Source organism: Somniosus microcephalus, chromosome 2 (assembly GCF_052327205.1).
Source record: "Somniosus microcephalus isolate GS21.2 chromosome 2, FLI_Smic_1.0, whole genome shotgun sequence".
NCBI lineage: Eukaryota > Metazoa > Chordata > Chondrichthyes > Squaliformes > Somniosidae > Somniosus > Somniosus microcephalus.
The window spans coordinates 17,739,878-17,811,966 of NC_140988.1; the positions used below are offsets into that span (position 1 = coordinate 17,739,878).

The 72,089-nt window shown below is 46.6% G+C and overlaps 1 protein-coding gene across 1 annotated transcript; it reads right to left on the reverse strand.

Moving 5' to 3' along the window:
- Positions 1-10,278: 10,278 nt before the first annotated feature.
- On the reverse strand, positions 10,279-59,933 carry dkk2 (dickkopf WNT signaling pathway inhibitor 2). The gene is made up of 4 exons (XM_086003472.1): positions 59,431-59,933; positions 35,935-36,088; positions 23,355-23,504; positions 10,279-10,977 (listed from the first exon to the last, which is right to left on the reverse strand). Exons 1-4 carry the CDS (start codon positions 59,623-59,625, stop codon positions 10,739-10,741), a joined length of 738 nt encoding a protein of 245 aa, XP_085859598.1. The 5' UTR covers positions 59,626-59,933; the 3' UTR covers positions 10,279-10,738.
- Positions 59,934-72,089: the final 12,156 nt, after the last annotated feature.

The window sequence follows — 72,089 nt, forward strand, 5'->3', positions numbered from 1 at the left end:
TCAGAGAAGGTGGTGAGAGGGGTTTCCCAGGAGGTCACACTGGAGATGGGTGTCAGGCTCCAAACTTCCACAGCTGTGGTTATGCCTTCTAAAAGTTCCCCCAGACCTGAGACGACAAAGTCCTGCCACATGCAAATGATGGCTGATCAAATCTCCTATTTAATGGTGGAGCTGCAGCTAATAGTCAGCAATCCAATTGTGCTCCCGCCAGGTTTCACCATCAGGTTTCAGAGCAGGCATGCTTCACATCGGAAAAGGGTTGAAATCACCAAGGGCTTTCAAAATGGGATAATAGAGGCAATTTAGTGCTTGTTAAGGGCCTTAAGGGCCTATCCCGCCTCTTGAAGGCGGGACTGAGTCGGAAGCAGTAAACACGATTTCTTGAAAATTGCTTGGAGGCGGGGTTGGGCCCACGGGTTGGGCCCGGCCACCACCTTTTGCAATTTTAACCCCCCACACGCCTCCATTCCCGCCTCCACGGCCCTGTGAAATTCGAGCCCATTGTGATTGTGCAGACCAGTTTAAGAGGACATGAGGTCACTCTTACAAATTATGCAAGGGTAGACCTAAGTTAGAAGCTAGAAGGTTCTTCTTTCCCCAGGGAATAGTGGACCTGTGGAACAGGCTACCGACTTGTGCGGTGAACGCTGATTCGCTGAATTCCTTCAAGGTGAGAGCTGGACCTGTTTCTGGCTGGGGCGGAGATCACCTCATACAAGAGAGGGAGGTGCCGTATGACATTAATCAGGGCCAGGGTGGCCCCCTGGACTAGTTTCGATCACCTAAGGGCATCAGAGAGGAATGTTCCAGATTTTACTCCACTAATTGGCCTGAGATTTTTGATCTGTTTTTTTTGCCTTTCCCAGAAGATGACATGGCTCTGGGTGGGGTAGGGAGTGTCTTTTCCTGTCCATCATTTTTCAGATATTCGTATGGGCCATCACTTGCCTGCAGACTCATGCTTGCACTGAGGGCTTTATTTTCTTTAATTTGAGGCTGACGGTTTTTAATCTGCGGCCCTTTAACCCTGGAATAGGCTGATGGAATGATATACTTTTTATGGCTCTCCAAATGCTTTCTGCATTGACCCCCTGGTGACACCGCACCATTTTAACAATCCCCTTTAATCGTTCCCATCCCTTTAAATTTCACTCATGTGCAATTTTCCTCTGCCACTACTAGTATTCGGGTTGACACTTGGAAGTGTGAATAATTATGCAGGTGAGTTTAAACTGGAGAATTGAATGTGACTTAAACATAGAAGATAGGAGCAGGAGTAGGCCATTCGGCCCCTCGAGCCTGCTCCGCCATATAATGAGATCATGGCTGATTATCCAAATTCAGTACCCTGTCCCTGCTTTCTCCCCATATCCCTTGATCCCTTTAGCCTTAAGAAATATATCTAACTCCTTCTTGAATATATTTAATGAATTGGCCTCAACTGCCTTCTGTGGTAGAGAATTCCACAGGTTCACCACTCTCTGGGTGAAGAAATTCCTCCTCATCTCTGTCCTAAATGGCTTACCCCTTATCTTTAGACTGTGACCCCTGGTTCTGGACTCCCCGGCCATCGGGAACATCCTTCCTGCATCTAATCTGTCTAATCCTGTTAGAATTTTATAAGTTTCAATGAGATCCCCTCTCATTCTTCTAAACTCCAGCGAGTATAAGCCTAATCGACCCAATCTCTCCTCATACGTCATTCCTGCCATCCCAGGTATCAGTCTGGTGAATCTACGCTGCACTCCCTCCATGGCAAGAACATCCTTCCTGCAACTAGTCTGTCTAGTCCTGTTAGAATTTTATAAGTTTCAATGAGATTCCCTCTCATTCTTCTAAACTCACTTGTACAAGATTCAGGGGAGACTATCAGCAGTTCCAAATCTGAAGATGAAAATCGGCCCCAGATATGTTTTGTTTTTGTTGTGTAGCGTTAACTATTACATTTATCTGATACACGAGTAACTTATTTATTGTAGCCCGGATTTTTGCGGTCAGCGGCGAAGAAACAGCGCTTACCATTCATTACGCTTACAGCTGCCCACATTTTAAGTGGTAACTTATGGTCCCTAGAGATCATTTCCAGTGCGGCGCCCTCTACAGGGGAATCTGTGGTGTGTGTGAGCAGGGCAAGCAACGGCGTGTCTCCTTAACCAATCGCATTGAAGAATCCGCACTGAGACACGCAGGGGGATTCAATTGGGTAACCCCCCCAAAAAAACGGGCGCAGGGATCGCGATGCGAGGTTAAGAGAGCTGCATGCGCGGAGCTTGAAAACGGCACCGCTGGCGTTGAGTTAGCGTTGCATGCTGATTGACGCCATGACCTGCCGGCTCTGCAAGCTGCTGACGGTCATTACGTGCGCGCGTCCACGCAAACCCCTTTACTAATATGGCCTCCGGTGCACTTCCTGTCAGAAGTGTGTGCACGCATCACCATTTTCAAACTTTAGGAGGCCTCATGGCACCGAAACAACAGGCGCTACAGAGCCCACTTTCTCCCCCGCAGAGTCTAAACCAGGAAGTATAAATTTGAATCATTGTAAAATGATGTACAGAAAACAAAATATAGAGAGGGAAAGAATGATGGGATTAAGAGAGAGGGAGATAAAAGAGAGAGAAAGAAAATTTTAATTTAAAAAAAAAATCTCCAACAATAATTAAGTTCTGAAGGAATGAGACACCACACTTGTAACAGTTAATTTCCTGTGCCAGAGAGGTAGCAATTAAGACTTATCATGCTGTTAAAAATTCACGTATGCTTGACTGGACCAGCCCTAACTTTTTTCTGGCTTGTTTAGTGGGTATCTAGTGGGTAAGTACAGCAACTTCATGCCCTGGATGTGTTTTAATGCTGAATTTCTCGGCGAGGTACCGGTGTAGCGAAACTTGTGGAGGAGCTGGGCAACTCGAACAGCAACGTCCGGATTTCCATATTTAACTGCGCATGTGCGGATTCCGGAAGTTGCTGTCTGATTTACTCCATAATAAACGGTGAGCGCCGAGAGCCTCACTGTTATTCTTAACGCAAAATGATTGTTTGTTTCAGCGCATACGAGCTGAGAATGTACAAAAACTGGCTTACCCAGGAAGACAGAGATTTCCATGGATCCAGTGGCAGATATAGGAACATAGGAAACAGGAGTATGCCATTCAGCCCCTCGAACCTGGCTCACCATTCTATCAGATCATGGCTGATCTGTACCTCAACTCAACATTCACTTGTTTTTGCTCCATCTCCCTTGATGCCCTTACCTAACAAAATTGATTCGATCTCAGTACTGAAAGCTCCAGCTGATCCTGCATCCACAGCCTTGTTGGGGAGCGAGTCCCAGATTTCCACTACCCTTTGTGTGAAAAAGTGATTCCTGATTTTACTGAGGGCCTAGCTCTAATTTTAAGATTATGGCCCTTTTGTTCTAGATTTCCCCCCACCACAGGAAATAGCTTCTCCGTATCTACCCTATCAAATCCCTTTAGCATTTTAAACACCTCGATTCGATCACCCCTCAATCTTCTGAATTCAAGGGAACACAAGACAAGTTTGTGCAACCTCTCCTTATAATGTGACCCTTTTAGCCCCGGTATCATTCTGGTGAATCTGTGCTGCACCCCTTCCAAGGCCAATATAGCCTTCCTGAGGTGTGGTGCCCAGAACTGAACGCAATATTCTAGATGGGGTCTGACCAAGGCTCTGAAGCATAACTTCCTCATTTTTATATTTCAACCTCCTTGAGATAAAGGTCCAACATTCCATTAGCCATTTTGATTACTTTTTGTACCTTTCCACTAGCTGTTAGTGATTTGTGTACCTGGACACCCTAAATCCCTTTGCTCCTCCACAGCTCCTCATCTCTCACCATTAAGAAAATATTGCGATTTGTCTTTCTCAGATCCAAAGTGGATGACCTCGCACATTGAACTCCATCTGCCATAGATTTGCCTGTCTTAGTCTGTCTATGTCCCTTTGTAAATTCAATTTATACAACTTAATGTGCTTCTGAGCTTAGACTATGGGCAGGATTTTCATTCAGGAGTCGAGTTGGAGGCGGGACTACAACTTTCGGGGTTGTAGTCCCGCCTCCATCGAGATGCGGCCAACCCACGTGATTTTAACTTGATTGACCTTGTTGAGCCCGTCCAGTGGGCTCAGCAGGCCAATTAAGGGCCACCCGGCAACAGGTGACGTCACAGACTGAAATTTCATCTGTCAAGAGGTTTTGCCAGATGAAATATCAGCGTTTCACAGCTGTTTGAAGCTGTCAAACACTGACAGTCTTACTTCTAACATGAGTCCTTCTCCACAGATTGTTAGAAATCTCTCCTGCACAGAAAGCTGAAGGCTGTCACTTTTGACAGTTCGCAGCCATTCTGCTTTCTGTGCCGGTGAGATGAGGGACTCCCCGAACCTAAAGGAAGGAAGGCTGAAAAGGTAAGAAAATGTATGTAAAACTTATTTAATCACTTTAGACACACCAAACACACTTACCTTTGCACTCATGCACACATCACTCACCTGAACACCGACATCTCGACCCCTCCAAGTCCTTCAACCCGACTCCTCCAACTTGGTGTGGTTTGGAGCCGTCGGGAATCCCAGAGTTCAAGCTTAAAAATAGGGATTAGGCTAAAAACTGCCTGTTAACTACCCATTAACAGGCAGTTAATTGGCACTAATCACTTCCCGCCTCAAGTAGGCAGGTCCCAGTGCGGGGCAGGTACCTGTCTCCTTTGAAACTGGCATGGAGGCGGGTTGGGGGGCGGGATGTGGTCGGGACCCCCGATTTTGGGATTTTAACCCCCCACACGCCTCCAATCCCGACTCCACAGCCCAATGAAAATTGAGCCCTATGAGTTAAAGAATACACTTCATTGACATGGTGAATAAAGAAATACAGTACACCACAGCAAAGTCAGCAAACAAAAAGCATAGTTGATGAACAATCATGATTTGCTTTATTTAAAAAAATTATGAATTGTCATATGTAAAATAAATCATTCTGAATACCTGTAAAACAATACTATACAAAAGAAAAACTTTATTCGTCCTGGCAAACTTGGGAAATACAACAATTGAATATAATCGATTCCAGTTGAATGATATTAACAGCTTTTAAAAGCAACACTGACACGTCTGTAAGAATTCCAGAGCAAGATGGTTAGATTCAATCTTTTTGATATTTTATTATCCTTCATGCGAAGTCAGAATTTCGGTGACTGGAAAAAATATTGGGAATTCTCTCGATTCTCGGAAATCTGTGACGACTGCTTTAGAAAGTAAGTGCAAAACTCTATAAATATATTCTCTGAATGATTATAATGGCTACTTTTTAGTATTTATGGGAGGGGGGGAAAAGCCAAGAGTAGTTTTCATTTGACTTGCTTAACAAGCCAGCATTAAATGTGACTGCAAAAACAAACTGAATAAAGAGCTGAGTATTATTATAACATACACCTGGTACTTCATTCCCCAGCTCATACTATCTGAAAACATTGCTTCTGCAAACTACAGGTAGAGTGTGACAATTCTCTGACAACTGAAACGGGGGGAGGGTGCGATTCTAACCCTACTCGCTCAGCAGAAACCTGGCGGGCGGGCAGTTAAAATCGCCCCTGGCTCTTACCTGTCCGAAAGCCGCCATGATCGCAACATCTGCAATTTAAGCTGCTCTCCTGAGGCAGGCAGCAAAGGCCACCCGCCCGGAGCCAACAGGGTCCTTCTTTACACATGCATGTTGCGGCCTGATGACATCATTGAGACCCGACTGTAATTTTAACTCAGGCCTGAGCAGGGGGAATCCACCTGGAGTTGAAATCGGAGCCATGATATAATTTCCTAAATTCTCCTCACCTGTCATTTTTTTTTACAATGAAGGTAAGAGGGAGCAGTACTTTGTATACGTTATTCAAAATAATGTATAGTCAGTGGATGAAGCGCAGATGGATCAAGGGCCCCTTATAGGCTTGGATCTTGCTTGGGTCTCTTGTACACATCCAGGTCCCAAACCAGCTTGGAAGCACACACCTGTTCCAGCCCAACATGAACCATCTGCTATTCTCTGCATTATATCTACACAGCGTCATCTCCCAGGGACCTACCTGTAGACTGACTTGCTCTAAGCTTGCGGTGATAACATCGCAAATTTAGTCATTATGTCATCAATAGCACTGCTGTAACTATTAAGAAATAACTGGCGGAGTGATTACGATGAAAATAATCTCATTCCCTGGATTCACTTCAAGATAAACTGCAACAGCAAAATTCAAGGACTTAATAGATCATCTGAACTCCTTTAATGGGATGATTTTCTGGTAAGCACTCCCAGCTATCCACTGTTCTCTATATAATTCTCTCCAATATTATTTCACTATTTACTCTTTCCATACTCGCTAGCATTATACGCAATGGGGCGGGCGAGAAGGGGAAGCTAAAATAACCTCATCTATGTTACATCTGATGCTTTAAGCATTATTCACCAATAATACATACTTCATTGTGCCTTATATGTGCTTTAAACCCTCAAGGTGTCTGTTTATTAAAAATATATTTTGATATTTGTAGAGAACTCTTAAAAGAAAAAAACAAATAATCATGTTACATGCATTAGCAGTACCAGCAGACCTGACTCAAGCATCAACTGCAGAGAAAGGAACTGGCTTGAATTTTTTTCTTCCAAACAATCCCAAGTTTTGGTTTACGATACTGTACATCAAATCCTGTACAAATTTACACTTAGCCACCACTAGCAAGTTCTGTGGTATTATTTGTTGCTTTTCTCCTTTGATAGGACATCCTGTATTCATTTCTGTCTCCTCTGATGCAAAAATTAAATTAAAAAAAGATGGCACTTTTTTTTGACTATGGCATGTCACGGTCTGCAATGCAATCTACATTTGCCTTTTTTTTCTTCTTTGTAGACCTGGCTCCTAAGCTTTCACCCGATGCCTGTAACTGTACCTGTTGTGACAATTCCCATTGCTTCAATGAAGCTTTCTACCCACTGGCCATTCCTCAGCAGGGGTGAAGCTAGATTAAGCGTTAACATGTGTGTGCGTGTGCTGCACCCGTGAAGTCTAATTCGGTTATTTCATCACACCTTAACACTATTAGGGGAGGCTTCCTATTCCCAGCACATGCCGGCAGCACGTACTTTGAAAGTATGGACCCCTAGCCCGTGATTTTCCGTTCATTCATTTTAATGGACAGAATTTGGGGTTGTACAAATTCCTGAAATGTACCTCCATTCTGCATTGGAGCACTTAAATGGAAAGCCTCCTCTATTTCCTCGAGGGTGAAATTGGTCTTCGCCAATAACGAATCGGCAGCCCGTTTTTACACTGCGCCCGATTATGTAAAAGAAAATTGGGCACGGTGCATAAGGGACTTCTGATTTGCTAGGACCTCATCTACTGGAGAAGACGAATTTCACCTCCCCTTGTCGCTGGTTATGCTTTACATTATTTATACTGCCCCTACCCTTTTTGCCTGGTTGAATCCATCACATTGTTACGAGATCACCAAGGTATCAATATGAAGGTAAGAATCTGAAGGTACTTTACAAACTTCTGGACTCAACATCGAGTTCAACAATTTCAGACCATAACCTCGGCCCCTATTTTTTTACATGGCAGCTGTTGTTGATTCTGCCATTCCCATTTACACCTCCTCTAGACTCATCTTTTGTTCCTCTACTTGTCCTATCACCATCTCCTTTTGCTTTCTACTATCATGCCTTTTGTCATTTAATCTCTCCTGCCTTCCACCCTATCACAGACCGTCCCTTTTGTTCTTTCCTCCCCTCCCCTCATTCCCTGCCTCTGCACCTGCTTAAAGTCTGTTACATCTCGAACTTTCTCCAATTCTGACGAAAGGTCACTGACCTGAAACGTTAACTCTTGTTTCTCTCTCCACAGATGCTGCCTGACCTGCTGAGTGTTTCCAGCATTTCCTGTTTTTATTTAATATGATTAGCAATTACTGTGCAGTTCCTTTGGATTGAAAGCATTGAGAGCACACAGAATCTTTAGGAACATAAAAGGTGATGAGGCCCAACAAGTCTATCTCCTTTTGATAGATCAACTCCTCTTACCTCCTTTGTCACATCTCCTTCAATCCCTTCTCTCTCCAGGTAACCCAGCAGTTTCAAAGGGCTTTTCCTGTTAACTTATTTCAGAAATCTATCACCCTTAGATGAAAAAGCTTTGCCTGATTTCCCTTCATGACCCTAAGTTAAGAATTTTTAACTTGTAGACCCTTCCCTACAGTGAACAAGAGGTATGAATTGGAAAATTGATCGGTGTTGCTAGTAATGATGCTATTATAAAATCTTACTGCACAGAAAGAGCCCATTCGGCCTATCATGCCTGAGCCGGCACTTTGAAAGAGCTATCCTGTTAGTCCCACCCCCCTGCTCTTTCCCCATAGCCCTATAAATCTTTCCTTTTCAAGTATATATCCAATTCCCTTTTGAAAGTTACTATTGAATCTGCTTCCACCACTCTTCCAGGCAGTGCATTCCAGATTGTAACAACTCACTGTGTAAAACTATTTCTCCTCATCGCCTCCCTGGTTCTTTTGTCAATTATCTTAAATCTGTGTCCTCTGGTTATCGACCCTCCTGCCAGTGGAAACAGTTACTCCTTATCTACTCCATCAAAACCCTTCATAATATTGAACACTTCTATTAAATTTCCCCTTAACCTTCTCTGCGCTAAGGAGAACAATCCCAGTTTCTCTAGTCTCTCCACATAAGTGAAGTCCCTAATCCCTGGTACCATTTTATTAAATCTTCTCTGCACCCTCTCCAAGGTCTTGGCATCCTTCCTAAAGTGTGGTGCCCAGAATTGGATACAATACTCCAGCTGAGACCTAACCAGTGATTAATAAAGGTTTAGCATAACTTCCTTGCTTTTGCACTCTATATGCCTCTACTTACAAAGCCAAGGATCCCATGTTTTTTTAACAGCCTTATCAACTTGTTCTGCCACCTTCAAAGATTTGTATCTGTGAACCTCCAGGTCTCTGTTCCTGCAGCCCCTTTAAAATTGTACCTTTTAAAAAATATTGTCTCTCCTCATTCTTCCTTCCAAAATGCATCACTTCACACTTCTCTGCATTAAATTTAATTTGCCCGCGTGTCTGCCCATTTCTCCAATCTTCTCCTGGGGTCTGCTACTATCCTCCTCCCACTATTATTTTTTCTTAACCTGTTATACAAATATATATATATATATATAAAAACTAATGACAGATTTACCATTAACAAAAGATTGTCATTTTACACCCTTACAGTTTTTAATGACTCTTTGCTTTAGTGTTTCAAAATATATCCATTTTTTAAGCCTCATGGAATAGGAATAATGAATTGTATAATAAGTTGAAGAAAGCAATTTGATCGACAGGTTTGCCCCATTTCAGTTGAACTGCCTAGTTCATAGTTACAACAAGTGCCTCTGACACCATAATTAGTGATTTATTCGGAATGGCCTTTCCGCCCTTTGACTTTCAGTATGTCAGTGAGATATGAATATTTATTCCCAATTCAGTTAATTTTGATACGTTCTCTAAGTCTAATTGTATTTGATTAGTGGCGCCATTGCCAACTGTTGAGATATCTGCAAATGTATTTGGTGAGTAGCTGCAGGGATCCCAAGCCACTGCATGGAAATGGCGGGTAAATGGAGTTGGGGTACAGATCAGCCTTGATCTAATTGAATGGTGGAACAGGCTCAAGGGGCTGAATGGCCTACTCCTATTCCTATTTTCCTAATGATTGAGCTTATCTGCACTGTAACAGACAGGGTTTATTGTACTGAAATTTAAGTTAAAACTTCTTTGGACTGATAGACATTGCTGTAAGAAAATCACTGAATTTCAAGCGGGATGTTCTAACTGCGTAATATTGACAATTATTGTGTGGATCTGCTGAATAGGCTCCCCTTTCATACAGATAAACTGAACAAGCGTTGGGGGGGAAATAATTGATCAGCGACTGTGCTTCTGCAGCACGCTGGGAAAATTAAATTTGAGGCACAAGTGAAAGGGACTGCAGTGGTCCAAGGAGAAGACCCACCCGCACCGTCTCAGGGGCAACTCGCGACGGTCAATGGATAGGGCCTTGCATGCATCCCGAGAGCAAATTTATTTGTGAATACCAGCACAGGCTCGATAGAATCTTACCGCACAGAATTCGGCCTATGAATACCAGCACAGGCCCGATAGGCCGAATTCTGTGCGGTAAGATTCTATGATTTTTTTTTGCAGAGACGTATTTTTTTATATTATGGGTGTCAAAATCCTGGAACTCTCTACCGAACAACATTGTGGGAACACCTTCACCGCACGGACTGCGGCAGTTCAAAGAGAAGGCGGCCCACCACCACCTTCTCAAGGGGCGACTAGGGACTGGCAATAAATGCCGGCTTTGCCCACATCCCGAGAATACATTTTTTTTTAAAACATTTATAAACCGAAAGGGAAAATAGAGGCTCCAGCTCAACGCTCCCACTGAAGTTAGAAACTGCCTTTAATTGATTTGGAAGTGCTAACCTATCACATAATGGCCAGAGTGGATATGCCATGGCCCTCAGACCTGGTCCTCTGTGTACTTTTGCATTAAGCATGAATGAATTCTTGTGAAAGAAATGGCACTTTAACAAATCCTGTATTATTTACACAATATGGTCCTACAAAGCACCTTGTTTCACAGTCTCAGGGCTGTAGCGGAGTGCCAACGCATTCAGATTTTCTGGCAGATGTGGAGCCGTGATTTGGCCTCTTTCCAAATTTTACAGGCAAGTCCTTTCGCACAGTCACAGCGCTGGAAAAGCTCCAAGCCGTGAGAGCCCTTCCTCTTCTGCTTTGTACATACTTCCCCTTGGCGAAGAACTGGTTTGCAGATCTTGGTCCAAAAGTGGCGAGCGCAACAAAATCCTTCCGCGCAGTCTGAGGAGCGTAAACAGGAGTCCCCTTCGTGACCTGCGCAACAAGAAGGACAACAAACTTGCATTGATATAGTGCCTTTAACATTGAGAAAACACCCCCCAAGGCGCTTGGTGGTCGCGTGATCAGACAATAATCAACACCGAGCTGAAGAAGGAGATATCAGCAAGGATGGACAAAAGCTTGGTCAAAGGGGTGGGTTTGAAGGAGGATCTTAAAGGCGTAGAGGGTTAAGTAGGGAATTCCATAGCTTAGGGCCTATGCAGCTGAAAACACGGCCGCCAGAGGTGGCGTGAAGGGAGTGGGGCGAGGTGGGATGCATAAAAGGCCAGGGCTCACAAATTGAAGTTGTATAAGGCCGGATCTAGCTTAGATGTCAGGAGGTGGTTCATTTCCCAGAGAATAGTGGGCCTCTGGAACAGGCTGCCGTTCTCGTGCGGTGGATGCTGATTTGCTGAATTCCTTCAAGCGAGAGCTGGACCTGTTTCTGGCTGGGGCGGAGATCACCTCTAATAGAAGGTCGGTACTGCAGGGAATTCAGGACCTGAGTTATCGCCTGGATTAGTTTCGATCGCCTAGATGGGTCGGAGAGGAATTTCCCAGATTTCCCCCCCCCCCCCCCCAAATTGGCCTGGGTTTTTAATCTGTTTTTTTTTTGCCTCTCCCAGGAGATCCCATGGTTTCGGGTGGGGTGGGGAGTGTATATATTGTGATACACGAGGTATCCCAATTGTATGGGACAGGCTCAATGGACCAGAGGGTCTTTACCGGTCCGTCATTGTTCCTATGTTCGTAGATTTGGGGAACTGACTGACTGATCTCAGGAAGTCTACATAACCTAAAGTGTAGGTTCCCCCTGGGGGGTAGAGTGAGATGGGAGGGAAAGGGCAATCTAATTGAAAATTTCCCCTAACAGATACGAGATCTTTAATAAATGACACCACTGTTGATATTAAAGGGGAAATGCACTGAAAGTCCTTACCCTCCAGTCCCTTCCTCTTTACAAATGCCTGATTCATTGCTCGCTGCTAGCTCAAAGCATCTGCCAGCAACACCAACCGAATAACATTATTATGAGCATTTCCAGGAAAGAAATGGCCTGTTCTCAATGACCTGCACAAACGCATGAACAACTTTTACATGAGCCCTACTGAGCCCCACATTGAATCCCACAAGCTGAAGATTGTGAAAGCAGATTTGACGTGATTCCATTTTAAAACATAAATCTTTCCAACGGCTTTGAGAATTTACATGCTGACATTTTTAACGTAAAAATTTATCTTTTAAAAATAAACAAACTTCCTCAGAAATAATCTAAACTCACGAGTGCAGCAGTGCCAATGCCGGGTAGAAAATGGGTTCATATTCCTAATTCCTTATCAGTGATCTAAGCCATGTCATTGGGGATGTGGGCGTCGCTGGCAAGGCTGGCATTTATTGCCCATCCCTAGTTGCCGTCGAGAAGGTGGTGGCGAGCCTTGAATACAACGAGAGACTTGCTAGGCCATTTCAGAGGGGCGGTTAAGAGTCAACCACATTGCTGTGGGTCTGGAGTCACATATAGGCCCAGACCGGGTAAGGACGGCAGATTCCCTTCCCTAACGGGCATTAGTGAACCAGATGAGGGTGGGGGTAAATGGGACCTGATCCTCAAACAGTCACACTGTAGGGCTGTTGTGTCACTTATGAAGAGCAGGGTCGCCAACTCTGGTTGGACCTATTCTGGAGGTTTCATCACATGACCTCCTGCCTCCAATCCCCTCACCCAGTCAAACAGTCTTTTTCCCCCCCCAACTCCAATATTTTTATAATTAATAAACAAAAGTGTTCGAAAAAAAATGACAAGAAAAACACAGCTCTTTTGGAACGCCCCTATCATTTTTCTCCCGGGTATTGCTCACAGCGGTGTCCTGGTGATTAATCTTCAATTCCTGGAGACTCCAGGGCAATCCTGGCGGGTTGGCGACCCTAATGAAGAGGCATTATCAGCAGCCTGGGCGAAGGCTCTCTTGATTTGGGATAGTGTGGCACAGAAGGTACAGAGGCACGAGAAAAAAGGAGGGAATGGAAAACAGCTAACAAACAAACAAAGTGGGACATTGTTTAACCAGTTAACACCAAAACTTACATTTATAAAATCCGCGGGGGTGAAATTGGGTGCCTTTGCGCCTTCCGTTAGCGCCCCATGGGGCGCAAGTGGCTTTGCGACCGGGCGTGACGCTGACATCGACTCCCGCCATATTCGGCGGGAGTTTTGCAGCGGCGCTACGGCATTGCGCCCCGATCTCCTTCGCCCGGAGATCATGACGTCATCGCCGTGCGCTGCACCCCGGACCCGAAATTGACTTCTGCCCCCTCCCCCGTGGCAGTGCCGGTCGAAAACCCCGACAAGCTGCAGGAGGCGTGCATCGGGCGGCCGGCTGCTTCGGGGGGGGGGGAGCGATGATTAATGGCGACGTGGCCGAGGTAAGTGGAAAAATAAACTTACCTTTCCTGTTCTAGTTTTTTTCGCGGGTTCTTGCTCGGCTTGAGCGCCGGGCTGATTGCGCGGGATCACGGCTGCCTTGGTGGTCCAGGTAGGTACTTTTTCTATTGCAGAGCCTACAGTGCTTGATTTAGCGCTCCACTTCCTTCTTGGAGCACAAACGGCAAATTTTTCAAAAGTTTGAAATCGTTAGCGCCTGGCGCTATACTTTTCAAACTTTTAAAAATGAGCGCCCTAAAGTGAATTTCTCCCCCCATTAATCCTCAACAGAAACCTTAATATAGCTGCCTTTCTAATTATATAAAGTATTTAATGGGTGCAAGGGGGTGATTATAAGGTCTAATCAAAGGCTTCAGATAATCCGATAATCCATTTGGGTGGTTTTTGACAGAATCTCAACAACTTGCATTTATATAGTGTCTTTAACAGAGATAAAAATGTATTAAGGCACAAAACAAAATCAATGCAGAGCCAAAAGGGGAGTTATTAGGAGGGGTGACCAAAAGCTTGGTCAAAGAGGTGGGTTTTAAGCAGGACAGCGAGGTGGAGAGGCAGAGATGTGTAAAGAGGGAATTGTAGAGTATGGGGCCTAGGCAGCTGAAGGCACAGCCATCAATGGTGAGCTGATGGACTGCGGGGGGGGCGGGGAGGGGGTGGGGGGGGTATGCACAAGAGACCAGTGATGTAATAAAACTCACTACGCACTTGGTTTGAGTATAAAGCAAGGCTTTAATCAACTTGTTTCAGAACACGGAGGTCTAGTTGTATTTCACTAGTTCCTTGTCTTACAAAATGTCCCTGGAAAGCTGGGGCCCACGCCCGAGTAGTTATACTCCTTGGACGGTGCCACCAGCTGGCTGTCCAGCATTATTTCACGAGTAGTTTCTTGATGATGAGATTTATAACAACCAGTGTCAGGGGAATGGAGAGGTTGCAGGTGGTTGTAGGCCTGGAAGAGTTTACAGGGATAGGGAGCGACCAAACCATGGAGGGATTTAAAGACAAGGATGAAAATTTTAAATTGGAGGCATTGGGGAACCGGGAGGCAAAGTAGGTCAGCCAGGACAGGAGTAATGGATGAGCAGGACTTGGTGTGGGATAGAACACAGGAGCAGAGTTTTGGATGCACAGAGATTTACGAATAGTGGAGAATAGGAAGCCCGACCAGAAGAGCATTGGAATAGTCAAGTCTGGAGGTGAAAAAGGCATGGGTGCGGGTTTCAATAGCAGGAGCGGAAATGAGTGCTGTTACAGAGGTGGAAGTAGCCTGTCTTTACGATGGAGGGATATGGGGTCAGAAACTCAGCTCAGGGTCAAATAGGACGCTGAGGTTGCCAACAGTCTGGATCAGCCTGAGACAGTGGCCGGAGAGGGGGATGGAATCAATGGCAAGGGTACCGAGTTTGTGCCAGGGACAAAGATGATGGATTTGGTTTTTCCCAGTGTTTAGCTAAGAGAAGCTGTGGCTCATCCAAGCCCGGATGTCAAACAAACAGTCTGATGACACAGAGAAAGTGGAAGGGGTCAAGATAGGCGGTGGAGGTGTCGAGCCGGGTGTCGTCAGAGGTGGAAGCTGATTCCGTGTCTGGGGATGATGTCGCCAAGGAGCAGCATGTGGATGAGGAAAAGTATTGGGTCAAGGATCCATGGGGGACTCCAGAGGTAACAGTGTGTGGGTGGGAAGAATAGCCATTGTTGGAGGTGCTCTGGCTAAGCGAGGACTATCCCACTGAATCGGACAATGGAGGGAAGGTGTTGGAGAAGGATAGTGTGGTTGCAGAGGCTCAAAGGCTGCAGAGAGGTTGAGGAGGATGAAGAGGGATAATGCACCATGATCGTTGTCACAGAGTATGCAATTTGTGAATTTGTTGAGGGCCGTTTCAATACTGTGGCATGGCGGGGGGGAAACCCGATTGGCAAGATTTCAAATATGGACCGGGAGTTTCCTTGCAGCTGTTCCCCCCCTCCATCGCCAGAAATGTGGCAGAAACCCAAACACGGTCTCCACTGCCCTTCCAGAGAAGGTACAGCGGCAGAGCGGGACCAGCTCCGAGGAAATTCCCAAGTCGCGGAGTCGCGGAGAAAATAGGCCTGGATTTGGGAGGTTCAATGACTTTGGAGAGGAAAGGATGATTGGGCCGTAGTTTGCAAGGATGGGGGGGATGGGGGAGGGCGTTTTTTGAGGAAGGGATACTGACAGTAGTTGAGAAAGGGACGTGGGCCCCACCAGAGGAGTGGGAACCGTTAAGAACGCCAACCCGGAAGGGAAGTTGGGTAGTCCGCGGTTTAGTGGGAATGGGGTCAAGGGAGCATGAGGTGGGTCTCATGCATCTCAATATTCCATCACAGCTTTGTAACCCCTTCCTAGACTCTGTTACATTGCTCATATTTATACAAGGGGAAGATTTGTTCTGCGTACTTTGTGTAGCAAAATCAGAAATGCATTTATAAAGAAGAAGGCCTAGAAATTCATTGACGCCACTTTTGGGGCGCTAAAGTGGGGCGTCCGCTAAAGTTTGCGGCCGCCGCCAAATCTAGGCCACTTCTCCGATATTCATTAGCTTCGCCCTACTAGTTCGGGCGAGCGCTAAAACTGCTGTTGGACGCCTCTCTTTGGGCGCTAAGCCGCAGGTGGTGATCGATAGCGCCGAGGCCGGGCGCAGCGTAGGTGCGGCCATCTCGTGACTGACAGCAGACACCCTGGCGCCAGCCAGCTCTTAAGGGGGAAGGGTCGACTGTGTCTGCTGCCACGCCCTGGATAGTGGAGCCCTCCAGCTAGGCCTGAACACTGCTGCTGGACCCAAATAGCGCCTGAAGATATGGAGAAGGCCCGTGAACGTGCGCAGCGCTTCTCAGAGCGTGATCTGAGTGTGCTGCTTGCTGCTGTAGAGAAGAGGCGCCATGTTTTGTACCCGGACAATGGCAAGAAGGCGACGGTCCGCGTCTACAGGAGAGCCTGGAGGCATGTCGCCAGCAAGCTGTCAGCCAACAGCGACGTCCCCAGGATCGGTGCCCAATGCCGCAAAAAGTTAAATGACCTCACACGCATTGTCAGGGTGAGTACCCTTTCCAATGACCTCCTCATCCTTGCATGTGCACCTCACATTATGGGCAAAGGGACCTGAAAGCTCTAATGGCCAGCCTTCATCCAGCAGCTATGGCACAGGCATGAGCATCAATTGCACATTCTGCACTGAACACACTGGCCAAGCTATTCCACCATGGGAGGCAGTGCACAGCAGATCATGGCGACACACTGGCCAGGCTATTCCACCATGGGAGGCAGTGCACAGCAGATCATGGCGACACACTGGCCAGGCTATTCCACCATGGGAGGCAGTGCACAGCAGATCATGGTGACACACTGTACTTAGAGGCCGTCCTTTCTCTTGCAGGCCAAGCTGGCGAATAATCGCAAGAGCCGGACTGCGACCGGGGGAGGACAACCCCATATCCAGCCACTCACCGACCTGCAACATCGCGTGGAGCGCCTCATGGGTGGCCGGGTGATTGGGCCCGTTGCATGTGGAGATGCCGACCCTGTTCTGGGCAGCAATGGTAAGGACATCACCTTTTGCACCTCTCTCGTCCCACTTGCGCATCAGATCTACATCCTTTGCCACTGTCCGACCAATGCGCTGAATGCCACCACTCATGCATCCCGCACTGACGCCCTCTCCTCACTCTAAAGCTACTCTTGTGCCTTCCTGCTTTCAGATGGTCAAGAGGAGGTCCCTCAACTTGCCAGTGACAGACCCTCCGAGGAGGAGCAGGAGGAGGAGCAAGAGGAAGGCGGCCCATCAGGGGAACCCTCAGCCGCGGCCACCCAGGCCAATGTAGGGGACACGTCTTCCCTGGAGGGCAGCGTGGCGGAAGTGTCGAAGGGGAGGGGAGCTCCTGGGACCTGCGTGCTGCAGAAAGGCGGGAGGGGGGTGGAAGCTCGGCGGCCTTCTCCCCATAGGGGGGATGCGTCGGAGGGGAGTCCAATTGCTGGGCCCAGCGGCCTCCAGCAACGCAGGAAGGGTCGGCCAGCTCGGCGGCCTTCTCCCCAGAGGGAGAGTCCGGCCTCCAGTCAGGAGATGCTCTTCGCCGAGGAGATGGAACGCCTCGAAGACTTGTCCGCGGACTTGGAGCGCCGGCACACGGAGCTCATGGCGGCAGTGGCACGGTTGCCTGAGTCCATCGATTCCCTCTCTTGGAGTGTGGCCGAGTTCGGGCCCTTAGAGGCCACCAGTCGGGCGGAATACCGGGCAGATCTTTCAGCGACTGGCCAGGTGATTAGTGGTGCCGTCCAGTCACTGGCTGCTCTGCTGCGGTCAGTGAACAGGTCAACACGGGCACTCACTGCTGCCACACTCGCTGTGTCAGCCAGGCATCGCCAGGGCACCCGGCGCGCTGCAGCAGCACAGCGGTCTGTCCCTCGGCAGATTGGTGCGCATGCTGCAGTGCTGGCCCGGGCGAGTGCCAGTGTCTCAGGCGACCAGCGAGCGCCTGCCATCCGCCAGCTTGCTGCCATTCCTCCAGCCGCCACTGCCACTCCCCCAGTGGAGCTGCCAGGAGCTGCTGCAGTGACTGATGCTGGCCAGCCACAGCTGCAGCAATCAACAGCCGGCCGCTCGACGCCCAGACCTCGACTAGGCCGACCCCCAAGGGCATCTGCCGTCATGACATGTGCCCCTCAGGAGCCTGCCCCCAGCCTTGCAGCAGCCAATGGCCTTACTTTGAGGCGGAGCAGCAGGGCGGGCAGGGGCCACCCAAAGATGGCCAAGGCATCGCCCTAGCGGGCCAAATAGTCGAATGTGTGGCCATTTGTGTTTGTTTCTTGAGGCCGAGAATTGGATGTTTGTTTTTTGAAGGCCGATGATGTGATGTTTGTTTTGGACGAAGGCCGAGAATGACGGCCATTTTAGTTGCCCTTTTTTGTTAATCCTCCCCAGGTTGTGGGAGCGAGTAATGTGTTTGAGTGTTTTTTGGGGGTTTCCTCTGTTTTTGGTTTTCATATGGGAAGGGCCCAGAGTTTGTACAATAAAGCATTTTATTTATTCACATTGTCCATGTTTGATCTTTGAAGTGTTTGTTGCCTTAACCGGCTGAGGGCTTGCGGAGCGGCTGCAATCATGTTCTATCATTGGCACAAGCCATTCCCTGACAGGGGGCCTAGAAGTGACGTTCAATAAGCCGACGACGGGCGGCCCTTGGACCTTGTGCGTCCCTCCTGGGCTGGTACTCCTCGTCCTCGTCGTCCTCATGCTCCTCCTGCTCCTCCTCCTGAGGTGGTGGTCCAACGTGAGGTGGCAGTGCCTGAGTCCTGCGGATAGCCAGGTTGTGCAGCATGCAGCAAACGACGACGAATTGGGAGACTCGATCCTGCGAATACTGGAGGGCTCCCCCGGAGTGGTCGAGACAGCGGAACCGTTGCTTGAGCACGCCGATTGTTTGTTCTATGAGGCTCCTCATCGCTTGATGGCTCTCGTTGTATGCCTCTTCAGCAGGGGTCGTAGGCACGCGGAGCGGGGTCATGAGCCAGGTACACAAAGGATAGCCTTTGTCCCCGATAAGCCATCCTCTTGGGGGAGGCTGTGCCTGGAACATGTCAGCCACAGTTGTCTGTCGCAGGATAAAGGCATCGTGGCTGCTGCCTGGAAAGCGGGCATTGACAGCTAGGATGCGCTGCCTGTGGTCACACACCAGCTGTACATTGAGGGAATGGTAGCCCTTCCGGTTGCGGTAATCCTCGGCATGCTCAAGAGGTGCCCGCAAAGCCACATGCGTGCAGTCAATGGCGCCCTGCACAATGGGGAAGCCCGCTATTCTTGCAAACCCCACTGCACGCTGCTGCTGCTTGTCCAGGGTCATGGGGAAGGAGATGAATTGATGTCTCCTTCTGAAAAGGGCTTCGGTCACCTGGCGGATGCAGCAATGCACGGCGAACTGGGAGATGTTAGCGATGTCCCCAGTAGCGGATTGGAAGGAGCCGGAGGCATAGAAGTTGAGAGCCACCGTCACCTTCACTGCCACCGACAGAGACGTCCTGCGCATCAGCTGTGGCTGCAGATCTCTCTGAAGCAGCCGGCAGATGTCTGTAACCACCTCCCTTTGGAATCGCAGCCTCCTAACACACATCGCGGCAGACATGGTCAGATAGGAGGTCTGCTGGCGGTATACCCTGCGTGGGTAAGGCCTCAGTTGGCGACGCCTGTTGCCCCCTCTGCGTCTAGCCAGGGCTGCCACTCTCTCACGGCGTCTGTAAGCCCTTCTGGCATAAGGCTGAAATTCAGCGTTGCCACCCAATGCAGCCCCCATTATATGCTGGCAAACACTGAGCTCTGAATGAAGGCTAAGATAATTGGTAAGCTCTGGCCTGAGCCAAAAATACCTGTCCAAGTGTTGGTCCAAAGCAGTAAACTCTCCTCCTTGGTCTCTGTCCAAAAAACCGTTGCACAAGAGTGAATGCTGCAAAATGGCTGGCCTTTATACTGCTGGGTAAGTGCCCTTTAATTAGCGCTCCCCCCGGCCCGGCTGGCCTGTGTACCGTTCCACTTCACAGTCGCTCGGGACGCCCGGCGCACAATGGGCCGGCGCGAGTGAAGTTCCGGTTTGGGGCGCACAAAGGGCGTTGCACTATTAAATGACGTCATGATCTGCGCGCGCAGCAGGGCGCGCGCTAAGACTTTGCGCCGGCGCTAAATGTGTCCTGAAGTTGGGGAGAGGCGCAGATCGCGCTGCGCCCGGGCGATAAGCGCCTAGCATTCGAGATCTACTCCCCCTAAGGTGCTAACGGCTGGCGCGCCCAACTGAATTTCTAGGCCGAAGTCCTTTATAATCTCTTCCCCCTTTTTGCCTGTAGTTTCCTGAAAGGGAGGTACCTTGCTTTTGGTCAGTTTTTGTGCCAGGGACAGCTGTCAGTGTTAAATAACAACTGTCAGTCGGCTCCATTTGGTGTGTGAAGACCTTCATATACGTGGATTCACAGCTGTGGTGTTTTTACAGGACTATGGGGGGAAAAATTCAATTGGTTTGCGCCTCCCGTTAGCGCTCACGAAATTGATCAGACATTTTGCGGCGGCGCTAAACACTACCACCACGATCTCCTGCGCCGGCAGATCGTGACATCAGTCGAGTGTGCAACGCCCCGGTAGCGCCCCGGACCGGATATTGAGTGGCGCCCCCTGCCTTACCGCCTGCCGCTAGCAACAACAGGTTGAGGGGAGCGTTTTGCAGTCAGGAAGGGACTGGGGCAGCGCTAATTAAAAGCGACCGCTTCCTGCCTTTTTTTGTTGGTGACATTTTTGCGCCACGCATTCTGAGAGAGAGAGAGACTTCTGGAGAGATTCAACGCTGTGTGAAGGAGTTTTGGGTACTGAGCAGCACTTTGCAGGTTCATTTTGCTTTGCCCTTCCTTGGATCGATTTAGAAGAGACTGTGGGGGCTGCACTCTGAGCTCTTTCCCTGGGTCTCTCCATTGTTCTTTCCAGCAGATTTGATGTACAGGTCTCTCCAGGCCGAGATTCAAGGCTGCAATGAGCAGGATGTGGATGGAGAGCAAGATCAACCCTCCCCTTTAAGATAAAAACAGAAAATGCTGGAGAAACTCAGCAGGTCAAGCTGCATCTGTGAAGAGAGAAACAGAGTTAACGTTTTAGGTCGATGACCTTTCGTCAGAACTCCCCTTTAAGAACTGGCTGGCGCCAGTGTGTCTGTGTTCCATTGCTGACTGACATCACATGAGCTTTGCCAGCGCTCTGAGGTAGCGCCTTGCTCCTCGGCCTTTTCGCCTTAAGACAGTTCTGAAGCGCCTGATTTAGCGCTCCAATCACCCCCGGGGGCGATCAAAGCCGGAGGCGATAATTAGTGCCAGGCGCTAATCTTTGCGCCCGGCCGATAATTGCACCCCAAATAGGGCGATGCTGAATTTCTCCCCCTATAGCTTTACTGAGAATTAATTTGAAGGACTTAGAAACTGGAGTGAACCTTTGGCTTAGTGGTACTGCCTGCAACTGAATCAGAAGGTGAAGGGTTGGTGCCCCACTCCACAACAGTCCTGGTGAGTGGAGACTAGAATAGGGTGTCCAATTGTTGGGTTAACACTCATGCTCAGATGAAGTGACCACTGGCCCAGTGGTCGTATTCCCCCCTCTGAGTCGGAAGGGTTGGGTACGGGCACCACTCCAGACTGACCCAGTGAATGGAGACCAGAACACCATCTCTAAATACTGAGTTGGCATCCAGCGGGGTACAAACATCTGGACAGAGTGACCACTGGTTGGGTTCCTGCCCCACTCCAGATAGTTCCGGCGAGCGGAAAATGGGAGCGCCAGCTCTGAATACTGGGTTGGCATCCAGCGAGAGTCCTTGCGTCCGATGGGTGCAGGTAGCCCCCGCCCCCTCCCCTCATTGTAAAGGGTAGGTGGCATTCTTTAACCTTGGTTGCAGCCCACCTAGGAGAAGGTACTCCAAAGATAAAAACCATGAGAAAGGGAAACCACCTCTGCTACTCTTCCCTGGTGAGTGACTCAAGAATCTCGTACGTGAGACGTGAGTTGGGACCTGCCCTGGAGCACCACCAGACAGACTTGGAGACTAGTCCCACATGTAACTTTATATGAACGAATATTTCACTGCCAATGATGTCCTACCTAGTCAAACAAGAAACCCATAAGTTCATGTCAGCTTAATTAAAGGGATAATGTCACCAGACTGGGAAATTTCTGGGCAGGCCCCTTTAATTCAGTAACCCTGTTAAACTCCCCCTAACGACATTCTGCAACAAAAAGTTCTGAAATCAGGCAGCTGAAGTGTGGCTACCGTTACACTCTGTGCTATTCCGCTCTTCCATCAGTATACTGAGCGATAATACACCTTTAAACTCTTCAGGAAGTGTTCGGTAATGACTGAGAATGTCTTTTATTTGCTAGAATTTTTCACTATAAGGCTTGAGTAAGTGATAAAACTTGCGACCAGAAATCTAAATTTATTTCCCTTTTACACTGTCTCCTTGAAAAACAGAAGCTCGCCATCCGAATTCTAATGTATGAACACATCAGACCAGATTGGGAAGAACAAATAGATTCTTTTGAAGTTCCGGTGGAGTTTTAGCAAGCGCATTATGAAGCAAGCGGAAGCCAAGCGCAGGCAGCGCAAGGAGCGCACGTCAACCCAAGCACCCCACCCACCCGCCCCTTCAACCACCGTCTGCCCCACCTGTGACAGAGACTGTAGGTCCCGCATTGGACTCATCAGTCACCTGAGAACTCATTTTTAATGTGGAAGCAAGTCATCCTCGGTTCCAAGGGACTGCCTAAGAAGAAGAAGAAGAAGATGAAGTCAAACACTCTTGCTCCTGCCTATAACTACTTTAGTTATTGTCATTCACGGCAGCCGGTCATGGTCCAGTGCATGACTGCTGCAGTTTAAAAGGTAATGGGAGAATAGCCGCTATATTAGTGTGATATGGAGTAACCTGCCATTTATAGATTATGGGGCTGATGGAAAAAGGGTTTTGATTGACTGAAAACCATTGTAAAACCCACAATTAACTCCTGGTTTCATTCAGCCTCAGGCATCTGTATTGCCCTCCAGCAGCTGCTGTTGTGAACTGCAAGGACCGCACGGGCAGCAATAAATGTACCTGCGAAGAAAGTTGTTGCAAACTCCCCACCCCGCCCATTAGCTTCACGGTGCGTCAGCTGGTACACGCACCGCTGGAAGTGGCACGGCATCATACAGTCCAACCAAGGCCCCGGGTTTGATTCCCCGTGGTACGCAATACTGCAATCGGCCTTGGTTCCCAAGTCTGATGGGAGTGGTTCTCACTCCTCCTCATCCAGTGGTTGCTGGAACCTGCAGATGTGGCACTGAGCCACGCGTCGCTGATTTTTTTTTAAAAACACCCAGGCAGATTTCACTGGTCAACGGTAACGCCACTAACCTTTCTCGCGTGATGGTTTAGCCTGTGTGTTGCCCACAATCTGCCAATACGTGCCCTTGGATCCGTGGTGGCTGCCCTTCTTGGTGTGTTCTTGAATGTCCCCGGCGGGGGTTCTGCGAGCGGTGCCTTCAAGAAGCGGTACACAGATACCTGAGGGAAAGGACGACAATGGCAGCAACTAAACCGGGATTAGCACACACTTCGCGCTCGTGGCCAAAGATTAGCCGCAATTAATCCATTGGGTCCAGAGAAAGTTAAAGGGGCCTTGTCAGCCCAAGGTAAATCTTTCATTTGTCCCCAAACGCATGCCACAATGTTATCATTTGCACGGAAATATCTCACTGCATCTTACACCGTCATCATGAAAAGAATATTTAATTCTTCTCCATCTCCACCGACCCACCATTAACACCATGTGTGTGTCTATATAGGTATGTGTGCTGTGTACATATATGCATGTGTGTGTGGATGTGTATGTGGATGTACAAGTACATTTGTCTGTGTGCATGAGTGTGTGTGTGCTTGTGTGTAGGTGTGCATCTGTGTGTGAATAAGTACATGTGTGTGTGCATGCACATATATATCTGTGTGTATAAAATCTGTGTGTGTCTAAATACCAGTCGTGATTACAATAACGTGCCACCTGTGGCTCAGTTGGAGCACTTTCACCTTAGAGTCAGAATGTTGTAGGTTCAAGCCCCACTCCAGAGAGTTAAAGAACATAATCTAGGCTGACACTCCAGTGCAGTGCTGAGGGAGTGCTGCACTGTCGGAGGTGCCATCTTTCGGATGAGACATTAAACCGAGGCCCCGTCTGCTCTCTCAGGCGGATGTAGAAGATCCCATGGCACTATTTTGAATAAGAGCAGTGGAGTTCTGGCCAATATTTATCCCTCAATCAACATCACTAAAACAGATTATCTGTTCATTAACTCATTGCTGTTTGTGGGAGCTTGCTGTGCGCAAATTGGCTGCCGCGTTCCCTACATTACAACAGTGGCTACACTCCAGAAAGTACTTCATTGGCTGTAAAGCCCTGAGGTTATGAAAGGTACTAACCAAATGCAGGTTCTTTCTTTTTTTTCAATAACCTTTTTCTAGTTTCAATGACGCTTTTGTCACATTATTAGAACAGGGAGCTTATGTGGGAGTCAGGAGTCAGTATTATATCATATTGGAGAGGTCGTTCTTGAATCTTTTACATGGCACAATATATTTCATGACCTGAATATATCAAATACATGTTACTTTTTCCCTTTTTAAAAAATCTCAGCTGCTGTAACAATTCCATATGTATCGGGGCTGAAATCGGAGTGAGCTTCTCAATCTGATTCTATCACAATGGGATTTGCATCAGTCAAAAAAGTGTGAAGTGTGTCCTAATATACCTAATTTTCCTTTTTTCTCTCTCCCACATGGCAGCTGTCTTTCACTCTGCCAGCGCATTTCACACTTCATCTAGAACCATTGTCTGTTTCTTTACCTGTCCTATTACCATCTCGTCTCACCTTGAATATCTCTTAATGTCTCTTCTTTCATCCCCTCCCCCATTTCCCAGCCCCCAAACTGCCTTTTGTTTCATTTCCTGCCTTTTCTCTCAGTTCTGACGAAGGGTTTCGAGCCGAAACGTTGACTCTATTTCTCTCTCCACGGACGTTGCCTGGCCTGCTGAGTTTTTCCAGCGTTTTCTGTTGTTATTCCTAATTTACACTATTTGAGTAGGCCTGTCTTTTTAAAGGTTCACTGTTGCCATTGTAAAGTATTCTTGTTTCGTATTCTTGCTCCAGAAAGATCAGGTATATAAAAAAAACGTGCAGAACCATATCTACTTTAGAAACGTTGCTTTACGCGGGCTGATTCTATCAAGTTTATGCTCACATCGGTGTGATCATGGATTAAAAATAAAAGATGGCCCCGTTCATTTTTCTCCCCTTAATAAAGCATAAAAAAATAACTCCTGTTAAATTTACTTTTGCCAAAATTGTGCGGTGAAATTAAAAGAAACAGGAAGTTTCCACCAGTCTGCTAAAAGTGACATACAAAGCAGCTCGGGGGCGGCGGAATAGGGCTTCGAGTTGACAACGCCATAGGCCGAATGGCCTCATTCTGTGTCACAGGGCAGGATTTTCATTGAGCCGTGGAGGCGGGATTGGAGGCGTGTGGGGGATTAAAATCTTGAAATCGGGGTGGCACGAACCCATCCCGCCCCAACCCGCCTCCATGCCAGTTTCAAAGAAGGCGGGTACCCGACCCGCGCTGGGACCCGCCTCCCCGAGGCGGGAAGGGGATTAGTGCCAATTAACTGCCTGTTAACAGGCAGTTTTTAGCCTAATCCCTATTTTTATTCCTGAAGTGTGGGATTCCTGACGGCTCCAAACCACGCCAAGTTAGCGAGGCGGGCCGTCGGGATGAAGGGCTTGGGGGGTTCGAGATGTCTGGTGTTCAGGTGAGAGATGGGTGCATGATTGCAGAGGTAAGTGTGTTTGGTGTGTGCAAAGTGTTTAAAGAAGTTTTACTTACATGTACTTACCTTTACAGCCTTCCTTCCTTCAGGTCTCGGGAGTCCCTCATCTCACCAGCACAGAAAGCAGAATGGCCACGATCTGTCAAAATCTGCAGCATTCAGCCTTCTGTTCTGGGGAGATCTCTAAATCATCCTGAGAGGAAGGAATTAACTTAGAGTACAGATTGTCAGTGTTTGACAGCTTCAAAGAGCTGTCAAACGCTGATATTTCATCTGTCAAAAGCTCTTGACAGATGAAATGCCTGTCTGTGACGTCACCTGTTGCCGGGTGGCCTTAATTGGCCTGCTGAGCCCGCTGGGTGGGCTCAACAAGGTCAATCAAGTCAAAATCGTGTGGGTCGGCCACAACTCGATGGAGACGGGACTACAACCCTGAAAGTTGTAGTCCCGCCTCCTACACGCCTCCTCAATGAAAATCCAGCCCACAATGTCTGCAATTCTAATTGATTTTCCCCGAGCACAAAATTACATCGCACTTGTTTTCAGTCGCTGTTTTCAGTTGAAGTCCATGTCCTGTGGAGAACGGGCAGATCGCAACTTCTGATCCGATGTGCCTGTCCTGCACCCGAGCAAGGGGATAAAGAACGTTAGGGCCATTCTCTATTATGGGCTGTGTGCAATCTCTTCATTAAAGTGAGATGAAGCCACAGCGCAACATGGTTGCAACGAATTCAAAAAATAAAAACAAGGGGGCAGTTTTGCACTCAGCATGGGCAGAGGAGCCAGTGTGAAGGATTGGGAGGCCTTGGGTACTCGGTGTCGCTATCAAGAACTCCCGAATCTGCGTAGGGAGCAAAATGAAATGATAAACGCACAGCCGAAGAACGGCTTCTGAAATCGCTCTGCGACAAAAGCTCATGGAGGGTGGAATTGGTCTTCGACAGTAGCGCAAAAAACGGGCAGCAACAAATTGGCCGCCCGCTTGAAAAACCCACCCCATTTTCTTCCCCCCGCTGACTTCAATGGAAAACAAAGTCAGACAGGGCATAAAATAGACTGTCGATTTGCTATTGCTGATTTTGCTCTACCTCCCGTGACCAATTCCACCACCATTCTCTTTCACAAGTGTCGATTTGTCCACCTATCATGCTGCATGGACATGACGAGACTGTTAATAAATTTAATATGTTCCCAAACTTCTTCGAAGTATACTGAACATCTAGCTATCTGAATTTCAATCATCTAAAGTCCATTCCCTGCAGCTGTTGTTTGTCTTCCAAATAAACTTCTCTCTGTAGTTTCTAGTATCCGGGTAACCTGAGCTCTCAGCTACCTCAGAGTGGAGAACTCTGAACCAGGTGTAGGGATTTGCACTGAATCTCAAGCTATAATCCAACCTGGTGCGAATTAGGCTGATTTGGAAAAACCTAGAATCAGATGTGTTGCCCTTTCAGATACCCTGGGGTCGATTTTAACTCTGGGGGGATGGGTAGGGGGTGAGTGTGAAACGCAGTTGCCAGAGAGAATTTGAAACTCGGGCTATTTTAACTCCCGGGCCTCACTAACATGCCACCAGTCTGGAACAGGCGGGAATTGGGCAGGAAATGGCACCTGGGCCTCCGGAAAATCGTGCGGCCCTCGGCTGCCCACCGACATGAAGGTAGGCGTGGGAAAGACAGTTCCAGGAGGGTCTTGCTTGAGGGGCCCGGAGGAGCATGTTAGCCTTTACCTCAAAGGGGCTGGATTTAATGCTTATTTTTGTCTTTCTAATGCCTTTTCATTGTCTGACTGTGATGAACTATTAGATGCATGGCAGATGCAGTATAATGTGGATAAATGCGAGGTTATCCACTTTGGTGGCAAAAACAGGAAGGCAGATTATTATCTGAACGGCAATAGATTGGGAAAAGGGGAAGTGCAACGAGACCTGGGTGTCCTTGTGCATCAGTCGCTGAAGGTAAGCATGCAGGTGCAGCAGGCGGTTAAGAAGGGTCGATTAGTCTTATATTTGCTAGAGTTTAGAAGAATGAGAGGGGATCTCATTGAAACTTATAAAATTCTAACAGGACTAGACAGACTAGATGCAGGAAGGCTGTTCCCGATGATGGGGGAGTCCAGAACCAGGGGTCACAGTCTAAGGATAAGGGGCAAGCCATTTAGGACTGAGATGAGGAGGAATTTCTTCACCCAGAGAGTGGTGAACCTGTGGAATTCTCTACCACAGAAGACAGGTGAGGCCAATTCATTAAATATATTCAAGAAGGAGTTAGATATATTTCTTAAGGCTAAGGGGATCAAGGGATATGGGGAGAAAGCAGGGACAGGGTACTGAGTTTGGATGATCAGCCATGATCTCATTAAATGGCGGAACAGGCTCGAGGGGCTGAATGGCCTACTCCTGCTCCTATCTTCTATGTTTCTATTATCTAATCATTCGGTATTGACCATTTTGGGGCGCTAACATCACCTGGGCATTAACTTTCGCGCCCGGCGCTGATTAGCACCGGTGACCGCGAAATTGAGTTTTAGCGCCCCAAGATGGAAGTGGAGTGCTAAATCAAGCACTGCACTTCCTTCTTGGGGTACTAACGTCGGAGAGCAGGGCGGAGACCTCAGCAGTGCTGCATATCGGGCCGTGCAGCGCTGCCGCGTTCAAAAACTCCTTCCCTCCCTTAAAGGGAAGGGCCATCGCTGCTGGCTCTGCAATAGAAAAATTACCTACCTGGACCGCCAAGGCAACCGCGATCCCGCGCGATCAGCCCGGCGCTCAGGCAGAGTGCAGGGCTGATCGATCGCAAAGCAGGAACCCATGAAAAAAACTAGAACAAGGAAAGCTACGTTTTTTTTCCACTTACCTCTGCCACCTCGCCTTTAATCATCGCCCCTCCCCGAAGCAGCCGACTGCCCGATGCGCGCCTCCTGCAGCTGTCGGTGTTTTCGACCGGCGCTGCTGCAGGGGGCGGAAGTCAATTTCGGGTCCGAGGCGCTACCGGGGCGATGCGTATGCTGATGACGTCATGATCTCCGGGTGAAGGAGATAATGATGTCATCGGCGTGCGCATCACCCCAATGCCATAGCACCGCCGCAAAACTCTTGCCAAATATGGCGGGAGTCGATGTCAGCGCCGCACCCGGTCGCAAAGCCATTTGCGCCCCATTAGCGACCCCCATTACATTTACTTCTATAAAGGGGCAGACCTAGCTCCCACTCTCCAGCACTGAGGAAGTGTCTCCACCTTAAATGTCAACCCATGTTTTCTAATTACAGATGCCAAAGGACCTGCTTTGTAGTTCAGCATTTGTTGTTTTTTACAGTTAAGTGTTCCCCTTTGTCTGCTTTAACTCTTCCAGGTTTTAAAATAGCAATTTTTTTCACTGTAGTATGAAATTACTCACATATTGGTTTGGAGACTTCTTAATTCATGAACAATGTACATAGAGGGTAAAAGGGTAAGGGAAGAAATCCCCACCAGTCCCTTCTGCAAAGTGCAACTGTTTAACACGGAAAAACACTTACACAGCTTTTTTTTTTAACTCTGTAGCGGATTCAGTGCCAGTAACCCTCTTGTGATTTAGAGTTGCTCTCAGATGCTCCAAATTTAACTGCCAAGTTATCCATCATCTTGAAAGTTTTGGCCCAAGCCATGATTATTGGTATGATCTATGGCCATTCCACTGGTGATCTTGTTGGATGACTCACTAGCCTCTGGAGCCCTACTCTTCGGCACTTTGGTGATTCATATACCATTACTGTGGACATCATCAAAACCTCTGAGAAGGTCTGGCACTCTTGCACATGGGTTCCCATCAAAGCTATAATTATGGCTATTAGTTTCTGCTCAAACTACCCCATCTGTGCTCTCGTTTAGTAACTCTAACTCATTTTTTTTCAACTGAACTCAGGGATTTCCCTAGCTTCTGGCCTCTCTTGCACACTTCCTGCTCCATATGAATCACCCCATGCAGTCGTCATTTAATCGTTCTCTCAGCATTCATCAGCCACTTTCATACACCGTGCCTTCAGTACATGCAGCCTCGATTCCTCTTGCAGTGCAGCAGTTGAAAGATCAAAATCTCTTCCATGCCCAATGTTATAAATCTCACATCATCATAAAGAAACTACTCATGAAATAACACTGGACGGCCAGCTGGTGGCGCCGTCCAAGGAGTATAAATACTCGGGCGTGGGCCCAGCTTGCTCAGGGACATTTTGTAAGACAGGAACTAGTGAAGTACAACTAGACCTCCATGTTCTGAAACAAGTTGATTAAAGCCTTGCTTTATACTCAAACCAAGTGCGTAGTGAGTTTTATTACATCACCCTCCAATGCAGTTTCTTTAAGAACATAAGAATTAAGAGCAGGAGTAGGCCGTACGGCCCCTTGAGCCTGCTCCGCCATTCAATAAGATCATGGCTGATCTTCGACCTCAACTCCACTTTCCTGCCCGATCCCCATATCCCTTGATTCCCCTAGAGTCCAAAAATCTCTCTATCTCAGTTCTTCAGATACAATTTATTCCTCTTTCTCACGAGCCTCACAAGAGCTATCAGCTCTTATTTGTGATTGTTTCAATCTTAATCCTTCTTCATCTGTTTATATTCCCAGCCCCACCATCGCCTCTGATCGCAAGTGGAACCCCCACGTATGCTCCCTTGCGCAGGAGTCTGGAGTGGGGCTTGAACCTATGACTCCCTGACTCAGAGGCAAGGATGCTACCACTAAGAAAAGGCTAGCGTGCAAAGGTTAAAATAACTTGTGTCAAGTTATAATCAGAGTCCATCTATTATTTAGGAATGGGTTATAGTTTGCAATGTACAGCTGTACCAAAGCATTACTGAGGTGTTACCGATTATAATAATGGTATAACTGCTATTTAATTGATAATGCTATTCTTTGTTATCCTAGACACAGATCAGGAGCACGGTGGCATAGTGGTTAGCACTGTTGCCTCACAGCGCCAGGGACCCGGGTTCGAATCCGGCCTCGGGTGACTGTCTGTGTGGAGATTGCACATTCTCCCTGATTTCTCCGGGTGCTCTGGTTTCCTCCCACAGTCCAAAGATGTGCAGGTTAGGTTGATTGGCTATGATAAATTGACCCTTAGTGTTAGGGGGATTAAATACGTGGGGTTACGGGGATAGGGTGGGATATGTGTTGGTGCAGGGGTTACGGGGATCGGGTGGGATATGTGTCGGTGCAGGCTCGATGGGCCGAAATGGCCTCTATCTGCACTGTGGGGTTTCTGTGTTTTCTGTGAGGAGCACATACTAGGAAGAATGCCTTGTTGACTCTCAAGGTACGTTTCTAATTTTTTTTCCGTTGTATGTTAGGCAGATACCAACAAGGTTGAACTAGAGACAACAGCGGCAAGGCGAGATGCATTCTGAATCAAACCCTGGTGGTTTCTGTGAACACAGAAGACTTGGAGAAATTGCACTAGGTTAACAATTGGCAGATCACGGGTTTTCCACTGCCCAGTCAATGCTCCAACAACAATGTGGCAATCAGTGATGGATAACTCACAAAGCTCGAGGCAACAACACTGTCTGGGAGAAAATTCCACCGACTGGAGGACCAGAGTGGGAAGCTTCGCTGTTGATACCAGGGCTAGCAGATTTAAGGGGAAGGGGAAGTGCAACGAGACCTGGGTGTCCTTGTGCACCAGTCACTGAAGGTAAGCATGCAGGTGCAGCAGGCGGTTAAGAAGGCAAATGGTATGTTGGCCTTCGTAGCGAGAGGATTCGAGTACAGGAACAAGGATGTCTTGCTGCAGTTGTACCGGGCCTTGGTGAGACCACACCTTGAGTATTATGTGCCGTTTTGGTCGCCTTTTCTGAAGAAGGATGTTCTTGCCATGGAGGGAGTGCAGCGAAGATTCACCAGACTGATACTTGGGATGGCAGGAATGACGTATGAGGAGAGATTGGGTCGATTGGGCTTATACTCGCTGGAGTATAGAAGAATGAGAGGTGATCTCATTGAAACTTATAAAATTCTAACAGGACTAGATAGACTAGATGCAGGAAGGATGTTCCCAATGGCGTGGGAGTCCAGAACCAGGGGTCACACTCTAAAGATAAGGGGTAAGCCATTTAGGACTGAGATGAGGAGGAATTTCTTCACCCAGAGAGTGGTGAACCTGTGGAATTCTCTACCACAGAAGGCAGTTGAGGCCAATTCATTAAATATATTCAAGAAGGAGTTAGATATATTTCTTAAGGCTAAAGGGATCAAGGGATATGGGGAGAAAGCAGGGACAGGGTACTGAGTTTGGATGATCAGCCATGATCTCATTGAATGGCAGAGCAGGCTCGAGGGGCCGAATGGCCAACTCCTGCTCCTATCTTCTATGTTTCTGTGTAAATTACGTGGAAAGGTTGATAAAGGGATTTGATAGGGTAGATACAGAGAAACTATTTCCGCTGGTGAGGGGAATCCAGAACAAGAGAGCACAATCTGAAATATTAGAGCCAGGCCATTCAGGAGTGAAATCAGCGAGCAATTTTTCACACAAACAACTTATTGGTTTGATACAGGATGTTGAGGGGCGGCTGCAGTAGCTCCGATGTTCTTGGCAGTGGAAGTCTGTCTTAAGTACTAAAAACTCTTGTGGTGTCATCTCAACAGACAGCCCAACCACGCTTGTCTTCTGTTGTGGAGACTGTCCTTTGGCATTGGAGCAGACCTGCCTCATTAAGTCTACTGGTCTTTGAACTGCGGTGAGTCCAGGAACAAGAGACCACTTTCCTCTGTGACCGTCAGACAGTGTTATAATATTCCATTCCATTGTAGATCAAGGTATTGTGGAACACCAAAGTTGAAGATAATGACAAATACCATGGAGCTTTCATCAGGGTTGGTGCTCCTTTGACCAGCTTTTCCAGCTGTTTTCCCCAATTGTTTGCACAGATCAGATATGATTAAGGAGCCAAGAAGCTGAATGTTTGTAGTTGAATTTATAATGCTGCTGTCATGGAGTGGAAATGGATGGACAACATCATGATCCATCTCTCTTGGCAGAGGTATTGGCTGGGTCTTGTTAGCGCTGAGGGTAACATGCTGTTTTCCTTTGCAGTGAATGATCTATTATAGGGTCTTTTGCTCCCAATAGACAGGACTGCAACAGTTCAGCACTGATTCTATGACATGCTCCTTTTGAGCATGGCCCCCTGCTGGGCACACAGAATCAGTGAATTCATCCTTCTATATCAGCCTGCAGTGGTTTGGTCATTGCATGTCTTACAGATGGAGCGTTAACCACTCGCTAAAGGCTGGTGTCATCAACAACAAAAAAACATCAGCTTGGATGAGATCCAGCAGATTTTTGTTGAGAATGAGGGAAGGAAATTGGCCCAGTCAAAATTCCCTGCGCGATCCCTACCTAAGCACTGCAGTGCAAGCTGAATGTCCATTTATCATAAACTGATGCTTGTGGGAACCTTAGAGAGTCATGAATTGCAAAGGGGGGTGATACTTCTGCCGTGCCTGACACTTCAAAACAAATTCATGTGGTGTTTTTTGGGAAGTGTGGTTTCCAATGAAGCTTTTAAAACAAGTGCCAGGATGCAGATGTGATCACTCTGCACTCTCCTTTGTTGAATCACCAATGTTCTCAGCTGCCATGCTAGATCCCTGTTACTGTTCCGTTAAACAGTACGGTTAACCGCGATCACTTGCTCCCAGTGGGCAGTGCCGCAAACACGGTTCAACGCTGGGAACAGGGAATCATGGGACTACTCCTTATAAGTACTATTTGTAACAGAGAGCTGGAATGAATTTTTTTTTTTCATTCAAAAGATGTGGACATCACTGGCAAGGCCAGCATTTATTACCCATCCCTAATTGCCCTTGAGAAGGTGGTGGTGAGCCGCCTTCTTGAACCGCTGCAGTCCGTGTAGTGCAGGTACTCCCACAGTGCCGTTAGGGAGGGAGTTCCAGGATTTTGACCCAGCGACGATGAAGGAACGGCCGATATATTTCCAAGTCAGGATGGTGTGTGACTTGGAGGGGAACTTGCTGGTGATGGTGTTCCCATGCGCCTGCTGCCCTTGTCCTTCTAGGTGGTAGAGGTTGCGGGTTTGGGAGGTGCTGCCGAGGAAGCCTTGGCGAGTTGATGGAATCCATCTTGTAGATGGTACACACTGCAGCCACGGTATGCCAGTGGTGGAGGGAGTGAATGTTTAAGATGGTGGGTGGGATGCTAATCAAGCGGGCTGCTTTGTCCTGGATGGTGTCGAGCTTCTTGAGTGTTATTGGGGCGGCACTCATCCAGGCAAGTGGAGAGTGTTCCATCACTGAAATGCCGCATTTCTTCATTTGAAAGTCATTTCCATCATACAGCCATCAACATGTGCCGGCACAGTGCTTCCTCAGAATGAGCCAGAGTGCTCAGGCAAACCAAAATTTATTAAATGAACAATTGGGATTTTGGAAATGGGCACAATTAGAAAATATTTAAAGTCTACTGCACTAAAATTAGTCCCGTTCATGCTGAGGCAGAGATGACATTTGTTCCACAGCCTCAGCAATTCTTTATAGAGTAAATCCAGGGATCTAGTGTTCTCATTACCACATATTATGAAAAAAAATCTCCTTGAGATTACACAGGATATACGGCACAGAAACAGGCCATTCGGCCCAACCCGTCCATGCCGGCGTTTATGCTCCACTCGAGCCTCCTCCTGTCTTTCCTCATCCAACTCGATCAGCATAACCCTCTATTCCTTTCTCCCTCATATGCTTGTCTAGCCTCCCCTTAAATGCATCTATACTTTTCGCTTCAAATTAGTCTTGCAGCTTTCCCCATATACTTTATATGTTTCATCTGCTAACATACAGTCTAATGTTTGCAGCGGGTTATACAGGACATTGTGGGAGTGAAATTGAACCTCATTACACCACCTTTCCAGACAGTAAACAGATGCATAAAGGTCCAATAGAGGGGGCCAACCTCCCACGCCCGAACAGCACTGGAAAGACTTCTGACGCCATACTGGTTTGGACGCGTAGAGATGTCCCTGATGACTGCCTAAAACAGTTAGACTCCTTGAATGTTCTAATACGATTAGGATACAAACCACAAATTGGTTTCCCCTGAATGCAGCAGTAGATCAGGATTACCAGGTCTGTATGCGGCCTAAGCAGTCATCTTTAAAGGGTGTGGAGATGCCAGTGTTGGACTGGGGTGGACAAATGTAAGAAGTCACACAACACCAGGTTATAGTCCAACAGTTTTATTTGAAATCACAAGCTTTCGGAGCGCTGCTCCTTCGTCAGGTGAAGTGGAGAGATGCATAAAGACACAACTTATATAGTCAAAGAATAATGCCAAATGTTTACAGGTAATCTTTCTAACTGCCCTTTATCACACCTTAATCGTCTGGCAGTGTTCTCTGACTATATAAGTTGTGTCTTTATGCATCTCTCCACTTCACCTGACGAAGGAGCAGTGCTCCGAAAGCTTGTGATTTCAAATAAAACTGTTGGACTATAACCTGGTGTTGTGTGACTTCTTACATCTTTAAAGGGAGCGCTGGAGGCTTTGTAAAAGTTTTGTAAAAAATACCCATCTGAATGTGAGACAGTGGGAGCATGAGTGCTCCTCCTGACTCCGCAATAAAACTGCGAGCCCCCGACAGCCGCAGCTCGCCCCCGATTGCCACCCCGCACCATTACTTGAAATAATGACCAGATAATCTGTTTTAGTGACGTTGTTTTAGGGATAAATATTGGCCAGGACAGCGGGGAGAACTCCCCTGCTCTTCTTCGAATAGTGCCATGGGCTCTTTCACGTCCACCTGAGAGAGCAGGCTGGGCCTCGGTTTAGTGTCTCATCTGAAAGACGGCACCTCCGACAGTGCAGCACTCCCTCAGCACTGCACTGGAGTGTCAGCCTAGATTTATGTGCTCAAGTCTCTGGAGTGGGGACTTGAACCCACAAAACCTTCTGACTCAGAGGCGAGAGAGAGCTACCCACTGAGCCATGGCTGACACCGAACCTAACCCAACCCGCCCGGTGGGAGACCGCCTGTTTTACACACCGCGCCCCCCAAACCCCCCGGCCGATTTAACTTTTCGTTGCCCACCTAGCAAGTTAGGTTAAAAGCCAACGTACCATTACTGCAGTAGTTACCCGGGCAGCACATCGAGTCTCTGTGGCAACGTTTCTTCCTTCTCCTGCAGGATAGGCAGGCCGGGTATCCTTGGTGGTGCGAATGGTGACAGTAGCCACTGGGTCCACACTCTTTATCACTGCTGCACGCTTGATTCTGAAGGGTACAAAAAAAAATACTGTATATATTTTTTTTTAAAAGCAGTCAGTTGGTGTGAGGCAAACACTCTAGATTGAGGGGGTGGGGGATGTGGGCAGGGGGGGTGCTGTGTTAAATCTACCCAGCACTTGTGCCCTGAAGGGTAGAGTATCAGGTTTTGATGTGCTCTTGGTTGTAAAGATTGGCTGTACTCAGTGAGCTACCTCACGTTATTGAGTGCCTGTGAAAGCTAGCTTTGTCTGAAATCATTTTCACACAGATATCCTCTTCTTATCTCAGTCACAGCGTCATGCCCCCTCAAACAATGTCCCCTCGCTTCACAGTAACCATCAGAGACTTTGCTTTACTTACTACTTGCTGTTGGCGGGAGGGAGCGGAGAGAAAAGAGAGACAATTAACGCGGCAGCAGCGTAGCTGGGAGGGTCGTGGCAGAGCGGTACGAGTAGTGTGTCTGCACCAAGGCAACAACATGGTCAAAGCTACTCCACCTACACTGAGAGCACCTCTGTGTGACAAGCACTACAGACTGAGCCAGAAACTCAGACCTCAAGTGTTCTTTTACTGTGAAAGAATGATTATAAGTTCACAAAAATACCTATTATAATATATCAAAAATGTACACGTCTGAATGCGTTTCCTGTCAACTTTATTATGGGATCTGCTTATGTAAACATGTCACGCTGCCACCAGAGCTGCTTGTCAGTGGAAGCTCTGCAGCGCCATCACTGGTGGGAGAGTGTAATTACAAGGCGACAAGTTTACATAGGAAAGGAAAGGACTTAGTACTGAGATAGCGCCTTTCATGACCTCAGGACTTCCCAAAGTACTTTACAGCCAATGAAGTACTTTTGCAGTGTCATCACTGTTGTAATGTAGGAAACGCAACAGCCAATTTGCGCACAGCAAGGTCCCACAAACAGCATTGAGATACATGACCAGATCACCTGTTTAGTGATGCTGGTCAATTGACCATGGAGCAACGCAGCCAGTTTCCATTATAAATGTGGATTTATAACGGAAACATAACAATAAGGACAGAATGTATAATTTCAAAATGGGGACTGAATTAGACAGTGCTCGATGGTCCAATTATCCCCGACCTCTAACCCTGCCACCTGAAGACTGTACGCGGTTTTATCTCCCCTTCTGCAATGTGATGGGAGGTCACCTAGTCATTGAAAAAAAAATACATGACTCATTCTTCATTCTGCATTTTCAAAATATGTTGACCTTTTAACATTCGCCCTAAGTTTCATGTATCCCATTACACTTCTGAAACTTTCTGTAAATATTTTAATCAAAAATGTTGGCTGTAATCTATATATATATAAAAGAGTTGGTTTGTCTGTTTGTCTGTTTGTCTGTCTGTCTGTTTGTCTGTCTGTCCGCTATACACTCAAAAGTTATAGAGCGTACCTACAAGCATGTTATATCAAAAGAAAGCTTATCATTAGGGGAGTCTCATAGGCGTATTTACTTTTTGGTCAGATAAAAATTGTTCGGACACTATACAAAAAACGTTCAAAAAAAGGACAAAATCCGCTCATTAGCGGTTGACCAATCCTACCGCTCATTAGCATTGAGTGACGTGATGGTTGACCAATTGGGGGGGGCGTTTCATGGCATTTGTGGGCGGGGCCTAATCGTTCAAACTGCCGAGCGGGAGCTGAGCTGTGGTGAGCGGCGGCCATTAAACACCTGCCGGGCCTCAAGCTCAAAAAGTGGTAATGGAGGTGAGGAAATTGTTGATTCATTAGTACTGACACATTAAATATAGATTTCCAGCAAAAAAAAAGTTGGTTTTAAAAGAAAAAAAAATCCATTTGCAAAGGGAACTCGGGCTTTCCCCCCCTCGGCGGTGGATGAGCTGCCTGCAGGCCTCAGGCCTCGAAGCCTCGGCCTCTCCTCACTAGCCACGCCCGAGCTAGGCACCACCCGTCCCGCTGGGCCCGATTCCAAACCAGCAGCCTGCGATTGCCGCCATCTTGGTAAAGGCTGGCGGGGCCGGGCATAGCCGTCGCCGCCATCTTGGTAAAGGCTGGCGGGGCGGGACGGAGCCTAGCGGGAGGTGAGTTGGGGGTCGCTCGGCCCAGTCCTCAGCTCCGTTTGCGGCCGGGGACTCGGGCTTTCCCCTCCTCGGCCCGGTCCCGGGGCTCGGCTCCGTTTGCGGCCGGGGACTCGGGCTTTACCCCCCTCGGCCCGATCCCGGGGCTCTGCTCCATTTGCGCCCGTGGGCCGGGGACTCGGCCTTTCCCCCCCTCGGCCCGGTCCCGGGGCTCGGCTCCGTTTGCGGCCGCGGGCCGGCGACTCAGCCTTTCCCCCCCTCAGCCCAGTCCTGGGGTTTGGCTCTGTTTGCGGCCGCAGGCCGGGGACTCAGCCTTTCCCCCCCCTCGGCCCAGTCCCGGGGCTCGGCTCAGTGTCCGGGCCTGAGGCGCTAGGGAGGGAGAGGGGAGGGAGGGAGAGGGGAGGGAGGGACAGAGAGGAAAGCAGGGAGAGACAGGGGGAGGGAGAGAGAGAGGGGGAGGGAGGGAGAGAGGCAGGGAGAGGAGAGGGGGAGAGGGAGAGAGAGGGAGACGGGAGGGAGGGAGGGAGAGAGAGCGGGGAGGGAGGGTGAGAGACAGGGGCAGGGAGAGAGGGGAGAGAGAGAGGGCAGGGAGAGAGAGGGGGAGGGAGAGAGAGAGGGTGAGGGAGGGAAAGAGTGAGGGGGTGGGAGAGAGAGGGAGAGCTCGCCTTCTTCCTTCCTTCCTTCGCAGGGGTCCATCGGGCCGGGCCTGAGGCGCTCCTTCCCCCCCTCTCTCTCCAGGCTAATCCCGAACTAAATCCAGCAGTCTCTCTCTCTCTCTTCCCCCCCGTCTCTCTCCTCTCCCCCCAATCTCTCTCTCTCTCTCTTCCCCCCGTCTCTCTCTTCTCCCCCCAGTCTCTCTCCCCCCCAGTCTCTCTCTCTCTCTCTTCCCCCCAGTCTCTCTCTCTCTCACTCCCCCGTCTCTCTCTTCCCCCAGTCTCTCTCTCTCTCGCTTCCCCCAGTCTCTCTCTCTTCCCCCCAGTCTCTCTCTCTCTCTCTCTTCCCCCAGTCTCTCTCTCTCTCTCTCTCTCTTCCCCCCAGTCTCTCTCTCTCTCGCTCTCCCCCCCAGTCTCTCTCTCTCTCTCTCTCCCCCCAGTCTCTCTCTCCCCCCAGTCTCTCTCTCTCTCTCTCCCCCCCAGTGTCTCTCTCTCTCTCTCTCCCCCCCAGTCTCTCTCTCTCCCCCCCAGTCTCTCTCTCTCTCTCCCCCCAGTCTCTCTCTCCCCCCATCTCCCAGTCTCTTTCTCTCTCTCTCCCCCCGTCTCTCTCTCTCTCTCTCCCCCCCCATCTCTCTCTCTCTCTCTCCCCCCCCATCTCTCTCTACTCCCCCCAGTCTCTCTCTCTCTCTTCCAACAACAACATGCCCTCAAAAAACCCTCGGCACCGCCGGGCACTCCAGCTAGTGCTCAATATAAGTTTTGAACTTATTAAACTGAATGAATATCAAAAAATACAGATCTCAGATTTTTGGCTGATTGTGTGATCCTTACCTCTTGGCTAATACTTATTTTATTACTTTTGCTGTTTGAAATATAGATTGGACCATTTTTGTAATTTAAAAAAAAATATGATATCTAATGGAGTCTAGGATTACTGTTAATATGAATGAATATTGTTAAATGTATTTAGTGAAGAATTGCTTGTTAATTAACTGTTGATTATGCTTGATAAATCTAGTAAAATAATATCATGACCAGTTATCCTACAGTGTGAATCTCAACAACTTGGACTACACCGTCAGTTGCCATTTGCCTTGGCAATCACCAATGCTGCAAAAACTGCCCATACCTCTGCCCTGTGGTGCCTTTGCCCCTGTCAACTAACTTCCCCTTCACCTTTTTTTCTTTCTTGGTTCCATGAGTGTAGATACTGCTCATGGTTTGAGACGGACATGTGGTAAGTGTAGCAAATTTGGGAGGAGCAGGTGACTTTGGCTCTATGATTTCCACAGCTCTCCACCACCGGCGGATTTTCCTCAGCTCATGTCTGGGCCTATTGTGAAATAAGTGATAGAGATTGGTTGCTACGATTAGTCACCAATTCCATTATCACTGCACCATCAAGGGTGGGACCAACAAGCAAAGGGAACCTTGGATGACAAGGGATATACAAAAATGCATTAGGGAAAAAAGGGGGGCTTTTGGCAGTTACAAAAGACTTAAGACGGAGGAAGCCCTAGAGGAGTATAAAAAGTGCAGGGGCATACTTAAAAAAGAAATTAGGACAGCGAGGAGGGGCCATGAAATAACACTGGCGAGCAAAATAAAGGAAAATCCTAAGATGTTTTATAAGTATATTAAGGGCAAGAGGATAACCAGGGAAAGGGTAGGGCCCATTAGGGACCAAAGTGGCAATCTGTGTGTAGAGCCAGATGATGTAGGCGGGGTTTTAAATGAATTTTTTGCATCTGTGTTCACTATGGAGAAAGACAATGTAGACATAGAAATCGGGCAAGGGGACTGTGATATACTTGAACATATTAGCATCGAGAGGGAAGAGGTACTAGAGGTTTTAGCAGGCCAAAAAGTGGATAAATCCCCAGGCCCGGACGAGATGTATCCCAGGCTGCTGTGTGAGACAAAGGAGGAGATTGCAGGGGCTCTGACACAAATTTTCAGAACCTCTCTGGCCACAGGGGATGTACCAGAGGACTGGAGAACAGCTAACGTAGTACCATTATTCAAGAAGGGTAGCAGGGATAAACCAGGGAATTACAGGCCAGTGAGCCTAACATCTGTGGTAGGGAAATTATTGGAAAAGATTCTGAGGGACAAAATTAGTCTCCACTTGGAGAGGCAAGGATTAATCGGGGATAGTCAGCATGGCTTTGTCAAGGGTAAATCATGTCTGACCAATCTGATTGAATTTTTCGAGGGGGTGACTAGGTGTGTGGATGAAGGAAATGCTGTGGATGTGGTATACATGGACTTCAGTAAGGCTTTTGACAAAGTCCCGCATAGGAGACTGGTCAAGAAGGTAAGAGCCCATGGGATCCAGGGTGCCTTGACACGTTGGATCCTAAACTGGCTGAGTGGCAGGAGGCAGAGGGTGATGGTCGAAGGTTGCTTTTGTGACTGGAAGCCTGTGTCCAGTGGGGTACCTCAGGGATCGGTGCTGGGTCCCTTGCTGTTTGTGATCTACATAAATGATTTGGAGGAGAATGTAAAAGGTATGATCAGTAAGTTCGCAGATGACACGAAAATTGGTGGGGTGGTAAATTGCGAGGAGGAAAGCCTCAGGCTACAGGACGATATAAACGGGTTGGTCAGATGGGCGGAAAAGTGGCAAATGGAATTTAACCCTGAAAAGTGCGAGGTGATGCATTTTGGACGGACAAATAAGGCAAGGGAATACACAATGAGTGGTAGGACCCTAGGAAGTACAGAGGGTCAGAGGGACCTTGGTGTACACGTACATAGATCCCTGAAGGCAGCGGAACAGGTAGATAAGGTGGTTAAAAAGGCATATGGGATACTTGCCTTCATTAGCCGAGGCATAGAGTATAAGAGCAGGGAGGTTATGATGGAGCTGTACAAAACGCTGGTAAGGCCACAGCTGGAGTACTGTGTGCAGTTCTGGTCGCCTCACTATAGGAAGGATGTGATTGCTTTGGAGGGGGTGCAGAGAAGATTCACCAGGATGTTACCTGGGATGGAGCGCCTCAGCTATGAAGAAAGACTGAACAGGCTGGGGTTGTTTTCCTTGGAGCAAAGAAGGCTGAGGGGGGACCTGATTGAGGTGTACAAAAGGATGAGGGGCATAGATAGGGTAGATAAAGAGGAACTTTTCCCCTTAGTAGGGGGGTCAATAACAAGGGGGCATAGATTCAAGGTAAGGGGCAGGAGGTTTAGAGGGGATTTGAGGAGGAACTTTTTCACCCAGAGGGTGGTTGGAGTCTGGAACTCACTGCTTAAAAGGGTGGTAGAGGAAGGAACCCTCACAACATTCAAGAAGCATTTGGATGAGCACTTGAAATGCCATTGCATACAAGGCTATGGACCAAATGCTGGAAAATGGGATTAGATTGGACAGGGCCTGATGGACGGCGCAGACACGATGGGCCGAAGGGCCTCTTTCTGTGCTGTATAACTCTATGACTCTATGTGGCTACCAGGATGGTAGAAGGCGAACTCGATGAATCTTGGTCTTTTTTCATCTAGCAATTCCTGGTCCCTAGGCACATAATTCCTTTTAATTATTGAATTCCACCACTGAAGGCTGTATCTCCTTTCATTGGTAGGACATTTACTCTCCTCTTTGCTGAACATTGTACATAAACATTTGATATATGACTGTTTTTTTAAAAAAAACATCCAAAGCGGAATAATATCTACAGAAAAAATGGCCCTGAATTTCCTCGGGGCCTGGGGTGTAACAGAACCAGGAATGCAATGCAGAGGGAGGAAAATCTGACAGGAACCAGAAAGACTGGGCTAGCACCTAGAAGAGGAGCCAACAAGAATTTCCATGGGAGCCTGGGAAAGTGGAACTTCAAGCCACCCCATCATGATGTCACAAGGAAGCGGGGCCAGTAGGAAGGCTTCCCCCACTGGAACTCCTGTTAGTCCCACCTCCTTTGTGCCCAATGATCTGGACACCAGAAAGAAATCAGCACCCGGGTCCTTGGAGGAATATATGTAGGATCCACTGGTGGGGTCGAGTTCAGGTAAGACCCTAGAATTGCGCCTTAAAATATTTTCATGTCAGGCCTCTTATAAAGAGGGGGCCGATGATCTGGACAGCAGCAACTTTTGGAGCCATCACCATTCCCTTCCAGCATCCTGTATGGCTATCTGATGCCCCAAATACTCTGCCAGTGTGAGGATTGGAGGACAGTGGCAGAGAGAGTCCGGAAGATTCTCAGCCCCAACACCCATTAATATAAATGTCTTGCATAGTGCATGTCCATCACACTTCCAACATTACCCTTCAGAATGGTAAAAAAATATTTTAAAAAGTGATGAAAAGCCAGTCACTTCCGCCTAGTTTTTCTGACTCCGATAACCTGGCTTTTCCTCGAGGACAAAAGCTGGAGGGTTTACTGGCAACTGCCAATCTACAGAAGTTTGCCTCAACATCAGACTCTAATTGGACCGAGGATGTTCCTCTTTAGATCGCTTCTCCACGGGTAATGGCCAAGCAATGGTCTTAAAGGGACAGGTCAGGTTAGATGCCGCTCCATCTTAGCAGCTAAACCTGACAAGTGTGCTCCAGATCGCAGACTGCCCCAGAGCAATGACACCAGAGATCAGCTAGTTTATGTTATAAAAAAATGATTAATGACTATAATATTGTAATCTGATTAAAGGATTCAAAGGGCAATCATAAATCAATTTCTTTCTCACTGCATTGTGCTACGATTGGATTATCATTTTGTAATCACTCCCATGTATCTGTTATTCTTTATACAGAGACTGTACAGTGAACCGCCTGGAGATCCACTGCAAAATACATTACACCTTTTCATGAAGTTTGGGACTATCTAGCTACAATGCTGCAGGGAGTAATTCTACCTTTCAACTCAGCCTCTGAGTTGAAAGGTTGTGGCTTCAAGCCCCACATTGGAGACTTGAGCACAAACTCCAGGCTAACACTGCAGTGTTAGAGGTGCTATTATTCAGATGCGATGTTAAACTGAGGCCATGTCTACCAGTTCAGGTAGATATAAAAGATTCTCTGGCATTATTTGAAGAAGAGCAAGGGAGTTTTCCTGGTGTACTGGCCAACAGTTACCTCTCAACTGATGCCACCATTTATGTAATTGCTGTTTGTGGGACCTTGCTGTGCGCAAATTAGCTGCTACATTACAACCGTGACTACACTTCAAAAGTAATGGCCCAGAGATTCGGGCCCCCACGCATGAGGACGCACTGAGTACTCACGCGTAGGCCCAACGAAAGTGCTGGTTTCGTGCATGCACTGCGCATGCGCGGAAACCGGAACTTCCGTTCCCTTGAAAGAAGGGGTTCAGAGGTGGAACACGTGCGCTGGAGAGGCAGCGTGTGCGCATTGAACTTACGTTTTTTTTTCAGGTTTTTCCGGGAGGGTAAGTCTCCAGGAGTTACACATGTAAAAAGCAGGCGCAAGGCCTGCTTTTAACAAGGTAAATGGTGAATTAATTAAAATTAAAACATTTTTCCACAGGTTTATTATTTTTAAATACTTTAAAGAAAGGTAAGTTTATTTTTAGCCCCATTAGAAAATGTAATTAATTTTTTCAAAAATTTAAATTATTGTTTAAAATAGTTATTTTATATAATTTATAGTTATTTTAAAAACGTGATTTTTTTTTATTTATTTGAAGTTTTAGTGATGTTTTGGAGCTTATAGTATTTATGGTTTGACAGCTCTTCCTGTCAATTTTATGAATGGGCATTCCCTTCTACCATTGGCTCACCATGGCCCACGTGATCCCAGGGGATGCATCGAAGTAACTGCGCCCCTGGGATACGCAAGCACTGCGCGCTGGCAGTTGGAGCAGGCCCAGGATCGGAATCCCACGCAGGCCCACAGCTCAACGGCCGGCGCGCTAGGTAAGTGCAGGTCGGGGGCTTGCACCCACGGGAAGCCCCCGACCCGAATTTCTGGGCCATTATATTGCGTGAAGCGCTTTGAGACGTCCTGAGGATATTCAATTCAATTCAATTCAAATCGCTTTATTGGCATGACAAGTTACATCTTATGTTGCCAAAGCATCAGAAAACATTCATGTTTGTTCACAAAAATACAGATCTATCCATACAGTGTATAAACAGATATATCCCTGAGTGTATAAATATATACTTTCATATAATTTATATATACTCTTTTCTTATATTTACTGGTTGTCCCTCTGTTTATGGCAAGCTGATAAATGCAAGTTCTTTCACAATCTAAAGCCGACCAGAGTAATGGGTGATATGATTTACAAATAAAAGTTTTTAAAGTATAATAAAATACGCTAAAATAAAAAGGTAAAATAACCAAGACTAGTTCTGATGTTCATAAACTCTGGAAGTTTTATAATATCAGGACTACCCCCACTAATTAAATAACATCCGTTATGCTAGAGTTCTCTAAGTGGTTTTCAAGATTATTTCATAATACTCACCAACAAGTATTTATAGGTCAGAAGAAGACTACAATAGAGAAATCAGACTCTTTGAGGCTTTGACAGAAAGGTAATTCAGGACTGCTATTAAAAGGTCTTTTCCTGTTTGTGTTGCCTTACTGATTAGTTTGTTGGGAAACAGCAAGAGCAAGCTTCTTATTCACAACCCCCTCGCTAATTTCAATGGGATTGAATTCCCATTGAGAACAAACTGTTCCACTTGTTAAAAGTGCTTTTCTTTAGCTATGTTCTAGCCCAATAATCTAAAGTGATATTGTGCTCAAATGTGTTGCCCAATGCTCTGATTACGCTTGCTTCTCTTTGAGAAGTTCATTGCATTATATTATGTTCAACAAGTGAGTCTTTCTTTCTGGGGTTTATGAAATCCCTCTGCCCTATCCAGTGGTCTCTCTCTAGGGCATGTATCGAATGTGGCTGAGAGAGTGGGCAGACAGCTAACCTGCTTCCCAGACCACTGCCAATGCTGCTCTATGCCAGCCACAAGAAGTTGGGTCCGATTGCTCCAGCCATGATTTTCCCCCTCCTCTTCGGGAAAGTGCCTGGTCTCCACTGGGTGTCTTCCCACAACTGAACGGATGAGATCAGGAAATCAATGAAGTGGGCGAGGACAAGAGGTAGAGAGTATAAAACTCGTGCCCCATCACTTGGTGCCACCAAGCATCAGTACTCCAACATGGTAATAATTTATACTTAAAAATCAATGGCTTCCCTGATAGTGAATAGTTAGTATGGAACTAAGCCATACAAAACAGGATGGTCCCATAATTTATTCCCTGGTCTGAGCTGGAGTGCTATTTATTTGCCGCAACATCTGAGCTAGGAAGGTCAAAAACAGTCTGGCTTTCCTGCCCCAGGTCACCAGCCACTGACTTCTGTTGAGAAATGCAGATGTGAAAATATTGGGCAAGGACAATGTCAATCATTGGCTGCCATTGACAATTAGCCAGTCCATACCCATGGGTCAAGCATGAAGAATGATTGGCTCGGCAAGTTACCAGGCAACAGGCATTGCCCATGGATCTGTGCCCTCACAATCAAGCAGCACCTTCCGAGGGAGAGGGGAGAAGATTGGAGAGGAACAGAAAGACAAATTCAATTTTGTGGTTTTCCAAGAAAATTGGGGGTCATTCTCACCTTCACCGCTTGCGTGGGAAACTGGAGGAGCGGATTGCCCACCCGTGACAGAACATAGGAACAGGTGTAGGTCATTCAGCCCCTCGAGCCTGTTCTGCCATTCAAGCAGACCAAGACTGACCTGTGACCTCCAGCCTGATTGCCATCAAAATCAATGAAAATGAGAATCTCGCGGTTTCTGTAACAGCTGGGAGATTTGTCCCACCAGTTCACTGCCCGAGCAGGGAAGATGAAAGTTGCCCCCATCAATAGGTGAAGAGTTCTAGATCGGTATTAGTACTGATAAACGTGAATTGCTGATAAGAGCAGTGTTTCGCTCATCAGCAAAATCTCCCCCCCCGCCCCCCCAATGCTCTTTGTCCAACCATTGGCAGCCGTGCCTTCAGCTACCACTCTCTGGAATTCCCTCGCTAAACCTCTCCACCTCTTCACCTTCCCTCTCCTCCTTTAAGACTCTCCTTAAAACCTGTCTCTTTGACCAAGATTTCGGCTACTTCTAATCATTTTTTTTGGCTCAGCGTCCAATTTTCCTTACGCCTCTACAAAGTGCTTTGGGACGTTCTTCCGCATTAAATGCACCTTGTTGTTGTGCAATCGGCTGTTCCTATTTTTCACTTTTTTTTGCAATGTGGGTTACTCTGACAAGATGCTATTTTGACAACCATCCCTAATTGCCCTGAAGGCATTAAGAGTCAACCATGTTGTGTGGGACTGGATTCATATGTGTGTGCGACTGGATTCACATGTAGACAAGTCCGGGTAGTGTGGCAGGTTCCCTTCCCTGGAGGACATTGGTGAACCAGTTGGGTTTTTACAACAACTTGGAAGCTTTTCATGGTTATTTTTTCTGGTGCCAGCCCACACATTACACAATTTATTGAGTTCAATTTGCTGTGGTGAGATTTGAACTCATGACCTCCGGCCTGTTCTGCCATTCAAGCAGACCAAGGCTGACCTGTGACCTCCGGCCTGATTGCCATCAAAATCAATGAAAATGAGAATCTCACGGTTTCTGTAACAGCTGGGAGATGCCTCCTTTTTTTTTACATTCTATTATATCTGATCCTATATCCTAGGAATTTTTTTTTATTCATTCACGGGTTATGAGCATTGCTGGCTAGGCCAGCATTTATTGCCCATCCCTAATTGCCCTTGAGAAGGTGGTGGTGAGCCGCCTTCTTGAACCGCTGCAGTCCGTGTGGGAGGGAGGTCCAGGATTCTGACCCAGCGACGATGAAGGAATGGCCGATACACTTCCAAGTCAGGATGGTGTGTGACTTAGAGGGGAACATGGAGGTGGTGGTGTTCCCATGCTCCTGCTGTCCTTGTCCTTCTAGGTGGTAGAAGTTACGGGTTTGGGAGGTGCTGCCGAAGAAGCCTTGGCGAGTTGCTGCAGTGCATCTTGTAGATGGTGCACACTGCAGCCACGGTGCGCCGGTGGTGGAGGGAGTGAATGTTTAATTAGTATTGGTGATATTAGTGGCGCAATGCTTAATACCTTTAGATGGTTGATGCCTGCCTTAAAATGGCAGAGGAATATCACATCATATTATCGGCTGTCCACTAAGATTACCAAAAGTAATTTCTGGGCTTTTAACTTTAATTACACCTATCATTGTGCAACTGGCACCCTGCTTTTCATTGTTTTGTCTTGTTGATGTTATTAAAAACACTGCACATTCCTATTAACCTAAAAGCTTCCCGCCCATCACCAGAAGTTTCGCAACTAAAAATGAAACTCTGTGCTGCTCCCCGCAATTAACTAAATATAACCATTACAGCAGCTCACTGCCTTACTGGGCTTAGGCATGTTGGGGCTTTTACATTCAACACAACAAACCACTACCCGCTGAATATCCAGTATTTATCTATGACCCAGAACCCGGGGGGCGGGGGCATGGGGGCGTGGGTGCCAAGGAATGTGGCAACTGTTGTTTCTGAAGGTCAATTTAGAATGGCAACTGTTGTTTCTTTTACAGGCCAATTCTAATTGTGCCTGGGTTACTATTTGCTGTCATTATCACTTCATTTGTTACCACACAAAATGTCATTTCTTTATCGCTTCTTCACTTCCCAAATTCTCAATGAATAGATGTTTCTTTCCCTCCAATTTTTCTTTTTCATTTCACCCCCCCCCCCCCAACTTAAAGTTGCAACTACGACTGGGATAAAAAAAAATTGCTTAGGCGGAAGTGTCCTCCAACTAATGCCCCACCCAAGCGGCCATTCTTTATGTGTGAGACAGCGAGTGTGTGTCAGCAGAATAATAAACAATGGGAGAACATCCGCCAGCATCCTGGGATAATGATCCTGGTTCTCTTAATGCGTTCTTCATAACAGAGAGGGCACCTGGCCGGGACACCCACCCCTGCTGCCCCTCTCGAGGTCGGGTAACTCAGCACACACCTGTGGGTCAAATTTGAGGCCTTTCTGATTGATCTCTGTGGCGCATTTAACACCTGACCCATCAGAAAGGGCAAGCAAGAAATCTGACACTTGTAAACCAGGTTTCTATATTTTAAAAGATGATCAATTTGTAACAGATTACTCCAATGTTTTACTAGCTGGCCACTCATTCCCCTATCCTCCCCTATCAGCTCAGTCAAACTTCAGTTATCTGTATCCTATCCTATCCAAGTCCTGCTCACCCATCACCCCTGTCCTTGATGAAGCACATTAGGACACTGCGCCGCAACACCTCCAATTTAAAATTCTCATCCTTGTGTTCAAATCCCTCCATGGCCTCGCCCCCTCCCTATCTCTGTAACCTCCTCCAGCTTTACAACTCCCGCCACCCACCCCCCCCCTTCACAAGCTGAACTCTCCATTCCGCTGAACCTCTTGTGTGTCTGATCCTCCCTTTGTCCCAGTATTAGTGGTCATGTCATCAACCTAAACCGCAAATTCCCTACACCCCTCATCCTCAGCACCTCCCTCTCCTCCTTTAAGTCCCTTCTTAAAACCCATCTCTGCCCCTCGTAATCATTCCTTAGAATCACAGAAGGAGGCCATTTGGCCCAACGAGCCTGTGCCGGTGCTTTCGAAGAGCAATCCAGTTAGTCCCACTCTCCCGCTCTTTCCCCATATCCCTGCAATTTTTTCTCCTTCAAGTATTTATCCAATTCTCTTTTGAAGGCTATTGAATCTGCCTCCACTGCCCTATCAGGCAGTGCATTCCAAATCCTAACCACTCGTTGCATAGAACACTTTTTCCTCATGTCGCCTCTGGTTCTTTTGCCAATCACCTTAAATCTGTGCCCTCTGGTTATCGACCCTTCAGCCATTGGGAACAGTTTCTCTTTATTTACTGTATCTAAACCCTCCTTGATTTTAAACTTCTCTATCAATTCTCCTCTAGCTTTCTCTGCTCTAACCCCTATAACCTCTATAACCCCAGCTTCTCCAGCCCATCCACGTAGATTTGGCTCAGTGTCTTTACACCTCTCTGAAGCACCGTGGGATGTTTTTCTATTACAGTGTCAGCCTTGGTTCAGTCGGTAGCCCTCCCGCCTCGGAGTCAAAATGGTTGTGGGTTCAAGTCCCACTCCAGAGAGATCCAATGACACTATCTCGAAGAAGAGCAGGGGGGTTCTCCCCGGTGTCCTGGCCAATATTTATCCCTCAATCAACATCACTAAAGCAGATTATCTGGTCATTTATCTCAGTGCTGCTTGTGGGAGCTTGCTGCGCAAAAATTGGCTGCTGCATTTCCTACATTACAGCAGTGACTACACTTCAAGAGCATTTCATTGGCTGAAGCAACATTTTGGGATGTCCTGAGGTTGTGAAAGGCGCTATATAAATGCAAGTTCTTTTTTTTTAAAGGCCAAAATAAATGCAAGTTGTTGTTATTTGTACCTGAGACTGTTCAGTCTCTCGTACTACATGAGAATTGTTTAGCACAGAAAATCAGATCTTATACAAGAGCATTTTAGTGTCCAGCAATTAAGTGACAAGTATTATTGGGCTGATTTATCAAACATGTTATGCTTCAATCAGGTACAAATACTTGAGTGTTAAGCTTAATGGCTCCTCTGATAGCTGAGGAAATGTATTCAGTAAGTAACAACCATATAGACCAGACAAGTCTCAGCTTCAAAGCCCCAGTCTGCACTGAGTTAGCTTACCTCAGCCAATGGGGAAGTAGGGCACCCTATAATTAGCTTAAGTGCTTGTATAAAACAGGATAAAATCAGCCCCTGGTCACTATTGCAATGAACCCTACTGGAAGTATGCGGATGCCGGATGAGGATAGGAATGGGACTTGCTGTGATGCCCAAAGCAGTCGAATAGTTTGATGCACAAATAACAGTCACTTGGGTGAGGTGTGCCAGGGCACCTGTGAATTTTACCTTAGGAGAGATGGGGAAAGTAGTGTTATACTTGGGTTTAGGAATTGTACAGAGTGTGGGTCGATAGCAAATGGCTTTGCATATTAGAATCCTATATTTGGATTAGGTTGGACACCTGTGTATACAATACTCATCCTTTCGCAAGTGGAAAGTAATATATTTGCAAGCTGTGTGGAGTGCCAAGTACAACACACACACCAGCATGGTAAAATATCTGGCACAAGTCTGTTCCTGTTCAAGAGACAGGGGAGGAAAGTTGTCGCTGGTGAACAGGAGGTGAAACCCATCAACCCCCAGAAATGGTGGGAGTGATTCTAATCTGCAGTTTTGTGATTGCATCGTGCGGGGGTGGGACGGAAGGGAGTGGAACACTGATCGGACTGGGAATCCTTGCCCATCTAGACGCGCTGCCTTCCAACGCCAGCCCAAGAAAGAAAAGATCAGAGATAGTGTCCCGGCTGATAAGCTTCCCCTACCTTTACACCCACTCGAGGCAGCTTTGAAAATGTAGGGCTTTTAGATGTTTAAACTTCCCTCATTATATCATATCACTTTCAGTTTTTAAAAGCCTTGCCTTTAATCTCATTTGTTTCTCTGTCTGTCTCTTTTTGTTTCACCATTTTTGTGCACAAAGTGGAACGAGACATTTAAATATCATTTTCTCAGACACTATTGCTGTTTATACCACAAAGTATTAGTTTACCATCAATGCCACTTTGAAACCACTACTGACCCTGCGTATCCCATACACTCGCTGACCTTTTATTCACTTCACTCCTGTTTACTGTCTGACTCCCTCCCAAGTTGTTTCCCTCTTCCGACTGTTACGCTCCCAGTCTGTCCCATTCCGGCTACTCTTTCTCTTTTATTGTGGCTTTTCCTCCTACTCTCTTTCCTCCCTATCACTGTCCCTTTCACACAACTATGGGCAAATAGCCAGCAAGGCCCCAGTGTACCACTTAACTCACAATGGACCACAACATTATCATATCAAACCGCCGGGCCCTGCAACTGCACAAAAAAAGGTTTGCAACAATTTTTAATCATTCACGTGTTTTAGACTTCACATGTGGCACCGACAGCGCCTAATAATTCAAAGTAAAGTTTTGTGCTAGAAAATTTGAATTATCCAATCATTTGAATTGAGTAACATAAATAACACAGCAAAGTAGGAATTGGGAGCTTACAAACAAAATGATGAGTTCATTTGCATTGAGGAGTAGAACAACTGATTTGTGCATGCAGTGTAGTATTAAGATTGTTTTGTATGAGGAAAGATTGGATAGGCTGGGGTTGTTTTCTTTGAGGGGAGATTTTACTGAGGTGTATAAAATTATGAGGGGCCTAGATAGAGTGGATAGGAAGGACCTACTTCCCTCGGCAGAGAGCTCAATAACCAAGGTGCATAGATTAAAGTAATTGGTAGAAGGATTAGAGGGGAGTTGAGGAGAATTTTTTTCACCCAGAGGGTGGTGGAGGTCTGGAACTCACTACCTGAAAGGGTGGTAGAGGCAGAAACCCTCATCGCATTTCAAAAATACTTGGATATGCACTTGAAGTACCATAACCTACAGGGCTACAGACCAGGAGCTGGAAAGTGGGATTAGGCCGGATGGGTCTTTTTCAGCCGGCACAGACGCGATGGGCCGAATGGCCTCTTTCTGTGCCGTAAACTTCTATGATTCTATGGTTGTTTAACTTTTAACCATTTAGTTACCAATCATTGGTATATATTATACAAATGCTGAACAGTGCAGATTCACTAGGATGCGGCATAGTAAGCGGAAATACAAATACGAAGAATGACATTGGGGCTGTTTTCACTAGAACGGAGAGATTAAGCGTGATTGGATAGAGATGTTTAATATTGTGAAGGAATGGAACAGACTGTTTCCAGTGATTGAGGGGTCTAGAACGAGGAGACATAAATATAAGATTAAATGTAAGAAAAATAGGACAGAGAAACTCTTTTACACAGACAGTTGTGAGGCTGTGGAATTCACTTCAGGAGTTAGCGGTCGAAGCAGAGAACATTTAAGAATATGTTAGGTAGGTGGTTGACGGAAAAGGGGAATAAAGGGATATGGGATCAGAGCAGAAACATGGGATTAGGACTATTACGGAGGATAAACACCAACACGGACTGGTTCAGTCGAACGGCCAGTCTCTTGTGTTGTAATTTCTATGTAATCATCCTGAGGAACCATACTCTATAATAAAACTACTGCTTTATAATCATCAATAGATGGGACCATTTTTAGATGTCTTTTTAAAAGGGCATTATTGTACCTGAAATATTGCAAGCAATGCTTCTAACCAGTTTCTTAAGCATGCAATGAGATGATGTAATTCACTTTGTGACCAAGTGGTTGGTATTGAAATAGGTCAGTGTGTCATTTATGCATAATATCGCAGTGATGGGATTCTTCTTGTGGCTTGTCTGGGCTATCTCCTCTGCAAGAAGATAACGAGTTCCTCTTCTAAAAGGCAATGATGCTCGTGCCTCTTAAGAATCCATAAGTGGTGCTGCCTTTGATTTGCTACATCAATTCTAAACAAACAATCTTTTAATGCATATTAACACCCACTGATATTAGGTTAATATAACAGTGCACAATGTAAGTAATAGTTTCATTTTCAGATTTAATTTTTGACACAAGGTGTCAGCCTTGGCTCAGTGGTAGCATTCTTGCCTCTGAGTCAGAAGGCTCTTGGTTCAAGTCCCACTCCAGAGACTTGAGCACGTAATGAAGGATAACACTTCAGGAGTTTGCACTGTTGGAGGTGCCGTCTTTCAGATGAGATATTAAAACAAGGCCCTCTCAGGTGGACATAAGAGGTCCCCTGGCACTATTTGAAGAAGAACAGGAGAGTTCTCCCTGGAGTCCTGGCCATGTTTATCCCTCAACCAACACCTAAAATAGATTATCTAGTCATTTATCTCATTGCTGTTTATGGGACCTTATTGTGTGAAAATTGGCTGTTACGTTTCCTACATTACAACAGTGACTACACTTCAAAAAGTACTTCATTAGCTGTAAAGCGCTTTGGGACATCCAGAGGTCATGAAAGGTGCTATACAAATGCAAGTACTTTCTTTCTTTTCACATAGAGCAGTGGAGAATAGGTGGTCTCCTTTGCCAAGAATAGCCTTCCATTAAAATACTGGACATTATACATGCAGATGGACTATCCTTTTAGCATAAAGTCACTTGCTTCTTAATTATATGGCAACTCTAACCTTATCACATGCTATCACTGCTACCAAAACATGCATTATCTGAACAAGCCCCGCTGACCACTGAGTTTGTACTTTATTGAATGTACGTTCTTATATGTTGTATTTTGCATTAGGGTATGTGAGAGGGATTAACTGACCTGAATCCATATCACAAAGACCCCCTACTTCCAACTCTGTAACATTGCCCATCTCTGTCCCTGCCTCAGCCCATCTGCTGCTGAAACCCTCATTCATGCTTTTGTTACCTCCAGACTTGACTATTCCAAAGCTCTCCTAGCTAGCTACCCATCCTCGACCCTCTATAAACTTTAGCTTACCCAAAACTTTGCTGCCCGTCTCCTAACTTGCACTAAGTCCCGCTCAACCATCACCCGTTGGCTCCCGGTCCATCAACGCCTCAAATTTAATATTCTCATCCTCGTGTTCAGATCTCTCCATGGCCTCGCCCCTCCCTATCTCTGTAAGCTTCCCCGGCCTTGCAATCCTCCCAGGACTCTGCGTTCCTCCAACTCTAGACTCTTGTGCATCCACCACTCCCTTCGCTCCACCATTGCCGGCTGTGCCTTCAGCCATCTAAGCCCTAAGCTCTGGAATTTCCACCCAGAAGCTCTCCACCTTTCCACCTCTTTCTCCGCCTTTAAGATGCTCCTTAATACCTACAGCTTTGAGCAAGTTTTCAGTCACCCCTCCTAATATCTCCTCCTTTGGTTCGGTGTCAATTTTTGTTTGATTACGCTCCTGTGAAGCGCCTTGGCATGTTTTACTATGTTAACGGTGCTATATAGATGCAAGTCATTGTTTGTCTGGAATTTCTTTAAATTTTATCTGCTGCTACAAGCCCAGACAACCCCAGGGATTAATTCTAACATATATATGAACCCGCATATTCATACTAACATCCACAAGCGGGTGTGTCTAATGAATATGCTATATTAAATCTGACATTCCTACTTAAGTGCAGGTGTCTCTGCACCAGCCTGGGGCTCTGGTTATATCCATCTCCTTGACCGTGCTGATTGCTAGACCATGACAAGCTATTTCACCATGTCCAGAACAGTAGAACCAGAGGACACAATCTGCACTTGATGGAGGGGATAAATTCAAAACTAATCTGCAGAAACTCAGTCAGCGAGTGGTCAGTCTATGGAACAGGCTTCCTGGAGAGATGGTGGAAGCAGTTAGTGTTGATTCATTCAAATACAATTTAGATAGATTTCTTTTGGAATGTTATTCCAAAATAACATTTTGGGATACAGTATGTGAGTAATTTGAGACATGACGTGTGGTAAGTGTAGTGTTATTGGGAGGAACAGGTGGCTTTAGACCTATGGGGGGAAAAATTCCGTATCGCCCCATTTGGGGCGCCATTATCAGCAGTGCGCAAAGTTTAGCGCCTGGCGCTAATTATCGCCTCCGACAGCAAACTTGGCTTTTATCGCCCCTGGAGGTGATTGGAGCACTAAATCAGGCGCTACACACCTCTCTTAAGGCGCTAAGGCCGAGGAGCGAGGCGCTACCTCAGAGCGCTGGCGAAGCTCATGTGATGTCAGTCAGCAATGGAACACCGACACACTGGCGCCGGCCAGTTCTTAAAGGGGTGGGTTGATCTTGCTCTCCATCCACATCCTGCTCATTGCAGCCTTGAATCTCGGCCTGGAGAGACCTGTACATCAAATCTGCTGGAAAGAACAATGGAGAGACCCAGGGAAAGAGCTCACAGTGCAGCCCCCATAGTCTCTTCTAAATCGATCCAAGGAAGGGCAAATCAAAATGAACCTACAAAGTGCTGCTCAGTACCCAAAACTCCTTCACACAGCATTGAATCTCTCCAGGAGTCTCTCTCCATCTCTCTCTCTCTCTCTCTCTCAGAATGCGTGGTGCAAAAATGTCACCAACAAAAAAAGGCAGGAAGCGGTCGCCTTTAAATAGCGCTCCCCCAGTCCCTTTCTGACTGCAGAACGCACCCCACAACCTGTTGTTGCTAGTGGCAGGCAGTAAGGCAGGGGGCTCCACTCAATATCCAGTCCGGGGCACTACCGGGGCGTTGCACACTCGACTGACGTCACGATCTGCCGGCGCAGGAGATCGTGGTGGTAGTGTTTAGCGCCGTCACAAAATGTCTAGTTAATTTCGCGAGAGGCGCAGATATCGCCGCGCCCGGGCGCTAGTTGCTTTGCGCCCCACTTGGCACCCTCTTAAGGTGCTAACAGGAGGCGCAAACAACTGAATTTTTCCCCCATGGTTCCCAAAGCTCTCCACCACTGGGGTTTTCCTCATGTCATGTCTGGGTCTGTTGTCAGCCAATTGATAGAGATTGGTTGTTACGATTAGTCAACAACTCCAGTATCACTGTATCATGTGGCTACCAGGCTGGTAGAAGGTGAACTAGGTGGACCTTGGTCTTTTTCCTTCCGGCAGTTCCTACGTGCCTATTCTCCTCTCTTGTAGCTGACACCTAGGAAGTAAATTTTCATCATCATCACCGCCTGGGTGGTAATCTCCTGCTCGCCGTGTGTTTAGGGCAGCGATTTTCACATTTTTTTCCATGAAAACATTGGCTCATTCCCCGTGACCCCCCCCCCCAAATATTGATTCACCCCCAACCCTCCCCGAGATTAACATCTGAAATTATCTACTTAAAGCAAAACTGTACCATCATTGCTGTAAACACGTTAGCAAGTCATCAAAAACAGAAAATAAAGTACAGAACTCTGATGATAAAATCTGAAGACCTTACAGACCACAGGAATTCCCTCAAGGGACCCCAGTTTGGAAACCTATGATGTAGGCTTTCGAGGTTTGAGTTAAACCGATAAGATGGCAATTGAAAAATGTAGAACTCGACGTTAATTTGTTAACATCAAAGATATAAACATAAACTTTTACATAATAATTTGTATAATTTTACTTTCAATAATGTTGGTTAATGTTTCTGAGCTTCAACTAAAGTACTAAAAAAGAGGAAGTAACTCCTGGAGTCCTTGTTAATAATAGCATTTCATGAGAGCACAGCCAGTCTCGTGAGGGGAGCAAAGATAAAATATCCCTACAGTTTTTAACTTTTATCTGACGGAATGCAATGACACCCTTCCCCTGCACACAAAAAGACTGTGCAACCAAAAGAAAGAAAAGAAAGAAATCGCATTTATATAGCGCCTTTCATGACTTCAGGTTGTCCAAAAGCGCATTACAGCCAATAAAGTACTTTTGAAGTCTAGTCACTGTTGTAATGTAAGAAATATAGCAGACAATTTGCACACCAGGTTCCACAGACAGCAATGTGATAACGACCAGATAATCTTCTCCAGTGATATTGGTTAAGGGATAAATATTGGCCAGGACACCAGGGAGAACTCCTCTACTTTTCTTTGAATAGTGCGATGGGATCTTTTATAGCCACCTGCGAGGGCAGGTTTAACCTATACAAAAAATAGCACCTCCGACAGTGCAGCACTCCCTCAGCACTGCACTGGAGTGTCAGCCTAGATTATGTGATCAAGTCTCTGGAGTGGGACTTAAGCCTACACTCTTCTAACTCAGAGGCGAGAGCATTACCAACTGAGCCATGACTGACACCCAAGCAAACACCAAATTATAACAAAACTAAATACGGAAAAGTGAAGAGCCTGCATATACCAGGTAACTTTGTCATGTGTCATTTATAGCAGTTTGGGCGAAAGCTCATCGACCTGAAACGTTAACTCTGTTTCTCTCTCCACAGATGCTGCCTGACCTGCTGAGTATTTCCAGCATCTTCTGTTTTTATTGTAGAATTATTGGAGCTGAAGAAATTTAAAGCACCGTCATTACAATATCCATGCATGGAAACTAAACTCTCCTTGTGTTCTTCAACCTTACAATGTGCACGATTTTCAGATACTAAACCTTACACTTAATGTTAAAGGGGGGGTCCATTTAGATTTACTGAATAAACTCAATTTACAAAAAAGTCTTCTAACTGTTGCGTAACATTACAGAGAATTACTCCGAAATGGAAACATAGAAACAGGACGTTGAGCCAGCCAGTCCGTGTCGGTGTTTATCCTCCACACAAGCAGTAGTCTTAATCTCAGGTGCCCGTCCTGTTCCCATATCCCTTTATTCCCCCGTTTCCTTCAGCCTCCTAGCTAACCCAGTCTGTAATGTTGACATGGGGCGTTTGGCTTTCCTTGGGGTTTCTCCTGCTCTGTCGCTGTTACTTTGGCAGAAACAACAACAACTTGCATTTATACGGTGCCTTTCATTTAGTAAAATGTCCCAAGGCGCCTCACTCACATGATCCGGGGTTCTGCCAAAGATATGGCGGAGAAACGGGTTAAACGAGAAAATTCACCCCCCTGGATGGTCTCTGCTTCAGTCACTAACTCTGGTGGTACGTTCCAAAGCGCCCTTTAAAATAGTTTCTCCTGATTTCTGTCCTAAATCTCTGACATTGACCTTATATCTAGGTCCCCTCATTCTATACCTCTTCAACCACTGGACAGAATCTATTTCTATCCACTCTGTCCCATCCCTTCATGATTTTAAACATGTCCATCAAATCTCTCTGTAATCTCCTCTGTTCTAAGCCCCAACCTTTTAACATGTTGGAACAAACGTTTTTGAAATCATTTTAATGTTGCCAGAGGATCCTTGCTGGTTATATTAATTGTAGGTCAACGTTTCTCCTGTTCAGTCGGCAGTTTCTGTTCAAACAACCCTAGAACTGGTTTCCCTTCAGTTAACATAAAGCTCATTGTGATGGAATGGGACCTTCATATTCTCTACCTGCTCTAGTGCACAGCAAAAACAGACTCTGCCATCAATCCTGGTCAAATTCTCTCTTGAACCATGCACAACCAGAAGGCAGACCAACTGTTATAGGTAACGTGGTCCCTATGGGCAGTTGCATTGGGATCTGAGACTGAGTAGAGTCCCTAGTTCCCAACCCAACCGCAAGATGTTGTTTCCCTTAGCAGAGAGGTCAATAACCAGGGGGCAGAGATTTAAAGTAATTGGTAGAAGGATTAGAGGGGAGTTGAGGAGAACTTTTTTCACCCAGAGGGTGGTGGGCGTCTGGAACTCACTATCTGAAAGGGTGGTGGAGGCAGAAACACTCACCACATTCAAAAAGTACTTGGATAGGCACTTGAAGTGCCGTAACCTACAGGGCTACGGACCAAGAGCTGGAAAGTGGGATTAGGCTGGAGAGCTCTTTTTCAGCCGGCACAGACACGATGGGCCGAATGGCCTCCTTCTGAACCGTAAATTTCTATGATTCTATGTCTAATGGCGCTATCCTATGTCCCCACGGCACTATCCGTGGGATACGAGTCCCAATCCCCGAAGAAAAATCCCCAAACTTTGCCATTTCCCCCCATTCATTCCTGGTGGGACCCCCAACCCCTTCCTCAACCCAATGCCGACCTTAACCAGGCTGAGGTCCTCCTCGATGTCACTCACCTGGCTGCCCAGGGGATTCTTCTTGTTGACTTTCGCCTGCTGGATGCCGACAGACCGGTTGGTCGGGAACTGGTCCGGGAGCTGCCCGCTGGCCGGGGATTTGATGGAGTTGACTTTGGACCTGCCGCTGTCAATCCTTTGAACGCTCAGGATGAGGAGTGCGGTCCAGAGCAAGAAAGCGCCCGCGGGAGACATCGCCAAACGGGCAGAGAGAGCGAGCGAGCGGGAGAGGGAGAGAGAGAGAGGTGAGGACTTAAAAAGAAGCTTTAAAAATAAATAAAAATACAAACTGGGCAGGGTGAGTCTCGACTGGATATCCCAATGGAATTGATTTATTGATTATCACGACTATTATCTTCCTTAAGGGAAATTGCCTGAAACTGCTCGACGTTTGAAATTGAGTCTGAGATCGCCGTCTGTGCCCCTCCCGCTCTCAGCCCCTCTATTTATAAAGCTGACTCCCTCCGCCCCCCAATTCAGGAGATGACAGAGGGGAGGGAGGGAGGGAAGGGGGTCGGATCCAGGCGGGTCTCCCCCACTCCTCAACCACCTCCCCTCCCCATCCCCGTGCAGCCGTCCCCCAGAGACTCACGCCCAGCTGGGAAGGCACACCAGAGAGCAGGCAGCGTGAATGAAGAAAGGAATACTAATAAAGGAAGCCGAGCGAGGAGGAGACTCCCTCCTTGTGCGGGCCAGTGTCCTCTCGCCGCTACTGAGCGCTGGAGGACCAGCGAGGGACAACTTCCAACCAACCCTCGGTCCGCCGGTCCAGCGGCCAATGTCCAGACTCAATCGGGGCCAAAATGCTGCCGGATTGAGACTGGGCGCTTGTTGAAACTCTTAATCGCTTGAAGTTCCGATCGCAGATTTTTTTTAAACCCCAAAATATTAAACATAGACTGAGATGTTCCAGTCTGGAGAATGACCGTCTGGGGGATGGAGAATGTAAAGTCCAGCGGGGGGGGGGTGGGATTGGGGTAATTGCAAGGGTCGGGTCAGGTACGTGGTCAATATCAGCGATATTGGCCAAACTTATCACTTGCCGCAGGCTCCCGGACCTTCCACTCTGTCTCATCTCAAAGTGCAAGGTAAGCAATCTTTCGTTTGATTCTCAAAGATCACTGAAGGCCCCCCCCCCCACCCCCCATCCATCCCCAAACAAAAAACAGGAACATTTGGGAGGGATTAGACTGATACACGAAAATTAAAAGAAGGTACAGTAGATATTTTAAAACTTTAAATAAAAGTTAATGAAAGAGCCTGGCAGAACACAGGGGTAAAGGAACGAATGAGCCAGCCGCAGTTATTAAGGGGGGTTAAAGAAAGAAAGGCTTGCATTTATATAGCGCCTTTCACGACTACCGGACGTCCCAAAGCGCTTTACAGCCAATGAAGTACTTTTTGAAGTGTAGTCACTGTTGTAATGTGGGAAATGCGGCAGCCAATTTGCGCACAGCAAGCTCCCACAAACAGCAATGTGGTAATGACCAGATAATCTGTTTTAGTGATGTTGATTGAGGGATAAATATAGTCCAGGACATCGGGAAGAACTCCCCTGCTCTTCTTCGAAATAGTGCCGTGGGATCTTTTACGCCCCCTCGGTTTAATGTCTCATCCGAAAGACGGCACCTCCGACAGTGCAGCGCTCCCTCAGTACTGCACTGGAGTGTCAGCCTCGCTTTATGTGCTCAAGTTGGTGAAAAGATTCACTTATCATGAACACATACCCAAACGTTAACTCTGTTGCTCTCTCCACAGATGCTGCCTGACCTGCTGAGTGTTTCCAGCATTTTCTGTTTCTATCCCAAGTGTTGTTATGGCTTTGCATCCCCGTCTGGGGAGGCAGATAACCCCAGGTTCAGAGACCCTGACAATAGACCAGTGCTGTCCACTACATGAACCACATGTGGCTAACTAGGAATCCAGATGTGGAGAATGCCATTTCTTACCAGAAAAAAACAAGTAATAGACAAATACGATAGCAAAATACTGCGGATGCTGGAAATCCGAAATAACAACAGAAAACGCTGGAAAAACTCAGCAGGCCAGGCAACATCCGTGGAGAGAGAAACAGAGTCAAAGTTTCAGGTCGAAACCCTTCTACAGAACTGAGAGAAAAGGCAGGAAATGAAACAAAAGGCAGTTTGGGGGCTGGGAAATGGGGGAGGGGATGAAAGAAGAGACATTAAGAGATATTCAAGGTGAGACGAGATGGTAATAGGACAGGTAAAGAAACAGACAATGGCTGTAGATGAATAATAGACAAATAATAGACAAATCTAGAGTAATAGACAAATTTAGAGTAATAGACAAATCTAGAGTAATAGACAAATCTAGAGTAATAGACAAAGTTCATATTTGCACGGCTATGCATGTGAACTTTAACCCTTTTGTGAGTTTGTTGGTAAAATGGTAAGAGGGAAAGCAGTAATACCAAAGCAAAATACTGCGAATGCTGGAAATCCTTTGAAAGCTCATCGACCTGAAACGTTAACTCTGTTTCTCTCTCCACAGATGCTGCCTGACCTGCTGAGTGTTTCCAACGTTTTCTGTTTCTATTATAAGAGGAAAAGCAGAGTGTGTCAGTGATTTTGTGAGTGTTTTGCTGCCTTGGTTGCTGCACGGTGGTAGATGTTTGTTCAGTGAATATACACTGAAGTACTGGATCGTGGAGCAAGCCTTGGCTTTCGTGGTAACGTTCCTGCCTCTGGGTCAGAAGGTGCAAGGTTTCAGATCCCAATCCTGACCCAGTCCCGGTGAGTGAAGACTGGAACTCCAGCTCTGAATCCTGGGTTGGCGTCCAGTGGGATACCGGTGGGTTTGGGTGGTCCCCCCCACCATGGGTTGTAGGAGCCAAAAAAAGCTCTCCTGCCACATGGGACGAACCAGCAGCTGGTATAACGATGGTTATGGCCATGGAAGGAGCCAATGTTCCCTCTAATTTTTAGTTTTTGGCGCGCTGTCCCTTTAAGGGGCTGCGAGGCCCTTGAAAACTTCCGCGCCTGCGCGGTTTTTCCATTGAGAAACTGGCAAGCGGCCTGCGCAGGAGCTTCAGAGAGCTGCGCCGCCGCGTGACTGCGCAACTAAACAGGAACATTGGAAGGAGCATTCATATTGCAGCCTGTCAGACTGTTAACCAGCCTGCGAATCATTCCGCTGTTCTCCAAGGGAAGACTGTGAAGATATGAATAAAATAAGGCAGTTTTCTATTCAATTTAATGCATGTAGCTAAAACAGTGTCACTGTAGCCACACCTGTGGGTAGTCAGAGATTTCTATTAAACAACACTAGGCAATAAAACATGATGCATCGAAGAAAATATTAGCTTCAACAACCATATAGTTTGGGAGAGTGTAGTAAAGCTGTTTATATACCATTGTGCCAAATTTAACAATGAAAAATATCTATCGTTATATAGTGAAAGTTATAGCTTGATTTGGTGCAATCTTTAATGGGCCAGAAATTTGCAAGCCCCCGACCTGCACTTACATAGCGCGCCGGCTGTTGAGCTGTGGGCCCCCGTGGAATACCGATCCTGGGCCTGCTCCAGCTGCCGGCGCGCAGTGCTTGCGTATCCCAGGGGCGCAGTTAGTTCGCAGCGTCCCCTGGGATCACGTGGGCCATGGGGAGCCAATCGGAGCAGGGAATCTCCATTCATAGATTTGACAGGAAGACCTGTCAAATCTATGAATAGAGATCGGCCTCAAAACCTAATGTAAAACTTCAAATAAATTTTTTTTTAATCACATTTTTAAAATAACTATAAATTATGTAAATTAACTATTAAACAAAAATTTAAATTTTTGAAAAAATTAATTAAAATTTTAACGGGGCTAAAAATAAACTTACGTTTTTTAAAAGTATTTTAAAATGATAAACCTGTGGAAATTTTTTTAAAATTTTTCTTAATTAACCTCTTACCTTGTTAAAAGCAGGCCTTGCGACTGCTTTTTTCACACGCAGCTGCTAGGTACTTACCATCCAACTTTCATGATAACGTTTAATCTCTGTGTCAGGTGTGGCTCAGTTGGTAGCACTATCCAGTTCTGAGTCATGAAGGATCGTGGGTTCAAGTCCCACTCCAATGACTTGAGCACAAAAATCTAGGCTGACACTCCAGTGCAGGGCTGAGGGAGTGCTGCATTGTCAGAGGAACCGTCTTTCAGATGAGTCGTTAAACCGAGCCCCCATTTGCTCTCTCAGGTGGATGTAAAAGATCCCTTGGCACTATTTTGAAGAATAGCAGAGGAGATATCCCCGGTGTCCTGGGGCCAATATTTATCCCTCAATCAACATCACTGAAACAGATTATCTGGTCATTATCACATTGCTGTTTGTGGAAGTTTGCTGTGCGCAAATTGGCAGCCGTGATTCCCACATTACAACAGTGACTACACTTCAAAAAGTACTTTGTTGGCTGTAAAGCACTGTTGGACGTCTGGTGTTCATGAAAGGTGCTATATTTCTTTTCTTTTTCTTGGCTAACATTCAGCTGGCTGAGTACTGGAGCACTTTCAGACAGAACACATTCTATAATGCCTCTGTATGAAGGTTTGTTTTTGCTGTTACCCTTCCCTACCTTTCCTGCATTACAGCAGTACTTCAAACACTTCAAAAGTACATCATTGGCTGTAAAGTGCTTTGGGATGTCCTGCGGTTGTGAAAGGCGCTATATAAATGCAAGTCTTTCTTCGTTTTACCCCCTCCCCACCCCTGGTGTAGCCCTTTTAGCGACTGCCGTTTGCTTAGTCAGGTAATGCGAGAGCTCAATTTGTGCAACGTGTGAAGATTATAGAGCCAACCGGAAGCTGCCTGACTTTGACCAGGGTTTTCCTTTGAGGTACCGGAACCGTAATTTAATACATTCCGATTTTGTTTTGTAACATTTGGAGGTTTCGTCGTCGCAGCAGATGACTATTTGAACACCCCTGCCTTCAGCCGACATTGTGATCAGCAAAGAACGAGATGGAAATAATGGCTGGCACACTGTAATTGCTGCTTTCTGTGCGAGGCAGGATTTAGATGCTTCGTAACTAATAGTACTTACATGTTATCTTGCTGCTCAGACAGTTATAAGAATCCTTGAAGGGAATGGGTATGGTAGTATAGTGTTTATGTTACTGGACTAGTAATCTAGAGTGCTGGACAAGTATTCCAGTAGAACGCGAGTTCAAATCCCACTTTTCTTTTTAAAAAGCGGGAAATAAAAAAATGCTGGTATCAGTAAAAGTGACCGTGAAGCTTTTGGATTGTCGTAAAAACTCGACTGGTTCACAAATGTCCTTTACCTGGTCTCGCCAATATAGAAACATAGAAACATAGAAGATAGGAGCATGAGTAGGCCATTCGGCCCCTCGAGCCTGCTCTACCATTCAATGAGGTCATGGCTGATCATTCAAATTCAGTACCCTGTCCCTGCCTTCTCCCCATATCCCTTGATCCCTTTAGCCTTAAGAAATATATCCAACTCCTTCTTGAATATATTTAATGAATTGGCCTCTACTGCCTTCTGTGGTAGAGAATTCCACAGGTTCACCACTCTCTGGGTGAAGAAATTCCTCCTCATCTCAGTCCTAAATGGCTTACCCCTTATCCTTAGACGGTGACCCCTGGTTCTGGACTCCCCCGCCATCGGGAACATCCTTCCTGCATCTAGTCTGTCTAGTCCTGTTAGAATTTTATAAGTTTCAATGCGATCCCCTCTCATTCTTCTAAACTCTAGTGACTCCAGTCGCACTGGCGGTTGACTCTTAGCTACTTTCTGAAGTGGCCTATAGCAAGCCGCTCAGTTGGTTCAATTGCAGTTACGGAAGGGCAATCAATGCCAGCCTTGCCAGTGATGCCCGCATCCTGGAATGAATAATAAAACAAGAAAAATCTTACTTTTAAATGTTCTAAACAAAAATATAAAATCCTGGAAATACATTTCAGCCCATTTTTTGCCCTCAACCTCACTGATTATAATGTATTTACAGCACAGAAACAGGCCATTCGGCCCATCAGGTCCATGCCATTGTTTATGCTCCACCCGACTGATTAATGTTATGGGAGCGAGAAGGGAGTGTCCACTTTCTTCTTAAATTAAAAGGTCTTGTACTAAGTTTGTGGGGTCGGAAGCTCAGCTCAGGGTGAAACAGGATGCAACGGTTGCAAACACACAGTCAGGTTCAGCCTGAAACAGTGGCGGGGGCGAGAGGGTGGAATCAGTAACAGGGACCGAAAATGACGACTTTGGTCTTCCCAATGTTTAGCCGTTTGAAATTGCAGCTCATCCAAAACTAGACGTCAGACAAGCAGTCCGAAAACACAGTGAAGGGGTCAAGAGAGGTGGTGAAGTAGAGCTAGATGTCATCAGCCAACATGAAAGATGACCCCATGTCTGCTGATGATGTCACTGCAAGGTGTAGCATGCAGCCGAGCAAGAGGACAGAGCTGACAGATTGCCTGGACACATTTAAAATGTGGCCTCGCATTGGGCTGGGGTTATACTGCATGTGGTACAAAGCCCGCGTACCTACTAGAAGTGGTTTCCGACCTGGTTTCAGTGCACCTGTAAGTCAGATTGGAACATGACTCCTGAGTCACACCAGCCACTTGCTTGTTGATGCCCAGTCAAAGCCTCTTCACACTGGTGCAAAAGGGGGATGGTAGAATGGCAGTGAAATACAGGTTAACAGATCGGAAATCAGCTCCGATGAGAAATTACACCGGAAACCTTAACCTAGCTTGCTCTTTGTTAGTGTTTTTTCTTACTGTAGGTTCTTTGAAGAGTCAACATTTAACAACAACTTGCATTTATATGGTGCCTTTGATGTAGAAAAATAGCCCAAGGTGCTTCACAGGGGCATAAGGAAAAAACTGGATGCCAAGCCAAAGCTAAATAAGGTTAAAATTGGTGGGATGACCAAAAATTTGGTTAATGAGGTGGGTTTTTTAAGGAGGGTCATAAAGGAGGAGGGAGGGAGCTGGAGAGGTGAAAGGGTTTCGGGAAGGAATTTCAGAGAGTGGAGTTGAAGACACGGTCACCAATGATGGGGTAAAAGATAGGGGGGATGTACAAGAGGCCAGAGTGAGAGGAATGGAGAATTCTGGGCGGGTTGGTTGTGGGTCTGGAGGAGGTTACAGAGATAGGAAGGGGCAAGGCCATGGACAGATTTAAACACAAGGATGAGAGTTTTAAATTGGAGGCATTGGGCGACCGGGAGCAACGTAGGTCACCGAAGAAGGAGTGATGGTGAGTGAAACTTGGTGCGGGATAGGATATGGAGAGCAGAGTTTTGGATGAGCTGAAGTTCAGAGGGCGGAGAATGGGAGGCTGACTGGGAAAACATTGGAGTAGTTGAGTCTGGAGGTGACAAAGGCATGGACGAGGGTTTCAGAAGTGGATGGACTGAGGTAAGGATGGAAGCAGGTGACATTATGGCTACTGTCAGGGAGTTGTGAGGGGGATGAGCACGGATTTGGGAAGCAACAAGATTTTCAAGGACATTGAAGAGGAAAGGGTGGTTGGATATGGGGTGGTAGTTACGATATCAAAATACTGCGGATGCTGGAAATCCGAAATAACAACAGAAAACGCTGGAAAAACTCAGCAGGCCAGGCAACATTCGTGGAGAGAGAAACAGAGTTAACGTTTCGGGTCGATGACCCTTTGTCAGAACTAGAAAAAAGCAGGAAAGGGAATAGATTTTAAAGCAAGTTGGGGGCTGGGAAAAGGGGGAGGGGATGAAAGAACAAAAGGGTCTCAAAATTAGTGTTACAGTATTTGTACCGAGACCTTAAAGATGTGGAAAAAAATTGGTAGTGTGACAAGTTAAGGCTATTGTTCATTAATGGCCCAGAAATTCGGGTCTCCACAGGTGAGTACGCACGGGGTACTCACCCGTAGGCCCAATGGAAGTGCTGGTTTCCTGCATGCACTGCACATGCACGGGAAACCAGCACTTCCATTCCCCTGAAAGCAGGGGTTAAGCGGTCGAATGCATGCGCAGGAGAGGCTGCGCGTGCGCATCGAACTTACGTTTTTTTTACAGGTTTTCCCGGGAGGGTAAGTCTGCAGGAGTTAGACATTTAAAAAGCAGGCGTAAGGCCTGCTTTTTACAAGTGGTGAATGAATTAAAATTAAAACATTTTTTCCACAGGTTTATTATTTTTAAATACTTTAAAGCAAGGTAAGTTTATTTTTAGCCCCGTTAGAAAATAAAATTATTTTTTTCAAAAATTTAAATTATTGTTTAAAATAGTTATTTCATGTAATTTATAGTTTATTTTAAAAATGTGATTAAAAAAAAAATTTATTTGAAGATTTAGTGATTTTTGGGGCCCATAGTATTTATAAGTTTTGACAGGTCTTCCTGTCAAACTTATGAATGGAGCATTCCCTGCTCCAATTGGCTCCCCATGGCCCACGTGATCCCAGGGGACGCATCAAACTAACTGCGCCCCTGGGATACGCAAGCACTGAGTGCTGGCAGTTGGAGCAGGCCCAGGATCGGAATCCCATGCGGGCCCACAGCTCAACGGCCGGTGCGCTAGGTAAGTGCAGGTCGGAGGGGCTTGCACCCGCGGGAAGCCTCTGACCCGAATTTCTGGGCCATTACCTTGACTGAAGCCAGGTTCAGAATTATAAGCAAGATGGTAAACTTAAAGACACTATGACCAGGGCAGTAAACCTACTAGACTCGTGCATACTGATCCACTCTGAGCTGTGTTTATCTACTACTAGTGCCGAGAGTGCTCTTTTGGTACATCGCATACATATCGAACCAAATGAAAGGACTGAAGCTTGGTGCATTGTGTAAATGTTCTTCAGGTAAGCCTGCCATATAGAGAGAGAGAAAAACTCATTCAAGTAACAAACTCCTAATAAAGGGAATGCTTAGAGAGCAAGGCTTTCTATCAGGGCTTCATTATAAAAAATAAACTGTTAACTTTAATTACCTTTTTTTTTATTGCTGTTGATTTTTTTAAATATTGCCCTGTAATTGCACTGTGGTTCACTAGCAGACGAACCCTTCCAATCTGGAACTCCTCTCCCCTCCAATTTACCAGAGGCATTTATTTTAAGTAGGTTATCACCTCCGGTACAATAGCACAGAGGGTCCTCATAACATATTTTCAGGGCCACCAGAGTGAATAATGATAGGAAAACTGGTGGAAAAGGTTGAGAGAAGTTATTAATTTGTCACTGCGGAGGAATTTAAAACACAATCACTGATCTAACCCTGGAATAATGTCTGTCTTGCTGTGGATATTTAACTCTCTCGCACAGTTGGGTTCCCATTGTTGTCATTGGCATCCAACGTTTAAACAGAATTATTCAACAAAATCAAGTATAGACAAAAAAATAGATGGTGTATTTCTTATTACCACAAGTGACAGCTTGCTCCAAGAGCACTTATAATTCATTCCATTTCAGCCACCAAAGAAATTTAGCATTAAGTCCAAAATTATTGTTGGTTGAACACTGGCTCCAGTTTGAGCACTAGTACTGGCACGGGTGCAAAGGGCTGAATGGCCTCATTGAGTGCTGCATTTTCTATGATTCTACGCTGCATGCTTTATCACAAGTGCGAGGCAGCTCTAAAAAGCAACAAGCCTTTTTTTCTGCATATATTCCCATTGCTAAACTGTCGGGTAATCCACAGGCAGCAGCATGGGAGTGCCGCGCCCATACATTGGCATTCCGCTGTTGGCTACAGTGGAACAGATGGGCTGCAAGTCTCTGTGTATGAATTGCTGCTGCTCCTAACGCTTTTCAGTATCGCTAAATTTCCACAAGCTTCCCCCCCCCTCCGCCCCCACCACCACCCCCCTCTTTTTGAGCTGTAGTGCGCTCTAGGGAGCTAATAAAGTGGCTTTGCATCATTATGTTCTGAAGTTTGTGCCGTTAATCACCTACTGAGGTCCTACTGTCACCTAAGAGAATGTGTTAATGATCCATTGGCTGAAGGTGAGAACAAACTGGAGTGACAGTTACTTTAACAGTGCACAGGATAATGGTCATATGGAACTCCTAACTTTGGCGTCCGTCAGCAGACCTGAGTTGTGGATCAATTAAAAAAAATACTGCACTCTTTTATGAGTTATTTAAAAGCATGTGGCTAGAGGGCAATTCACCACTATGTTCAAGGTTTTAGATTGGCTAATAACACATAGAAGGTACATTGTGCCTCTTTTCCTGGGCCCTATTTCCTGACTGTCGGATGTTAAGGCACTGCAGGATGTTAACTCCGGCTTGTGCCTAACCAATGACATTCTACCTTTGGTTCCCTTGGATTCCAATGTGCTAATTTAAGTCACCCAATCAAACGTTAACTGCTGGTTTTGATGTGCCACACATTCATGCATGAGCTGCTGTGATTTATAACTCTATTGCCGTGAATACATAAAATAATATGGGGGAAAAAAAACCATCCCAGGCAGCGTTGTTGTAGTGAGGGTTTACTTCTTGTTGTAAGGGGTAGGGTTCCAGAACCAGAAAGAATTGTTCTTCGGAACTTGAGTGACCTTTTCCCAAAACCACAGCGAATGAGCTAATACATAGTCTGGTATAAGTTAAAAAGTTAACAAATATTGTAAGTATCAGATTCTCAAAAAAACACACAAACAACTTCTTCAAAGCATCAGCAAAATTCAAACAGGAACACAACAGAAAATTTAAACAGTAGCAACTGGCCATCGATAAATCTCTTACAAAAGTGTTAATGTATCATAGCTCACCTCCGCTGAACGATGTGTGATGGTAACGCCTCCTTGCCTGAAGCGCTCGAGGAATCTGGTGCTTGGTACGATAACGTGTGTGTCTTTTGCAGCTGTAAATACATAACAATAACGTAAATCTCACAATGTTCACTGTTATATGTATCCGAGCTCTAGGCAGTAAATTCTGGCCAAGTTACTTGCTATAGTGTCCTGCATTCCCTCATCATTTCCTGACCTCTCAGTAAAGAACTTGTGTAGTTTTATACTCTGCTTTCAACATTGGTCCAACGTCCATATACAGTCCAAAGTCTGGTGGTGTAAACTGTATCTTCTGATGAGGCCACCCCATCCAAGCAGGAGGTCATGACCATTTTACAAAGTGAGGGGGAAATCCCTGTCACAGATATCAACAGAACGCCAACCGGATGAAGGATTGCCAAGTGGCAGAAAGACACATGAACAGTGATTGGCTCCCTGACAGGAGTTTCTTTGGGTTCTGCAGTGGAAGCCAGAGGGTCACGTGCAAGAAGAGGCTTGAGAGGACAAGGCCTGTCCCTGCCACACCCCAAGTCACACCTGCTGCATGCTGGTGACTGTTTGCCCACTGTACAGTGATATAGGACTGTTGTATAACCATTCTGAAATGATGCCAAGCACAGATGATGGATGAGGTTGGTTTTCTCATCAACCTGCTCATCATACTGGTTCAAAATGATCAGGTCTCCATGGAATCATAGAATGGTTAAAGCATGGAAGAAGGCCATTCGGCCCGTCGAGCCCGTGCTGGCTCTCTGCAAGAGCACTTCAGCTAGTCCCACGCCCCCGCCCTTTCCCCATAGCCCTGCAATTTTTTTTCCTTCAGGTACTTATCCAACTCCCTTTTGAAAGCCGTGATTGAATCTACCTCCACCACCCTTTCAGGCATTGCATTCCAGATCCAAACCACTCACTGAGTAAAAAAGTTTTTCCTCATGTCGCCTTTAGTTCTTCTGTCAATCACCTTAAATCTGTGTCCTCTGGTTCTCGACCCTTCTGTCAATGGGAACAGTTTCTCTCTACTCCATCCAGATCCCTCATGATTTTGAACACCTCTATCAAATCTCCTCTCAACCTTCTCTGCTCAAAGGAGAACAATCTTAAGGCTAAAGGGCTCAAGGGATATGGGGAGAAAGCAGGGACAGGGTACTGAATTTGGATGATCAGCCATGATCTCATTGAATGGCGGAGCAGGCTCGAGGGGCCGAATGGCCTACTCCTGCTCCTATCTTCTATGTAATCGCAGCTTCTCCAGTCTATCCATGTAACTGAAGTCCCTCATCCCTGGAATCATTCTCGTAAATCTTTTCTGCACCCTCTCTAAGGCCTTCACACCCTTCCTAAAGTGCAGTGCCCAGAATTGGACACAATACTCCAGTTGATTATCTGGTCGGTCAGTAAAGGATGGTATCAAATTGAAAACAAAAGCATACAATGTTGCGAAGAATAATGAAAGGCCAGAGGATTGGGACATTTTTTTAATCCAGCAAAGGACGACTAAAAATGTGATAAAGAGAGAGAAGATAGTTTATGAGAATAAGCTAACAAGAAATATAAAAATAGACAGTAAGAGCTTCTACAGGTATATAAAAAGGACAAGAGTAGCTAAAGTAAACGTTGGTCCCCTAGAGGATGAGTCTGGGGAATTAATAATGGGAAACAGAGAAATGGCAGAGACTTTGAACAAATATTTTGTATCGGTCTTCATGGTAGAAGACACTAAAAGCATCCCAATAATGGATAATCAAAGGGCTATTGGGGTGGGGGGGGGCAGGAACTTAAAACAATCACTGTCACTAGTGAGAAAAAGTACTAGGCAAACTAATGGGACTAAAGGTGGACAAGTCCTCTGGACCCGATGGCCTGCATCCTAGAGTCTTAAAAGAGGTGACTGCAGAGATAGTGGATGCATTGGTTGT

What these genes read in the sequence shown, in the direction of transcription:
- dkk2 (XM_086003472.1), bottom strand. Translation starts at nt 59,625, where the DNA reads ATGTCTCCCGCGGGCGCTTTCTTGCTCTGGACCGCACTCCTCATCCTG. An exon ending in GGGTAACTACTGCAGTAATG is followed by an intron (nt 23,505 to 35,934) that starts GTACGTTGGCTT and finishes CCTTTCCCTCAG; the next exon opens with GTATCTGTGTACCGCTTCTT. An exon ending in TAAACCATCACGCGAGAAAG is followed by an intron (nt 10,978 to 23,354) that starts GTTAGTGGCGTT and finishes CTTGTTGCGCAG; the next exon opens with GTCACGAAGGGGACTCCTGT.